Source organism: Cyprinus carpio, chromosome A2 (assembly GCF_018340385.1).
Source record: "Cyprinus carpio isolate SPL01 chromosome A2, ASM1834038v1, whole genome shotgun sequence".
In the NCBI taxonomy this organism is placed as follows: Eukaryota; Metazoa; Chordata; class Actinopteri; order Cypriniformes; family Cyprinidae; genus Cyprinus; species Cyprinus carpio.
Genome location: NC_056573.1, coordinates 10,752,071 through 10,815,685, shown reverse-complemented (window position 1 = coordinate 10,815,685; position 63,615 = coordinate 10,752,071). Strand labels below are relative to the sequence as shown.

Below are 63,615 nucleotides of genomic sequence, written 5' to 3'. Positions count from 1 at the left end.
ACAGTGCTGCATTTTTTTTTTTTTTTCAGATGTGCATGACCGGAAGGAGTGGAAGCGGTCGACTGTGGCATAATAAAAGCTCCGCTGCTTTCAAGCTGTGTGTCACGCTTGTTCACGGCCTGGTTTCGCATCGACGGCTTTCAGCCTCACCCTGCTTCATTCTACTACCTTATTAAATCATAGCTCATCCATGAACATGATTTCTGCCCGAGTCCCGTCGGATTGCGTCGGCTGTGGGGATGAAGACAACTCCCATGATTCCACACTTGTTGTTTATTTTGAATACGTGCCCTCTAGCGGTGAAAAATTACATATTGTGCCTTTAAGGTGTTTACATGTCTATTCTGCATTTCAGTAATGCGACTAAAATAGGAATACTCTCCACATGTCTTAATTCAGGGGTGAGTTCTTCCACTTCAAGCACTGAATGCATCATCACACGGAAGAAATGGGCATTGTTCATGTAACGCATTCGCATAAATTGTATTTATTTTATTTAGATGGTGATTGGCAAATTATGAATTGTTTAAAAATATAAATTATTTTTTTAATTAAATATAATATTTAAAATTGGTCATTTAAAAATATTTGAAAACTGTAAATATTGTTTCCCTCTCTTCTATTGAATATAAATGAAATTGACATGGATGTACAAAAATATTGTTCATGTATTGTTTAAAGGTTTGGGTTGGTAGAATTTTTGATGATTTTGAAAGAAGTCACTAAGGCTGGACATTTTAACAAAAATGCAGTAGTAAAAAATTGTGAAATATTACTAAAATTTTAAATATCCATTTTCTGTTTTAATTTATTTTAAAATGTCATCTATTCCAGTCTTCAGTGTCAGATCAAAAGCTCAAAAGAACAGCATTTATTTTAAATTTAAATCTTTTGTAAAATGTCTTTACTGTTACTCTTAATCATTTTTCATCATATTTTCTGATTAAAAACATTATTTTTAACTGTAGTGTACATTGCAGGTCTTATTATTTATTTATTTATTTATTTTCACTTTTTATAAGTGAACCCAACTTGTTTGTCTCCTTGCATAAGCTTACTGGCATCCTCAGCCTTCATAATGAGTCCATTGAGAGGGTCTGTGCCATGCATACTGAGACACAAACCCTACCGGCTGAGCTTAGAATTTAAAATGTGCTTTTAACACTGTGGTTTATATATTCGAGGACAAGGATGCAAATCTGTGAACCGTGGTTTTTTGACAGTCCTGTGATGCTGCTATCACACGCTTCCTTTCTGTCTGTGGTTCTCAGCCTCTCTCTCCCTGTCTCTCTCTCTCTCGCTCTCTCTCTCTCTCTCTCTCCCACTCTCCGTGCTGCATCCAGAGCCATTTTGCGTTAGGCTGAAGAAACACAGTCTCTCAGCGCATTCCCACATCAATTAACCCCTCCCTCAGCTTCCTGACGCACCACTGCGTACCAGGCCCTGCAAAACCAGACTCCTTCAGTCTGATGGTCTTGCCAGGGGGGGCTCCACCTGCATTGATGTTGCTGAGCAAGGGAGAGGCTGAGAGCCTATAGGAAAAGATATAACAACCGGGTGAGGAAGAAGACAGCGGATGATAGCAGACTTGATGGAATAGCCCACTGCTGTCCGCAATCTCAAAAGGATATTGTCATCAGGAATCAGTATGTGAGATCTTGATTATTGTTTGTGTGATTTATGTGTTTTTAAACCATTTTTTTTCATGTCTCTTATGAGAATAAGGAGGGTGGTGCACTGCTCCCCTGTAGTCCTGTTCCGAAAGCCACAAAGAGGCTGTTGAAAAAGAAAAGAGTAAGACAAAAAATGGAAAAGATCTTTAAGGAGATGTTTATATGTATATATATATATATATATATATATATATATATATATATATATATATATATATATATATATATATATATTAGACTGTCCTATATATAATGTATACTTGTTTATTTAATTTTGATTGTGTACTATCATACTATTTTTGGACTTATGTAGCCTAACTATAAATGCATTTATTATTATTAATATTGGATATCAATACACATTTAATGTAAACTTGCTTTATTCAGTATTCAGTCATTTACATGCATTGTCAGTCCTGAGACTAGCCATGGTGCTGAAGGATGCTGTTTACGTGTGCAGGGTGAGGCCATGTCATGAAATCTGGGCCTTTTTCATAACTGTTTATGTTTTTATTTCTAAATCCAGAAAGATTATACCTATAATTACTGAGGGAAAAGATGAATATATGTAGCATTTTTTTTTAATTAGATGCGTTAGGGAGGGTGAATAGTGCGCACTAATATTTGCGGACCAGGAAACGATTTATTATTTTGCTAATATTAGAAATTCGGAATTAAATTCTGTATATTTGCCTGTATTCTGCGCTGTACTAAAGATTCTGACAAAATATTGCCATAGTAACAGACGCGTCACACTTTACCACCTCAAGTCTACATCGACGCGATGCGCTGAAACGCGTTGAAAATCGCAGTTATACAATGTAAACTGGATGAACGCGATGTCGATTATAATCGTGTAGATAATTTTGTTGATTAATTTGGGAGCGATCTTGTATGTCGCGTCGCTAGCAGTGTATATTGGGTGTTGCAGCTCAGCATCTACGCAGACGCAGCTCTAAATATAAACAGATGGGGAACATGTTTATATATGATATGATAACCTTGTTTTGCATATCTGGTTAGCTTAATGAGCTTTAAAACGGCTTCATTGCGTTTGTTTTGCCGGCTGGACTGATGCTGACGCAAATGCGCGTCCGTCGCAGCTGCTTCATGACTGTATGAGGACGCTCAGAGCAGCCATTTCCACTAGACTCTGAGGGTTAGATGTGATACATACATTTGCTCCGTGTTGTGTACAAACATACCTATGATTTTCTGCTCGAAGGATGGCACTTAGCCCAGTCTTTTTTTCTTTCTTTCTTTCTTTTTTTTTTTTGATAGAGATCTGTCCAAATTCATCCACAGCTTGTTATTAATAACCACAATCTATTTTTAATTCTGAATATTTCACAATGGGTGGGTATCCCACATTAAGTTGCCAGTAAAATTAAGGGGGAAATAATCTAAGTATAAATGAATAGGATCATTTTCAATATTAAATGTTGCAATAAATAACCTACTGTATGCATGTTCTGTTTTTTTCCAAATTATTTCTAAATCATTTTTAGATGATTTACCTTAAGTAAATTTGTTGATATGCTTTTTAGAAAAGAAAAAACTAGGAAAGTTTTTCTAATCCATCATCATGATTAAAACCATGAATTTGCACGATATTTTGCAGTATCAAGGAACTGACATAAAACCTGACCCACTTCCATTTCTTTTTTTTTTCTTTTAAATGAATTACTATATCCACAGTTGGACAGTTATTAAATGTGTTATGTTGGAAGTCATAATCTTTTGTTCAGAGTTGTTGAAATGAAATGCCACTGACCCAGAGTTTATTTTTAAGATGTTGTTATGATAATTGCGTTATCAATAAAATAAAATATAAATATTTATAAATAATCACAATCAGTGTATGGTTATAACCCATATAATGAAACATTATTTATTACAAAGAATCCCAGGGGCCATGAGAACGTGAATTTACTTATTAATTTATTAATGAAATTATATCGCTTTGTTGTAATCTGTGATATGGATTTAGTAAGTATATTGCGAACAAGAAAATCTGTAATTTTTAATTGTTGCAGTGTTTCCAACAGTTTTCTGATATTGTGCCTGGTTTTGAATCGGTTATCAGAGCTCTTCATTTGGTATGAAGATATCTACGATACGAGTAGCTGTACTGTGTCTGCATGCCTTGAATTGGTCTGAATTTTGCCGTCTGGCTGACCTTGCTCTTGGATTCTGATTTGAACAAGCTGTTTGTTTGTTCTTTTAATAAATCTGCACATATGATCCTAAACCCATTTGTCAGTCTGTTTCACTACATATAGTTTTACAAGTTCACATAGCTATATCTGATGTACAGTAATTTACTGAATGTGATAAAAGTCCTGATGAGTCATGTTCTGGATCTCAGAGTACTCCATTACCTAAATTAGAGTATCAGTGGTGTAACTTAGCCAGTACAATCACCTGAACAGATTTATGGGGATTTTCTTTAATTATCTCTTGAAGTGAATTGCTAAGGTACTAAATCTAAAGAGTAGGCCTTAACATTAATTTCTAGTCTTGTTTTGCAAAAGAAGAGTTGATTGTTGACGAAACATGTTTTTTGTTATTCTAATTGCCTAATTGTATATTTACTGTACTCTTAATTCTATAGTGAAGTAAAAGAACACATTCTTTTGATATTCTAGCACATATAGTGGCATGTCTGCATTTCTTTCTACAGGTGGCAGGTGGCCTCTGATTCCTGGCTGGGCTTCGTCCCATCAGATCCTGTGCAGTAGCAGAGCTCCAGCACTCAGACACCATGGCAGGTGCCTCGGTGAAAGTAGCCGTGAGGGTCCGTCCCTTCAATTCACGAGAGATTGGAAAAGAGAGCAAGTGTATCATCCAAATGTCAGGCAACACTACCAGTGAGTGTTCTTTCCAAACACGTATTTTCACTTGCTGTCAGTGGTTATTTGAACTCATCTGAGTAAAAGATGATTGTCACTGTGCTGTAGGAATGATTTATGACTGTAATGAAATATTTATTCATGGTCATAAATATGCACTCATCAGCACCCCCATTAGAGAGAATATTAGTGCATCTCTAGGCTTGCAGGTTTGAAAATGTCAAAAGGGTCATGCTTTAGTTTTCGGTAAATGTTTTTAATTGGTGAGGTGTGCAACCTGTCACCACGTGACTGTTTGTTGGCTTCAGCTATACTGTACATTGGTTCCCAATTATTATTTTTTTTTCAGAAGTCAAAAAATAGTGTGCTATATAGTTGCATTTATCTATGAGAAACATATTTTTTAAGTTTCGCTTAGAGATGCAGACTGGTTCATCTGACAATTGTTTCTCACTATTATGCATGAAAAATAGCAAAATAATTTCATTGTCACAACAACATTTTTATAATAAATATATTTCAATAAAAACAATGGGAAAACATGGACAATAAAAATATTTATCACTGGCAAATGTTAATTTCACGCGCCTTTAGCAAAAGACTTGGACATGTTCAGAAGCAAGGTCCATTTCATGCCAAGAATTTCAAGGCCCCATTTTTAGAGCAGCTTCAAAAACTGCCCTGTTGTTCTGCCTGCAGCATGAGTGCATGGGAAAACAGAGTCAGCTGATGCAGAGTGTGAGGTCAGACACACTGCACGGCTTTGTGCTGGTGAAAGGATGCAGGGAGGTTCATGACCTCATTCCCAGAACCCCAGGGATGGCATGATTCATGCTTCCTTAGACTCCTCTGTCCTGAAACATGCCTACATATATGACCTTATGGTATATTGACAGTGCAGAAAATGCTGTTATGATGACTATTGAGATTATATTTTTGTATTTTTTTGAACATGGCTTTTGTGGATAAATAAACAGCATTCAGGTCTTCATTTAATTCATATAAATGGTATACAAATAGTAATTATAATTAAATATAATTAATTTGTTTATTTAGAGTATAGACTGCTAGAGTATGACTGTTTTTTTAAAGACTTCTCTTATGATGAAAAATACAGTAATACTATAATATTGTGAGATAGTTTTGAACAGTTATAAATACATACAGTAAATAGTGAAGTTCCTCTGTATTCATCATGAAATCATCTTTTTCCAGACTTCAGGTCTGAGCGTGTTTGAAATTAAATGATGAGTCTAGAAAATAGTTTTAGTTAGTTTGTTGTTTTCTACATTATGTTGTAGATTTATTCTTATTGACATGTTCTCTTTGTTGTCTAGCAATTATAAACCCAAAACTGCCAAAGGAGAGCAAGAGCTTCAACTTTGACTATTCGTATTGGTCACATACAACGGTGAGTTTCTTGATATTAACTGGTGAATCTGCCTCTTATACAACTCCCTGCTGCTATTTTTAATTCTTCTGTGATCATGATTTCTGTTATTGAGACATTTATGATTATTTATTTTTGTGCTTTGTGCATTTCTATCTTCAACAGCCAGAAGATGTGAATTATGCATGCCAAAAGCAGGTTTATAAAGACATAGGGGAGGAAATGCTTCTGCATGCTTTCGAGGGATATAACGTCTGTATCTTTGCCTATGGGCAAACCGGGGCAGGAAAGTCATACACCATGATGGGCAAGCAAGAGAAAGACCAAGAAGGCATCATCCCATTGGTAGTACACTATAATACCATCTGTAATTGACATTATCGCTGTCTTTGATATTGTAGCAAATACTGTAGCTTAGCTGCTGCCGGGTTTGAACTAACACATTCATAATGCTGAATCTATCTGTGACAGCTGTGTGAGGACCTGTTTACCAAGATCAGTGACAATAATGACAACAGCATGTCATACTCAGTTGAGGTAAGAGCAGCACCTGCATCATAAATTGCATTCTTACCATAGAATCATTATAGCGAGTGAATTTTTTTTTTTTTTTTTTTCAGGTCAGTTACATGGAGATCTACTGTGAGCGTGTGCGGGACCTTCTGAACCCAAAGAACAAAGGTAATCTGCGTGTGCGAGAGCATCCTTTGATGGGACCGTATGTGGAGGACCTATCAAAACTGGCCGTTACTTCCTACAGTGACATACAGGACCTGATGGACTCTGGAAACAAAGCAAGGTGACACAAATTTATGAGTATAGATTACACTACCATTTCAAAAGATTTTTTAAAATGTTTAGAACGTCTCTTATGCTTATCTATGCTACGTATATTTGATCAAACTAGGAACTACAATGTTGTTTATAGAATTCTTTGATGAATAGAAAGGTCAAAAGAACAGCATTTATTTGAAACACAAAAATCTTTTAAAACAATAAACAACAAAAAATTACACTTAAAAAAAATAAAATGTCCCAAAAAAAATAAATAATTTAATTAATAAAAGAAAAATCCTACTGACCCCAAACTTTTGAACAATAGTGTATGTATCTATGCACATCATTTTGAGTGATTGGAAATTGGGGGAAATTTGTAGTCATCTAAAATGAAGCATAAATTCTTACTTTTTGAGTAAGATAATGTATTCATGTATGTAACTGAAATCCAGTTATTCACCACTGCAACGCTTTTCCGTTATCAGGACTGTGGCTGCCACCAATATGAATGAGACCAGCAGCCGCTCCCATGCTGTGTTCAACATCATCTTCACACAGAAACGACATGATAGTGACACAGAAAACACATCTGAAAAGGTACCGCATCCTCTCCTTCAGCCTTTCTCACCAGGTGTCCACATATTATGGCATAATAATGTGACTAAGGTAAATAGACTAGAATGCAAAAGTAGGTGATACTCTGCATTTCGAACATCACTGATGGATGTTGGCAGTTTGAGGCTGAAGTTGCTGGTTTGTGCATTAGAGCGCTCTACCGTTCTTAGACAAAACATTTCCATTTGCAAACAGGTCAGCAAAATCAGCTTGGTAGACTTGGCAGGGAGTGAGAGGGCTGATTCTACTGGAGCTAAAGGCACTAGACTCAAGGTGGGTCACTTTGAGTTCAGCAGAGTTTCATGACAATTTGTCGTTTCAGATTAATGCACCATATAAATGTGTGTACTTTGTAATTTTTCTAGGAGGGAGCCAATATCAACAAATCTTTAACAACACTAGGCAAAGTTATCTCGGCTCTGGCTGAAGTGGTAAGACTTCTCTTTATTTACATATAAAAGTATTTAAAAGAAAAGTAAAAAAAATGGTAAACATTTTTTTTAAAAAATTGTTTTGCAGGACTCTGCACCAAACAAGGTAAGGATCAGTTAAATTTTTCTTTAATTATCAAGCATTTATAGCTTTGACAATTGACACATTCTCCCTACAGAACAAGAAGAAGAAGAAAGTGGAGAGCTTTATTCCATACAGAGATTCAGTTCTGACATGGCTGCTGAGGGAAAACCTCGGTATGAGGCTTTATGCACCATGCAAATACAGTACCTTCTTAAAAATAATCATTGCTCTCCATCACATAAAGCTTTGCATATTGCAGTCAATGTGGTCAGTTTAACTGTGGTATGGTCCCAATACATTAAAAAGATTCCTGAAGGTTACAATGTTTTTTATTTATCAGGAGGAAACTCGCGCACTGCTATGGTAGCAGCTCTAAGCCCTGCTGACATTAACTATGATGAGACGCTCAGCACGCTCAGGTAAGAACCACCTATTGCTATAAAGGCATTGGTGTATTTTAGACTAATAACCTAGAGTCATGTAACACTAAAAACTGTTTCTGTATATTAATGGCTATGCATTAGCTGTGAAGAATTTATCTATGTCATTAGATGTTATTAGCCTCAGCAGGTAATGTTCTGTATGCTGAATTATTTGGCACATTCTGAAACAGTTTTGGATAGTTAATAGCAATATCACTGTCACAGGTACGCTGACCGAGCCAAGCAGATCCGCTGCAACGCCGTCATCAATGAAGACCCCAATAACCGCCTGGTGCGTGAGCTGAAGGAAGAGGTGGCACGTCTGAAGGATCTGCTCTATGCTCAGGGTCTTGGAGACATCATTGAGAGTGAGTCACCGGATACTCTTCAAACTGAGCAGCTACAACGTTTCACTCTACTTAAAATGACAGATTTCCTCTCAAAGGATTGAAGGATTTGTCTTCTCTCTCTGTTTTTCTCAGCATATCGGGTACAGGCTCCTGGGATAGCTGCCCTCAAATGTGTGTATTTTGGCACCCTAAAGGCTTCACAGCTTATGATAAACCAGGGGTCGGCAACCTTCCTTTTTTAACATGAAATGTAGTTTTTTTTTATTTACAGTATATTACAAATCTGTTCATAGCAGATTTATACTGGTAATAAAACCTAAAAATTAAAAAGCAGTGCCAAAGTGCGTCAGCACTGTGATCAGGACTGTGTAACTCAAAGGACAGATATTTATTTGGGTGTCTCACTATTGCATTGGATCAGTTTTTGGTTTGCTCTGTGCTGTCTGATACATCATGATTTTTCTTATTCATTAATCTTTAATTGGAATCGTTCACGTCACATAACATTTACTCTCCAGAGCATATTTTTACTCTCATTTGCTTGATGAGTGTTAATTTTGCAATCTGACCTCAACATGTTATAATAAATAGTTAAAGAATATTATAATCATACAGAAAATCCTCTGTCCTTTTTATGTGTGCCAGTATTGACCCTTTCTAATGTTGCCGACCCCTGCGATGGCCAAAGCAGGAATCTCTGGACCACCAAAGTCCAAGCTGTGCAGTTTCAACTAATCAGTTTAAATAAAACTAATTAGTCTGACAGACAACACAATTATTGGACACCGCTGCTCTGATGGTCCAAAGGCACTCTAGAGGTTTTGCTTGGGATTTGGCTCTATGTGAAGCACAGGCATGTGGTCATCTATGCGGTCTGTGTAGTCACAGATCAGTATTACTTTGAGTGTTCAGTTCATCTCCATGCTCATTTATCTCAAGCATGGTTCAATGAATTTGAGGCATGAGGGAAAATACACAAATAATAATTTTTGATGTTCTGATTTAATTGAAAAATAAAAACACACAACAGTGTCTGAAGTCCTCAAATTGATGCCATCTGCCCTGCGCCCTGCAGCTTTATAACCTTTTTATTAGCTTTCAGCTTTATGTTTGACACTTTCTACTCTTCCTCCTTCCCCTTCTTTTCTGTTTCCATGGTTTTCCTGTTCTCTCTTACCACAACTTTATCCTTTGACTCTCCAACATGTTCTCACGTGTTGCCCAGACTTGTCCAGTTACAAGACTAATCTCAATAGCATCCAGGCTGTCAATCAAAGGGGTGATTTCTCCACAGTGACCAATGCCATGACCGGGATGAGTCCCTCACCCTCCCTCTCTGCCCTGTCCAGCCGAGCTGGCTCCATCAGCAGCCTGCATGACCGGATCATGTTCAGCCCGGGAAGTGAGGAAGCCATTGAGAGGCTGAAGGTGAGACAGAGGCTGATGGGATGGCTGGATATTCTGTTTGATAAATTAATAAGGGGCAGTGCTGATTGTCTTAATTTCCGATCTCTTTTCCAACTAGGAAACTGAGAAGATAATCGCAGAACTCAATGAAACTTGGGAAGAGAAGCTTCGCCGGACCGAGGCAATTAGAATGGAAAGGTTGGAGACCCCTGAGAGGGATTTTATCTTGAAATGTGTCTGAAATTCAAGTTTTGTAAAAAATAAATAAGTAAAAATCTTCTGTTTTCATCAGGGAGGCACTTTTGGCTGAAATGGGTGTGGCGATGAGGGAAGATGGAGGAACCGTTGGAGTCTTTTCACCAAAGAAGGTTAGAAGATCAGATATGTTTTCTAAAAGGAAGCTATCTAATTCCAATGATCCAATCAGCACTTCCTTGTGATTTGACTTTCAGACACCTCACCTGGTCAACCTCAATGAAGATCCACTGATGTCTGAATGCTTGTTGTACTACATTAAAGATGGAATCACCAAGTAAGAATGTTGTTTATTTACACCCAGTATTTTCAGTAATGGACCACTGGGGGTCCACAAAGACATTGCAGGGTGTGTGTTAGTTAACATGAATTAACAATGAACAGTACTTTGCATTAAAGACTACAGCATTTATTAATGTTGATCTCAACATTTTCTAATAGATTTTAAGATCAAAAGGTTTTTCTTGTTAACAATAGTTATGCACTGTGAACTTATTTTAAAGTGTTACACATTTTTAATATTTAAAAATTAAACATTTCTAACTATATGACTAACCATTAACTAATGATCCAACTAATAAACAAAAACTTTTTAACTAATGTTAAAAATAATACACAAAAAAAGTGTTATAATATTAGCTAATAATAATATTGGCTAAAAAAATCATTACATTTTTTGTTAAAGTTTTCTTATTTTTTCCCCTTTATTCTGACATGTGGCCTCCATGTTTTCCTGCAGGGTTGGCCGGGAGGATGCCAGCAGTCGGCAGGATATTGTCTTGAGCGGGCACTTCATTAAAGACGAACACTGTATCTTTACAAGTAGCACAAATGCCTCAGGAGAGGGTACGGTGGTCCTGGAGCCCTGTGAGGGAGCAGAGACTTACGTTAACGGGAAGGGAGTGACAGAGCCCACTGTTCTCAGATCAGGTAACTTCTTCAGTTTCTAGGCACAAACATGGCCAGTCTTTTTTTTTTTTTGGTGCCTGTAAGATGTCTTGACCCTGTCTGTTATGTTATCTATCTTAGGTAACCGTATCATTATGGGCAAGAGCCACGTGTTCCGTTTCAATGACCCTGAGCAAGCACGGCAAGAGAGGGAGAGAACCCCATGTGCAGACACACCTGTGGAGCCAGTGGACTGGGCCTTTGCCCAGAGAGAACTACTGGAAAAACAAGGCATTGATATGAAACAAGAGATGGAGCAAAGGTACATATATCTCATAGCAAATCTAGATAGGTGGAGCTGGAGGAGGTGGAGGGTTTCAGCTCTGATAACATGCTCCAGGACCACCTACAGTGAACCCTGCACCAGACTATTTAAATGTTGAGCAAGATAGAGTTTCATGACTGATCTAGATATTTAAAGCACTCTGGGAACCAGATCAACTGGCTAAAACCAGCAAATCAACCAGCTTATGATTAGTATCAGGTACAATATCTAGTTTTTGCGGCTTTACTCTGATGCCCACATCATTTACAGGTTACAGGAGCTGGAGGAACAGTACCGCAAGGAGAGAGAAGAAGCAAGCAATCTTCTGGAACAGCAGAGACTAGTAAGTCATTTAAGACTAGTAGGAGCTTAATTTGTCCTTGAGAGGTAGAAACTGGAAGACGCTGGCAATAAAATCCAAATTTAACATTGATTTTTCATTTAGGACTATGAGAGTAAGCTGGAAGCTCTTCAGAGGCAGGTCAACTCAAGATATTACCCAGAAACCACAGAGGAAGAGGAGGAACCTGAAGAGGAAGGTGGGTAATGCAGTTTAAACCACATAGGTACTGTATGATCTGAACCATATCATATGCATAATCAAATTAACATATGATTTCATTTTCTAAAAACATGTGTTGTAAGTGCTTAGTTGTTTCTGAGACATCTCATTTGAAATGGGTTCATATTTTGGTCCTGTAGTGCCGTGGACAAAGCGAGAGACAGAACTGGCCCTCTGGGCTTTCCGGAAATGGAGATTCTATCAGTTCACATCTCTCAGAGACTTGCTCTGGGGAAATGCAGTTTTCCTCAAGGAGGCTAATGCCATTAGTGTGGAGTTAAAGAAAAAGGTACACTGAAATCATTTTAGGTCAGCTTAATGAAAAAAAAAGTTATTTTTAGATAAGTTACACTCTCAAAAATGAGTATAAATGGATAAAAATCTATAAATTGTTCCCTTTTTTCTTTGCAGGTTCAGTTTCAGTTTGTACTACTCACGGACACACTGTACTCCCCGCTGCCCCCTGACCTCTTGCCCCCCAGCATAGCCCAAGATAGGGAGAAAAGGCTGTTCCCTCGCACCATCGTAGCAGTAGAGGTTCAGGACCAGAAAAATGGTGCCACACACTACTGGACACTGGACAAACTCAGGTACAGTGAGATTAAACATACACAATATGCACATAATGCCCACAAGATGAGTCTAGCTCTGTAGTTATTCATGACAAGTTATAGCTTAGCTATTTTCAAAATTGTGTTACTTTTCCGGTAATACGCTTCATTTTTTACACCAGAAATGATGTAACATGAAAAAATGCTGCATCAATGTCATATGAATGTCTGTCACATATGTTGCATTAGGAAGTCTGATCAATTTTTGTGAATTGTTAGGTCAGAAAGTTAATGTAAATAAATGATTCACCAACCAATTCAACCCAACATAATTTTGCCATTTAAATGATATATCTAATTGCTAAAAAGAGATTGTCCTATTAAAAATCTTGCTTACATACATTTTGTTTGTAGCTACTGTAGTAGTGTCTAATTAATTTTTTAACTGAGTAGCTTGAATGTAGTTGAACTTTTAAATTATGATAAGCATGTAGCTTGTTTACATTTTTAACACTAATTTCAAACTAAAAAGGGTTTGATTCTGGTACTATAAAATGAACAAGATCATATTTTCTACTCTATCAATGCTTAAATAGACTTAAATTGATGTCACAGTCATGACTGTTTGTTATTGCTAATCAGAGGCAGGTGGTATTACTGGAGATAGTTCATTATTATTCTAAAGAGACAAAAATTTGGATGCACTATGTGTAGAATGAATCATTAATATTTATTTTCTATTCCTAGAAGACAAATATTGTACATTTTACATGCATGTAGCTGTTCATTTCACACTTTAGGAGTAGACCAGAATGTTGATGATCTCAATGCTAATAGGCTAAAGGTAATGGGGTTTAATAAATGTTAGCCGCCTTTTCCTTTTTGGTTTTTGCTTAAAAAGTGAGCATATAAATGAAACATTTCAGAGTATGTTTTGCTGATGCATTACTGTTGTCTCAGCAGACAAAGACTGGATTTGATGAGAGAAATGTATGACCGAGCAGCAGAGGTGCCCAGTACTGCAGTCGAGGACTGTGATCATATGATGTCCGGCGGTGACCCCTTCTATGACCGCTTTCCATGGTTCCGTCTGGTTGGTCGGTAAGTAATTGATCAGTCAAATTTGTATGCTTTAAAGTGCTCAGTGATTGCTGGTATTCCCACTGTACATGACTGGAAACAGCGTGTTTGGTGTTGTACTAACCCAGTTCCCGTGTTTTCGGCTGCACCAGCACTCCCATTCTCAACACGTGCATGAGCAAGCGCATGAGTGACCTTACCCTCTCCCCCACCCTCTCCGACCCTGACTCTGACATAACCGAGCTCGCTGATGAGCGGCATTATGGGAAAGTCGAGGTGGAGGAGGAGGAGTTGGATGACCTGGATGATGAAATCTTTATGGAGGACCCTGGCTCAGAGCTTGGGAGAGAGGAGGAGGATGGTGTGGGGGAGCACTGCCCAGGTGTCAGCGATGGCCAGGACCCCTTTTACGACCGCTGGCCTCTGTTCAGTTTAGTGGGAAGGTTGGTGAGGTTTCAGGAGCATGCTGTCAGAGGAAACTAGCTCTTTCACACTGAGACACAGACAAAAGGGTCTGTTACTAGAACTTCCTAACAGGGCACCAAATAAATGAACATCACAGACAGGCGAGAGAAAATCTTTTGCAAAGATAAAGATAATTTTGGTCAGTTCCTAAATGTATTCTCATGTTTTCAGGTAAAACAGGTAAAAATGAATTTCTTGCTAAACAAACATTACTGCCATATTTTTTTTCTTCTAGTGTTCTACTTTATACAGTCATTCTCTTGGATGGCATTTATTATTATTAATTAGAAAAAGAGTTATTGGGATCTTAGTTTTTTTTAAATAATTTTTATGCTATTTTATTATGTCAATGTAAATACAGTTAAATAAAATATAATACATTTAGTACATTTATTACAATAATAATAATAATAATAAATTATTAGTATTGAATTTTAACAATAAATAAATTTTGAAGCTGTTCTGTTATGTTAACACATACAATAAAATACAATACATTTGATAATAATAATAATAATAATTAGAATTTTAGTAAACAAACAAACAAACAAATAAATAAAAATGTTGATGCTATTCCATTTTTGTCAATGTAAATACAGTATAATAAAGTATATAGTACATGTATTAATAATAACAACTACAACAACAACACAAATTTAGATTTTAATTATAAATACATAGATGAATAAAGAATGATGCTATCCTAATATGTCAATGTAAATGTATATTTCTTTATGGTCTGTCTTACAAGATTTGACTTTGAAAATGTGAAACTCTTCACCTGATCTGGAGGCAGTTAATGCCTCTTTCTGCATGCTTTAGATGCGTTTTACCTCTAAGACAACAAAGCTTTTACCTTTATTCTTATGCATTGATAATCGTATATTGTTGCATACAGTGTTGAAATGAACCATTTCAGTGGTATCTGAGGTTTTCAGTAACTGAAGGAGAGGAAGCTGAACAAAATGAATAGCAATGTCAAGATGCTGACTGTGAAACACAGTAAACCACTGGTGACAGATTCCTAATGGATGTTTATTTATACATACTGTAAGCTAGCTTTAGGCATTTGGAGGCATTTGAACATGTGGTTCTACAGGACAAATTAATAGTGTTGTGAATGCCAGTCACGTCAATTCTGCCGTTTTGAAAGATACAGCATTGTATGGCAACATAATACATTTTTGTCTACTCTTTTCTAAAGTGAAATTAGCATCCTCTGAGAATTCCATTGTTTCTGTGATCGGTATAAATCAGCTGATTGTTTTGTCTGAAAAGCTGCAGCGCTCAAGATGAAAGAGCTGGTTTCGACTACAGCAGTCTCAATCAGGCATGCCAGAGCTAAAATTTGTATCACAGTTTTGGATTGGCACTCACACTCTCACTTCCCTGCGCACATGCAATATGCAAGATTTGTGACGTGTGTTGACTTTGATTTCTCTTTTAAGTTGATGGAGGTTAAATTCATGTATGTTAATGTCATTTCAATTTTTTGCTTTCCAGTTTGCATCTGGCCCAACAAGCCAGATTTGGAGTTTATTTTCTCACTAAACATTTTGTTTATCTGAGCATGCTGTATTTGCGCCTCACCAATCTTGTCGAAAGCTCCTCCCCTCTGGCCATACCTCCTGCCACTCTTGAACCCTGCCTGCAACAAATTGGGATCAAGAGGGCAGATTTGAGTTGAATGAATGAATTTGTACAAATCTGTCACCAAACTTAACTGCATTATTCAATGTCTTGTTTAGTTCACGGATTTCATAGACACATAATTGTGACATGGAATTATTATTAAACCTTCAATCAGTTACTGAAAAAGTTACTAAAATCAGATTTATGACAGTGCCTTTCCATATCTTCGCCTATGTTTATGACTTGACAATTAGAGCAGTTAGTCAAAATTTATAGTTTAAAGTAGCTTGAGGTGCAGTTCTCCTCTATATGCATGTTCTCGAAACACGTTCACCAACCCCCACAGAGACCAAAACCCTTGCTATCAACACTTTCTGTATCATTTTATGAGAATGGAAGCTCTAATAGAGTATTCACAGATGAACCACAGACTTTTTGGCTTTCGTTGGAGCAGCTTCTTGTTTGGTTGCTTTTTTTGTGTATGATGTTGTGTTGTCTAGTGGCAGTGTGGCTGCATTGATCTTCACTGACATTTTTCCCATTTAAACTTCTTTTTCCAATCATGTTAACTCTTTTTCTTCTTTTTTTTTACCCCATCAACTGTCTCAAATCCCTCTTCTTTCTTTGGCTGTCCTCCTTTTCCACATCATCCTCTCCTTCTTCTCCCATAGGGCATTTGTGTATCTGAGTAATCTGCTGTACCCTGTGCCATTAGTGCACCGTGTGGCCATTGTGAGTGAGAAAGGCGAGGTCAAGGGGTTCCTCCGTGTGGCAGTACAAGCCATATCAGGTAAGTTCATCTTCATGATGCTTTCACAAACCTATTTTGAGCAGATTCCAATTATAAATTTAACTGAAGTATTGTTTGACTTTTTTTAATAACAGTATAGGCGTACCACAAGGCTCAGTATTCATACAAATTATGTTTTCATATTTCATTGGTAAATTCTTTTGTTTTTTTATGAATGAAATATGTACGTTTGTATGTATGTATGTATTTATTTATTTACTTCTTTCCTCTGAACATATTCAGAATTGTTTTGTGTATGCAAGCATAAATAGGATTAAATATTAAATTGTTGCCATAATCTTTAATTTCTTGTAACAGCTGATGAAGAGGCTCCTGATTATGGCTCAGGTGTGAGACAATCAGGAACTGCCAAGATCTCATTTGAGGATCAACAGTTTGAGAAGGTTGGTTGTGTTACTCATTTAATGTAACTGATTCTGTTTTCTCTTGGCAAATTAATTCTCACAGTTATTATCTCTGAAGTGGAGTTTGGCTTTGGATTTTTAGGTATTAAATTGTTTTCATAGAAGTTGAGACACCATCAAGAATTGTTTTTCTCTCTGCTTAGTTCCATACAGAATCATGCACTGGTGGGATGTCTCATACAAATACATCTCAAGAGGAGCTGCGCATCGTAGAAGGAGAAGGACAAAACTCAGAGATGGGCCTCAGTGCTGATGAGGTCAACAACAACACCTGTGCAGGTAATATGTTTAAAAAATATATATATAACTGGTGGCCTCATTTATTTAATTTTAAGTGATTAATATAAAATGTGCACAATACATTATGATAAATTTATACATGCCAGAACATAAAATAATTGCACAATAATCATACTGTGATATTTTTACTGTTAAAGTAGTTGTAAATAGTAATATAAGTGACTTACACAAGATAAGAGTCAGACAGTATTTGTAATTTTAACTGTTTTCTCATGCATTGCTGCATGTAGCCTCTCCTGATGATCCTAACAGTCCTCTGAAGGGTGGTCTGGAATGTCCTCTTGAAGTGACTCAGGAAAAATCACTCCAGCACTTGAATATCGGCAGCAACTTCACCTTCAGGGTCACAGTGCTTCAGGCCTCCAGCATCTCTGCTGAGTATGCAGATATCTTCTGCCAGTTCAAGTGAGTAGATGTATCACATCCATAGATATATCAGGATTTTCCATAAAAGCAACTGTGCTTTACATCTGACAGATTTTAGGGTTTGAAAGGCAAATACTTCTGCACATCACATACAAAATTCAGACACAGTGGTTTAAACAAACACTTTTTCTACAAAACAAACAAACAAAAAAAAAAAAAACCCACGCTGCTAATTTTTAAAAAAGTTGACACTCAAAAACAATGTGCCCCCTCAGGTTGAATGACGCTTCTGCAAACACTCATCCAGCATGCTCATAAGACATCTGATGCAATCTCATCTCAGCTGTCCTGTGTCTTTTTTCAGCTTTATTCACAGGCATGACGAGGCATTTTCCACTGAGCCATTAAAGAATACAGGTCGAGGGCCTCCACTGGGATTCTACCATGTACAAAATGTAATCAACCTTTGTGTCATTTATTATTGAAGTAATTCAGCTATTTTTGAGATGTAAGAAATAAATAAATAATTTCTGCGGTTTGCTACTATTGCAGATAACCGTGGAGGTCACCAAGTCTTTTGTGGAATACATCAAGAGTCAGCCAATCGTTTTTGAGGTGTTCGGCCACTACCAGAAACAGCCTTTCCTTCCTCTCTGCAAGGACTTAATTAGGTGAGCAACTTTAGATTTTTATTATGATACTTTTTAGTCACCTAAAATGTCAAATAAAAAGTTCCCTCCCTCCCTATAGTTCCTTACGTCCAACAAGAAGGCAGTTCCCTAGAGTTATGCCTTTGTCAAAGCCAGGTAGGGTGATGTTTTGTCTCATTTCTTGACCAGTACATACAGTTCTTGTGGTCTGTTTGTGTCTGAACTCTACCTCTGTCTCTCCCCAGTGCCCGCCACTAAACTGAACACGCTGACACGCTCCACTGCTGGCCCCTGTCACTGCAAATATGACCTTATGGCATTCTTTGAAATCTGTGAGCTGGAGGCCAACGGAGAGTGAGTATCTGATAAACACATATTAGCTCCTAGTAAGTTATTCACTGAAACCTACATGTATGGTAGGTTATTCATATATAATGTAACCCTTGTATCTGTTTGTGTACTTTTTTAGCTACATCCCAGCTGTTGTTGATCACAGGGGTGGAATGCCCTGCCATGGTACATTCCTGTTGCACCAGGTAAACATGAATCCATCTTTCGGTCCCTATCAACCGCTTTAATGGTAGTACAGATGATAACAGATGGTATTTTATTTACACTTCTTTTTTAAAGTTTGTAACATTATAAATATCTTTACAGTCACCTTTGATTACTTTAATATTTCCTTGCTGAATAAAAGTATTAATTTCTCTGAAAAAAGTTTTTACAGACCCCAATGTTTTGAACAGTTTTGTAGATTGAGATAAAAATGAGGGATTTTTCATATTTTCTGCAGGGCATCCAAAGGAGAATTACAGTGACTATTGCCCATGAAACCGGCAATGATATTGAGTGGAAGGAGGTTAAAGAGCTCGTCATAGGTTAGAAAATGCTGTGCTATTTTTTCTTTTAAAAAAATGTTATCTATCACATTAAGCGCTACTGGCATAGAGGACAAATGGAAATGTTATGGTGAACATTCAGGCAGAGTTTCAGATGACTCAGCATTTCTTTTGTTCTTTTTTAGGGCGTATCCGTAACACACCCGAGGCGGATGAGACTATCATCGACCCCAACATCCTGTCCCTCAACATCCTGTCTTCAGGCTACATACGACCATCTTATGATGACAGGTACACCACTGATCCTTCCTCCAGTACCTCTCAATAACAATGCTTTTACAAGCTGTTTTTGCTATTTGCAATATGACTATTGTGTCATAATAAAATAGCAATGTTAGCAATAACAAAGTGTTTACATGAATTCTATTTATTCAAATGATTTGTATTATGTATATATGATGTATATAAAGTCAATTAATTAATGTATATTAATCAGTTACTCTAAATATGTGTGCTAATAACACTAAAACATAACTAATTCACATAGATGTATTTAAATTGAATTTTATTCTTAATATTCGAATTATTTAATGACGTAATTAAAATTAGTATGTTAACAACATTTTAATTCACTAACATGTTAATTTATTTATTGTGTCCTGTCAGAGTGTCATTGGGAATTGACCATAGGTATGTTTTTTTTCTTAAGCAAACAGAGTTTTCTATTTATTTATTGTAACCCACCTTACATTTTCAAACTTGTACAAATAAAGAAAAAATATAAGCAATGATATAATTCTCAAAGCTGTTTGTAACTTTTACAGGACATTTTACCGATTTGAGGCCGCATGGGACAGCTCCATGCACAACTCCCTCCTGCTGAACCGTGTCACTCCATACGGAGAGAAAATTTACATCACTCTTTCTGCCTATCTTGAGGTGTGGAAGACTCTTTCAAACTAAAATGATTAGATTATGACATTTAATCAATGTGGGAGATACTGGAACGAATAAAATTAAGTATCAACACAAGTAACAGTAAATTCAGACTACACAGTCAGAAGTTTAGCTCTGAATTTGATTATCTAACTTGTTGCTGTAATGTTTAGATGGAGAACTGCACTCAGCCCACTGTCATCACTAAGGACTTTTGCATGGTGTTCTACTCCAGAGATGCTAAACTTCCTGCATCTCGCTCCATTCGAAACCTTTTCAGCACTGGTGCCTTTAGGCCCTCTGAGAGGTGAGGAAAGTTTGCTGGCCTTTTTGCAGTCAAGTAAATTGATTTTGAGTTAATCAATGCACTATTTCCAAGCTTTAATGCTCAAAACCTGATATCTGAAAACAGTTTTTCATTTGGATTATCATCGTAATAGTGGAGTTAAATGGTTAATTGGTCTTTTGTGTCTCAGTAACCGTGTGACTGGAGTGTATGAATTAAGCCTCTGCCATTTGGCTGACATTGGAAGTCCTGGTAAGTTATTATGTACTAATTCAAATGTACAAATTATCTATGCACATTTATCCCAGTTTTTTTGATTCATTTTGTTGTTCTGCCATGATGGTGTAGGTATGCAAAGGAGGCGCAGACGGGTGCTGGACACCTCAGTGGCATATGTGCGCGGAGAGGAGAACCTTGCGGGTTGGAGGCCCCGGAGTGACAGCCTCATCCTGGACCACCAGTGGGAGCTGGAGAAACTTAGCCTCCTACAAGAGGTAAAATATGGTCCATCTGAATGTTTAAGGGCTTTTAATTTTGGGATTTTGTTTTCATTCAAGTAAATGACTGTGAGGTCTGTGTTTGCTTATAGGTGGAGAAGACCAGGCATTACCTTCTGCTGAGAGAGAAGCTTGAAGCATCTCTACTGCTGGGACAGGACTCTTTCTGTGGCAAAGACCTAATGGATTCACCAAAGGCCTCCAGCCCCATGATCAACCCAGTAGTCAGTTTGTGTCTGGACAGTCCCAACGAGAGGCAGAGGGACCTGGCTGCCAAGGTGAATGTCTGCTTCTTTATAATCACATAACATGACACTGATAGGCTATGCCCACCAAGTCCAGTTTGACTAAACCAAACAAAAGTAAACAACAATATAAAAAAACAAATAAACTTAAATAACAATCTTCTATTGTGTGTGTGTGTGTGTGTGTGTGTGTGTGTGTGTGTATGGATACATAATAATTATTGTTTTCAGTAAAAATATCATCCTTAAAACAAGATACTTGTTTTCAGATAATAACTTTTTAATAATTATATATACAAACAAACAAAAAGCCAATTGGGTAGGGAAATGAAAATGAATTCAGTTGTATATATAGGCCTATATATTATTTAGTCTTATTTTTTTACACAGTTGCTTCTCAAGTAGTTATAATGAATTTGCCATTTTGTACCACAAGGCTCAATATTCAGACCAATTATGTTTTCTTATTTATTTACTTACTTAAACTCCATTCAAAAACAATATTCAGATACCTCAAAGAATTGTTTGCCATACAACAATAAATAAATAAGACTGGCATTTCAACAGAAAAAAATAACAGAATCATTGCAATATATTACTTCAGATTCTGTTTGAAGTTAATAGAGACACATTTAATTTTTCAAATCACGTTGTTCATGTCCATATGTTAAAATTTGGTCCCGGTGAGATTAAGCCATACGTTTTTATTACTCTTAACTGTTCTTTTACTAAATTGAAAACCACCAATCTGAAATGCTAATGTATTTTTTTTTCTCATTTCAGTGTGTGCGACTGCTCATGCACACCTTCAACAGGCAGTACAGCCAGGTGAGCAGCAGTCTCAGTGAGAGCAAGGTGAGCCTTTATAGCCCTAGTGTCCATCCAGACCTTGCCTCATTCTCTCGCCCATGCAGACCAGATATCTCTCTCTTGCGCTCTCTCTTACTTCTTATGTCTCATTTAACAGTCTTTTTCCTTCAACCATTTAAAAAAAATTGTCTTCATTTCACTTTCACTGTCATTCACTCATTTAGAGTAGAGCAGCATGAGTAGTGTAATAGATGCTTTAAGGGTAAGCATGGCTATTTCTGGAATATGATGAATGAGACACTTTTAATGTGTTGCCAGCTTTATCATCTGGTGATGCTCTTTTTTTTAGCTGTCAGAGATGTCTGCATCACTTTTAAGAGACGGTTCTTCTTCCCTTCTGAGCACTTTGACACCCTCCTCCACCTGCCCTTCACTGGTGGATGGGCACTATGGCAGTCCTGAGCTCAGGTCAGTGTATTTTCAACACAAAACCCAGAAGTCTCTGCTAATATGATAACACTATGGCTAATACTAGTTCTCTGAGAAACAGCCTATACAGTCTCAGAACACCTCAAATACTTAACAACTAACAGAACTTTTTTGTTCTGTGTGATTTTACAGAGGCGCTGAGACAAACTCTGGTGCCTCTAGCCCTGATCTCGACCCCTTCAGCCCTATAGAGAGAAAACCCAGGAGCTGCACCTTCATCCCGAACATCCAGGAGATTCGCGTCAGGTAGCACCCCAAACAGTCTGTCTCAGAAATTTACTTCCAACTCAATTTTAACATTAAAAGTACACTAAAGATTTGTGCAGGCAGCAAAAAAATCCAACTTATTGGTGGATTTGATTGAAGCGTGTTGACAAATGTGTGAAATGATGTACACTCACATGAGAGTCATTGTTTTTACATGATGGCTGCCATGTATGAGATCACATGACAAATACTGCTTCCTTTACCCTTTTCACATTTCCTGGTTTATTAGAAGCGGAAATCATCATAGTTGTATTGAATGAAAGCTACAACAAATAGAATTCTTGCATTCCCTTTTGCTCCAAAAGCTAAAGAAGAAATCCACAATAGCATTTCTATGATTTTACAAAAGAGGAAAAAAATTGAGACAGTGATATTGTTGGTCAGAAGAGAGAAAGATGTAAAATTTGCTATTGCTACCTTAGCTGTTGTATTTGAAACACTCACAAAGTAATGTCAGCTATTTTTCTGTAATTTAATGTTAAGGTCATATAACACAAAGTATAGTATAATATATGTACATGAATAAAAAAATAAAATATAAAAACCTATAAATTTACAATGTTAATAGTGTGTGAAATATTGGACACTTTCGGTTGCAAAATTATTTGAGTGACAAATGCATGGAAATATTTGTACAATGAAACTGATAACTGAAAACCTTTACTTTTGTATAACATTGCATCCACACCACTAGGTGTCAGTATAACATTCATGACCACTGTTGAAAAACATGACCACCTTAAACCCTCAAACATCCTAATGTATCATGTTACTGATTGCCCTGTAATTAATATGGTATATATGTATTATAATTTTTCCTGACTACAGCCCTATTGTGTCAAAGAAAGGCTATCTACACTTTCTCGAGCCACACACCAGTGGCTGGGTGAAGCGTTACATTGTGGTGCGGCGGCCATATGTCTACCTGTACCGCAATGAGAGAGACTGCGTGGAGAGAGCCATCATCAACCTGTCCTCTGCTCAGGTGGAGTACAGCGAAGATCAGCAGGTCATGCTGAGGGTGAGGTCATTTATTTATACCTCATCCAATGACATTATACACATGATTACTGAGTAAAGAGATCTGCTAGCAATAGCTGATTTTGTTAACCCATGTGATGTTTGGCTTCCAGGCTCCTAACACTTTTGCAGTGTGCACTGAGCACCGGAACATTCTCCTCCAAGCAGCCAATGACAAAGAGATGCATGACTGGCTGTACGCATTCAACCCACTGCTGGCAGGAACTATCAGGTATTCAAAATAAATTCAGTGATTTAATTTCAGTGATTTAATTTCCTTTTGCACAATGTCACATAACACATAATAAAGGCTTCATTCAATAGTTGACTCTTTTTATTTTTAAGAAATACTTTAGGTCTGTGCTTCTCAACTGGTTTTGCTTTAGGACCCATATTTTAAATTGGATATTAAGTAGAAACAGGGAGAGACATAAGAAATAGTGAAAGCTTAGATTTGATTTGATTAGATTTTTTATTTTATTTGATCTGTTAAACCAGTAATTCACCGCACAAAAACTGTGGTTGCAACAAACTTGCCACTTTTTATTTTAATTTGATTTTGTTATATTTTATTTTATCACATTGCATGCAACCTGTCTGTGTTGAACACTAGTATTGATATTGTTAGCTAACATAGTTTTTGTTATAATAATTTAAATGATTTAAAAATAATTTAATTCAAATAAAGCTGAAATAAAATTAAATATAAATATTAGATAAAAAATAAAAAAGCTCAACAAAAACCATACAGAAGTTTATTTTGTTTTATTTTCATCTGTAATGTCTTTTTTTTTTACAATACATCTTTACATTTACCTATTCTTATGCATTGTATGTTTTCTAAACATAATTTTTTAAGAGGTCACTATTGTTTTAGTATGCTACAAAAAATATTTTCTACCTTGCATATTTGAATATTTGAACACCCACCATATTTTAATTTTAACCCTTTCGATGAGGGAGCTTTTATTTAGGTTATGTCACATATTTCAAATGAACTAAAATTAAAACGAAAATTGAAATGACAATAATAAAAAATAAAAGCTGATTCAAAATATGAATAAATACTATAATAGTGTATAAATAATACACAGATAACACTGTTGTGTTGGCATCTGCCTAATTCTACCAATAATTTGATCCAAAATTTTATGGAGTTAGATTGGACCAAAGGTATTCGATGTCAAAACCGTCTTTGAGCCATGTTTTGGACTGCAGCTCAGCAGTTGAGAACCACTGCCGTAATGGTCATGATCAATGATATCGCTAAATTTCTCCTAATCACTCTCTGTCCAAGGTCTAAGCTTTCCAGACGAAAATCAGGACAGATGAGGATGTGAAAGTGGCTGAAACCATAAACGGATAGCTAACAGGCCGTTATGATGTAATTAGGTCATGTGATCATAAGTGCCCTATCCCCATGTCATCACAGCTGCCTCTTGCCTGCCCTTCCCAGCATTCCCCTCTCAGTCTGTCCATGCCAACCATAGACTGTGGGCTTGGCTTCACAGAGTGTGTTTGTTTATGTGTGTGTGTCAGGCCATATTTAATGTAAATTTACAACATTGAAATATATTCAGAACTTCCCTCTAACATAGCTAAAAGCTAGAATGGCAAAACAGCATCTTAAACACGGCCCTACTCTTAGTTCATTTGTAAATTCGACTCATCGCTCTCTTTGTGTATGTGCTTTGGCAGAGTAGATGTCAAGTGCTTTTACCCGGGCTTCAGTAGCTGCCTCTTGGTTTTGATCATTCTACCATGATCATTGTGATTTTTGACGGGATGCATAGCTTATTTGGAGGTCACCTTTTATGCAGTGGTTGACAGAAGGTTGCGATAGATTTTAGACTAAAAAAGAGGTAAATGTCCATTATTTCAACAAAAATCAGCATTGGAAAAGTACAAAGTGTCTACCATACAGGTTTATTTTGTGTTTTTATTTTCAACTGTAATGTCATTTTTACATTACATCTTTATGTTTACTTATTTATTAAGCATTGTATGTTTTAGAAACATAATTTATTTAGAGTGCGCTACAAAAAAATAATTTTTCACCTTGCACTTTTAATAATGAGCTTTATTTGCCAGGTTCATTTGCACAAGAGTGCTGCTACTAAGAGAATTAGCTTCTTTAATCTTTCTTCATTTACAACTTTTCATTTTTTGCACAGAAAATTGGAGAGCCGTGACGCTAAATGACCTGTTACTGATATACTGAATGCAAATACATCAGAGCACATTAAATGAGGGAGATTTTATTTCGGTTACATCACATTTTTCGAATAATATTATGCAGGAAGTTTACGTTTAAAAATGCTGCATCTTTATTGCATAGTTCCTCATTTGTAACTGCTATGTTCAGCTCAATCCAGCCTTAAATGTTATACTGAATATCTGTATTTAAACCTCTTACATGGTGTTTCCTAGTGAAGCAGCAATAAGATCAAGTCTTGTAAGAGAAGATCCAGTTTTAGTGTTCCAAGGTATAACATAAAGTCTATAAACTCTGATGGCTTTTACAAAATGTTTGTGATCACCAATATAGTACAGATTTTTTTTTTTTTTTTTTATTAGCTCAGTTCATAATTTTTTGTGAGATGAATCAGTTATAATAAGGATATACACCTTGTTTTTGCGCCACCCTTTGCCTTGATACTATGAAGACAGTGTATACGAAGTATAAAAAAGTCATGGCAGTTACATCTTAAAGAGGTATTACCTGAGGCCATGTATGAATTCAGAAATCTCTCATTTGGTTTGGGCTCATGCTATTGGTCAGTCAGCCATTTAGCATGTTGCTCATGTTGCTGTTCTAGATATCCTGAAAGAAGATTGATGTTTTGTGCCATGGGCCAGCCAACCCAAAGAGCACAACCGTAAGCAGCAGCATCTAGTTGTGAACGTGCCTGAGAGAGTTCAGAAGTTCTGGTATTTACCTCCCAAAAAGGTTTCTTCATAAGCAGCAGTATACGTATTCCTTGATAGACTCTTACATGGACTACAGATCTGAATTATAAATTAGAGAGAGACATTTAGGTTTTGGACAATAAGTTGACATTAATACATCCCAGTGCCCTGAAGTTTTTTATCCATTCCTGTCTTTGATAATGCTATGTATATGATAGCATGCTGTACATATTTATTCAGCTTTTAAATGAAATGTATCAAATGTATCTCATTTGCCTCCATACAGTATAAGAGTAGCATTCACATGAAAATAATAGATTCGGTATACTGAATTGAAGGATTACAGTTGACTATAAGCATTGACATGGTGCCCTGAAAACAAAGCATTCAAGAGGACTTTGTCAACTTGCATATATATTGCAGATAAACAAGATTTTTAAGGTTTGTCGTTGATAATGTGTCTCTGTTTTTCTCTCTTTCACTCTCAATGGGTGTCTTTCCAAGCATCGTTTCAAATAAACATCTTTCATCCATCCAAATATTCAAAATTTAAAAAAGAAGGAAGTTAATATAAACTATGTGTACCAACTGTAATTGCTTCAATATTTCTGTTGATTTGCTCTGTATATAGACCTAAGTGTGGTCTAGCACACGGCTGTAACCACTTTATACCATAATGAATGGACTGTAGTGAACTCAGTGCTCAAGTTCTTTGAGTGTTGGACCTGTGTCTTCTAATGTCTGTGGACACTTAACACTTTGTCAGGTGTGAAATAAATGTGAAATATGCGCAGTGTTGTTCGACTCTGGACTTTTTTTTTTTTATCTAAACAGACGATGGTGGTCAAACTTTTTACTATGGCCAAAAACTGATTTATGGCCATAAGCCACAAGTAAATGCTGCATTATATCCAACGCTATTCTATTAAACTAATAAAAAAAACTAACTAACTATTCTTTACATTTAAATGCTAAAATACAACAACATTTTTAAAAATTCTTCTGCTTCCTCCTGCTTATCCGGGGCTGGGTCAAGGGGGCAGCAGTCTAAACAGAGATGCCCAGACTTCCCTCTCCCTAGACACTTCCTCCAGCTCTTCCGGGGGGGATACCGAGGCTTTCCCAGGCCAGCCATGAGACATAGTCATCTGCAAAAAGCAGAGACGAAATCATGTGTTCCCAAAACCAGACACCCACCGGCCCCTGGCTGCGCCTAGAAATCCTGTCCATAAAAATAGGACAGGTAATAAAGGGCAGCCCTGCCGGAGTCCAATATGCAACTAGTCTGACTGATACAGGGACCGGACAGCCCTTAGCAGAGGGCCCCGGACCCCATACTCCTGGGTTGAGGAGATCCTCGAAGTATTCCTTCCACCGTCTGACGATATCCCCTGTTGAGGTCAACAGCTGGCCACCTCCACTGTAAACAGTGTTGGCAGGGCACTGCTTCCCCCTCCTGAGGCGCCATACGGTTTGCCAGAATCTTTTCGAGGCCAACCGATAGTCTTTCTCCATGGCCTCACCAAACTCCTCCCAGACCTGAGTTTTTGCCTCCACAACCACCCGGGCTGCAGCCCGCTTGGCCTGACGGTACCCATCAGCTGCCTGAGGAGTCCCACAAGCCAGCCAGGCCTGGTAGGACTCCTTCTTCAGCTTGACGGCATCCCTTACTTCCGGTGTCCACCACCGGGTTCGGGGAGACCTTACAGCCACAGCTCCGAGTGGTCGCTTTGACAATGGAGGTGAAGAACATGGTCCACTCGGACTCAATGTCTCCAGCCTCCCTGGGGATCTGGTCAAAGCTCTGCCAGATGTGGGAGTTCAAGATCTCTCTGACAGGGGACAGGGGCCAAATGTTCACAACAGACCCTCATAATACGTTTGGGTCCACCGAGTCTGTCCAGCTTCCTCCATGGTTGAACATGGTGTTCGTTATGGACAAACTGTGACTTGCACAGAAGTCCAATAACAGAACACCACTCGGGTTCAGATCAGGGGGCCGTTCCTCCCAGTCACGCCCCTCCAGGTGTCACTCCCGCAGATGGTTGGTACACGGGAGGTCGGCCCCACGTTGTTCTTTCAGGCTATGCCTGGCGAGAGGAGGTCCTGGACTGGGGCTCGAATGCGAGTGCCTGGTGGCTGGGCCTCCCCTCACGGGATCCAGGGTGGGGCCATGGCTGCACCATCCCGGGCGACGTCACAGTCCTTGTTTTTATAGGCTTCATAAAGGGCTTCTGAACCACTCTTAGTCTGACCCATCACCTAGGACCTGTTAGCCTTGGGAGACCCTACTGGGGACATATAGCCCTGGACAACATGGCTCTTAGGATCATTCAGGTACTCAAACCCCTCAACCACGATAAGGTAGGGGGTTCAAGGACGAGAATGTTAAAAATAAAAAGATTAATTAGAAATGAAAATATTTCAGTCAATGTTTATAAAAAAAAAAAAACTTTGTAAAACGTTTTTTTTTTTTTTCAATCTATATTTCCATTCATAGTTAATTATAATAAACCTGCTCCAAATCATTGGACATCACAGGTCAACTTTGGCTCACAGGCCTAGTTTGAGCATCTCTGAACTAAACGATTTAGTCATTTAAAATACTGTATAGATATTGTAATAGAACATCTGTATTCAAATCTCTTACATGGTGTTTTCCTAGAAAGGTTTTAATGAAATGTCTTGTAAGAGAAGATTCAGTTCTGGCATTCCTAGATAAAGCAATTTAAAATATGAATCAGTATTGCACTATTTTCGGACAAAAACTACTACTACCTGCTTCTTTGAGCACTTTTCAAAGTAGGGAATATCAAGTCACCTTTATTTGTATAGCGCTTTAAACAAAACAGATTGTGTCAAAGCAACTGAACAACATTAATTAGGAAAACAGTGTGTCAATAATGCAAAATGACAGTTAAAGGCAGTTCATCATTGTAGCGTATGAGGCCTGAACCAGACAAAGTAAAGATTCGATCGTGAGCATGGTTGAAACAAGAGAAGCCAAATTCCTCGGAAAGGCAACAGGAGGCTGTAAATCAACTCCTAGCACCACAGTCTGATAACCAACCAACTCTTTCAGAGAACAGCTTTCAACATTAACACCATTAGAACAATTATTGACAATTTCAATTCGAAGAAGAGATTGTCTAATTTGGGGCAAGTAATCGAAGAGATGGACAGTCTGACCCTCACATGTAAAGCCATGAGAGTAAACAAGATCGTTGGATTGACTTCCCCCCACCTAGCAGAACCAGACTGAAATTCCTAAGGAGACCTGTTAATCTCTCTGGTCTTCACAGGACATATCCTTACTCCCCAGAATGGCACAGAGAATGCCTTCCAATGCATATATGCACCAAAATGAACTCAAGAAAGACTTCTAAATGGATATCAGTCCATTGCTTAACTCCATATCATGCATGTAACCCCCACATTTGATTATAATGTTTCTAATCACTTATTGTGTATGTCTTCTTAAATAACTCTTGAATAGCTTAAAGGATCATATTCATGTTTAGTATGTGTGTGTTCGAATATTCTTGCTTGAAACGTTTCTGACCATCAGTTATTTGTCAAACGTATCATATTCTTGTTATAGGAATCATGTCCAAATTATACCCTGCAAGAGCGGGAAAATTCGGACCACGTCCTTAATAAGATAACATATGATTTATGAATGGGTGGGACAAACAATGCAACACCCCGAGAAAAGACAATATCTAATTGGTCAAGACAACATTTGAGGTGTGTCCAAAATGCCAGTTTAAATACTCAGGACACCATCAAAATTTGCTTTTAGCTTTGCTCGTAGTTTAAGCTTTTAGTCATGCTTTTAGCTTTCGTTTAGCTTTTGCTATCAGTCATGCCGGCTTTTAGCCTGCTTTTTAGCTGCTGCTTTTAGTCATGCTTTGTCATCACTTTTAGCGTTCTTCGAGCGCCGTTCCAGCATGCTTCGCCCTGCACGCCTGCTGATACTTAGCCACGATGAGAAGAAAAACCACCTAGTCTCGTCAAACTTTACTTCTGTTCTTTTACTTTAGTTTCTTTTCTTTTCCGTTTGAGAGTTTCGTGTTCTGAGTTAAGTTTTGTAACACCGTGTCTCCGAGTCTGACCTCGAGTGCCCATCTGAAACTTCAGCCAGCCCACAACTCTGCATAGTCAGCCAACGCCCAACCACGGGCTTCCCAAGACGTCACTTCAACGACTACTGAACTTCCAGCCAATCAGCAACTTCGGGAAACCCCCTTTTCAGCGACAACAAAGGGAACCCAACAGGCAAAACAGGCAACGCAAGTAACCTCCAGACTCACATCTGTACTGGTGTTATCTAATATAATTTTAACCTCATTAAGGAACTCAGTGCGAGGGTTAATTAAGTGATTAATGGTTGTTCATGTCTATGCAATTTCACGTATTGCTGTAAACTTGGTATTTCACATTTTCATCCTCTTAAACTCATTCTTTCCTAACTTTCTATCTTCCTGCAACTTGTGTGAATGTGTGAGTGCGTGTGCTTATGTGTTAGATTAGTTTATATGTCTTAGATTTATCTAATAAAGCCTTATTTATATTGAAAAGAGAAGTATCTTGTGTTTTGTGCTTACAAGTTAATGTCTTAAACTGCCGATCTTGTTACTGTGCTAATTAATAGTGTTTTCACTATACTTTGGATATTAATATCCAGCGCAGATTTGATGTTAAACGGCTCGTTCAGTGAATCGCTGGCCGTTTCAGTGATCAGCCGTGAAACAGTGATTCTGTTCAAATTCCCTTTAAAATCTTAAATGATTCCCTTTGAGCTAAATTGACCTGTTTCCCTTACATCATTGAATTCAGTGATGTCATCATGCAGCTCAGTTTAATTAAAATAGTATCTGTGCAATCATTTGCAATCAAGTCAATGATATCGCTGTAAATGAAGTGTCCCCAACTAAGCAAGCCAGAGGCGACAGCGGCAAGGAATCAAAACTCCATTGGTGACAGAATGGGAGAAAAAACCTTGGGAGAAACCAGGCTCAGTCGGGGGGCCAGTTCTCCTCTGGCCAGACGAAACCAGCAGTTCAATTCCAGGCTGCAGCAAAGTCAGATTGTGCAGAGGACTCCTGGTTCCTGTGGTCTTGTCCCGGTGGTCGTCTGAGACAAGGTACTTTACAGGGGATCTGTATCTGGGGCTCATCTAATTGTCCTGGTCTCCACTGACATTCAGGGCTGTAGAGGTCCTTTCTAGGTGCTGATCCACCATTTGACCTGGATACAGACTGGATCTGGCAGCTACGGTGACCTCGGAATAAGAGAGAAACTAATATTAGCGTAGATGCCATTCTTATAATGATGTAGCAAGTACATTGGGTGTTATGGGAAGTGTTCCCGGTTCCAGTTTACCTAATTAATGCAGCCTAAAAATCCTTTAATGGATTTGGATATTAGAAGCGTATTAGTATGTTATGTGTAAGCCAGGTTAAAGAGATGGATCTTTAATCTAGATTTAAACTGCAAGAGTGTGTCTGCCTCCCAAACAATGTTAGGTAGGTTATTCTAGAGTTTATTCGGGTATTATCAAATTGCCAGAGTTTTGAGAATGCAGCAGACTATAATGTAACAAGAGCTTGTTTAAATAAGCAAGATTTTAAAATCTATACGATGTTTAATAGGGAGCCAGTGCAGTGATGACAGAACCGGGCTAATATGGTCATACTTCCTGGTTCTAGTAAGAACTCTAGCTGCTGCATGTTGGACTAGCTGGAGTTTGTTTATCAAGTGTGCAGAACAACCACCCAATAAAGAATTACAATAATCTAACCTTGAGTTCATAAATGCATGGATTAACATTTCTGCATTTGACATTGAGAGCATAGGTAGTAATTTAGATATATTTTTGAGATGGAAAATGCAGTTTTACAAATGCTAGAAACATGGCTAAGGAAAGATTGCTATCAAATAGCACACCTAGGTTCCTAACTGACGACGAAGGCGAATTTCACTGGGCCGCAAAGAAATATAGAGCTGAGTATCATCAGCATAACACTGAAAGCTAACACCGTGTTTCATGATGATATCTCCCAAGGGTAACATGTAAAGCGTGAAGAATAACGGCCCGAGTACTGAGCCTTGAGGTACTCCATACTGCACTTGTGCTCGATATGATGCCTCTTCATTCACTGCTACGAACTGAAGGCGGTCATATAAGTATGATTCAAACCATGCTGATGCACTTCCATTAATGCCAACAAATTTTTCTAGTCTATGCAAAAGAATGTTGTGGTCAATAGTGTCGAACGCAGTGCTAAGATCCAATAGCACTAATAGAGAGATACAACCACGATCAGATGATAAGAGCAGGTAATTTGTAACTCTAAGGAGAGCAGTCTCAGTACTATGATAAGGTCTAAATCCTGACTGGAAATACCTTTTCTAGTATCTTGGACAGAAAAGGGAGATTCAAGATCGGTCTGTAATTAACTAGTTCTTTGGGGTCTAGTTGTGTTTTTTTGATGAGAGGCTTAATAATAGCCAGTTTGAAGGTTTTGGGGACATATCCTAATGACAATGATAAATTAATAATAGTCAGATGAGGATCTATGACTTCTGGAAGCACCTCTTTTAGGAGCTTAGATGGAATAGGGTCTAACATACATGTTGTTGGTTTAGATGATTTAACAATATATACAATTCTTCCTCTCCTATAGTAGAGAATGAGTGGAACTGTTCCTCAGGCGATCTATAGTGCACTGTCTGATGCGATACTGTAGCTGACGGCTGCATGGTTACAATTTTATCTCTAATAATATCAATCTTAGAAGTAAAGTAGTTCATAAAGTCATTGCTGCTGTGCTGTTGGGAAATGTCAACACTTGTTGATGCTTTATTTTTCGTTAATTTAGCCACTGTATTGAATAAATACCTGGGGTTATGTTTGTTTTCTTCTAAAAGAGATGAAAAGTAATCAGATCTAGCAGTTTTTAATGCTTTTCTGTATAGTTTACTTTCCCGCCAAGCAATACGGAATACCTCTAGTTTTGTTTTCCTCCAGCTGCGCTCCATTTTCCGGGCTGCTCTCTATACCACTGTGTCAGACAGTTTTCCTTAATCTTCCTTAAGTGTAAAGGAGCAACTGTATTTAAAATGCTAGAAAAGAGAGAGTCTATAGTTTCTGTTACAACATCAAGTTGTTCTGAGGTTTTGAATATGCTAAGGAATTGGGATACATCAGGAAGATTACTTACAAAGCAGTCTGTGGTAGAAGTGATGGTTCTACTATACTTGTAACAAGAAGTAGAATATACAGTTTTAGCTATATGAAGTTGCACAAAACTAAATAATGATCTGAGATATCATTGCTTGGTTGCATAATTTCAGCACCATCAACATCAATTCCATGTGACAGTATTAAATCTAGAGTATGGTTTCGACAATGAGTAGGTCCTGAGACGTGTTGTCAAACCCCAATATAGTTCAGAATGTCTGAATAAATTCTGATCCCAATGCATCTTTTTCATAAACAACATGGATATTAAAATCACAAACAATTAAAACTGTTTCTGCAGCCAGCACTAACTCAGATATAAAATCAGCAAATTCTTTAATAAAGTCTGTATGGTGCCCTGGTGGCCTGTATACAGTAGCCAGTACAAACATCACAGGGGATTATCATTAACACTTGTTTCTCTGGACAATGTTATATGAAGCACCATTACTTCAAACGAGTTATACTTGTAGCCCGCCCTCTGAGAAATACAGAAATCATTGTTATAAATTAAAGCAACACCTCCCCCTTTACCTTTTGGACGTGGCTCATGTTTATAACAGTAATCTTGGGGGGTAGACTCACTTAAAATAATGTAATCATCAGGTTTTAGCCAGGTTTCTGTCAAACAGAGCACATCTAGGTTATGATCATTGATCATATCATTTACAAAAGTGCTTTCGTAGAAAGGGACCAGATATTCAATAAGCCAAGCTTTATCATTTGTTTATCAATATTGCATCTGTTTTTTATTTGTTGAACCTCAATTTAATTGTTACTCTTAAATTGGTTTGGACGTTTTTTGTATTTTCTAGTTCGGGGAACAGACACAGTCTCTATAGTGTGATATCTAGGTGAAAGAGTCTATGTGCTGAGAATTAACTGACTTCTGTGACGTGAGGCGGCTAGCAGATGGTCAGTTTAGCCAGTCTGTCTGCTTCCTGACCTGGGCCCCAGTTAGTCAAGTACAAACTCTAAGACTATGTGCCATATTTCCAGAGAAATGAGCGGCAACACCTCAGGAGGGATGAAGACCATCTCTTTTCAACAGGTCAGGTGTGCCCCAAAAACTTGTCCAATTGTCTATGAAACCTATGTTATTCTGCATCAAAACAATAATACATCCAAAAATTGAAATACAACAAAATTTATATCTGCACACAAAGGAAAACATATATAAAATTTTTACAGTGTAAACTGGGAATATAAGGAGATGTATATTTGCACTCGAGGGCTCACACTTTTACATTTTGACTTTTTTGTCTCATAATTATAACTTAGTATCTCAAATTCTTGACTTAGTATCTCATAATTATAATTTACCAAAGCATTACTTTTTTTGTGGCGTAAATAATCTTCCAAAGAAAGAAGAGTATTTAATAGTTGTTGCATATGTGTGCTATTCAAATTTATGATTCATTCTATTCATTTGTTCATCATAAACAATCTTCACTAATATACATTGATTCTAACGAATTGATTCGTCCTAAATTATTCTCTCTCTAATATAACATGTGAAAGTCTAATTCATTCCTTGGATGATTTGTGTAAATTAACCCACTAAAAAATTATTCACAAGACCTGGTTTTGGCATCTCTGATCTAAATATATTTAAATATATGATCTAAATAAATTTGAAATATGACCACTCTTGTATCATTTATGAACAAAAAATAAGCGTTTAATCAATAATTACTTCCAGCTTCCTTGATAAGTTACAGTCTTTCTAACTTTTCAAAGTAATATTTCGTTATAGTATCAGGGAATATAAACAGATGTATGTTTTCACATGAGGGCTCTCATTACACTTCTGACTCAGTGCTTATACACCCCCTTCATCTCTCCCATGGACATCTGTCAGCAAGCTCAGGTATCATTTTAGTGAGGGAGCGAGAGCCGAGAGAGATAGTTGGGTTCAGCCCAAGGACCCCTGCCACTTTTGTTCTGACTGGCCGACGTCTAGCATGGTGCTCCACAGAGCCATTCAGGCAGCTCGAGAGGGGGATGTGGAGGCTCTGAGGGCCTTGCATGTGTCCGGATATCTCAGTCCGACCATCACAGATATCCAGGGAGCTTCTCCCGTCCACCACGCCACCCGCTGCGGGCAACTGGACTGCCTGGAGTTTCTAGTGAATGAAGGTTGTTTCCCCTGCCACACCCGTACGAAGAATGGTGCCACGGCCGCCCATGATGCTGCTGCCACCGGGCACGTCCGAGAGCTCCAGTGGCTGCTAAGACAGAAGAAGTGTGGGATTGAGGTGAGTGCCATGTTATATCGAGAGAAAAATGACAGTTCACAGCTGTATTGATGGTGTTCTTGAGGTTAGGCTGCTGTGTCAGTTCCCTTAAATGTCAATTGCGCAGGTCATTGATGATGGATGTACAATGTGAGTAATGAAGCACCTCTTTTATGAATATAACTGACAACATAATAGCACATCAGTACTGTGTATTGAAAGGTCATTGTGATGTGCTACTAACTATGCCCATGATTTAGACGCCTTCAAACTGGGTATTAGATGCTGTCTTTGTGTCCGTCTCTGGCCTAAAGGATCGTGATGGCGAGGGAGCGACGGCCCTGCACCTGGCTGCCCGGTTTGGCCATGCGGAGGCAGTACAGTGGCTGTTGTTTGAGGGAGGAAGCACAGAAGCAGAGACAGATTGTGGAGCTCGACCTGTCCATTACGCTGCAGCCAGCGGAGACCTCACTTCCCTCAAACTGCTCATGTCCTGCTCCCCAGGGTGAAGCTCGCAGACTGTTACACCATCCCTCATTGGCTAAACACTACATTACAGTACATGTCATATGACCAGTGTACTTTTAACCTCTAGCTTGTCAAGTTAGAAGCTGCTTATCATTTCAAGTAGTTGAACTGCTATTTTTTTTTTAAAAGTGGCTAGCTACAAATTACTGACAAAAAGTACATAAATGACAAGTTCTGTTTGGTTACCAACATTTTTAAGAATATGTTCTTTTGTGTTCTGCAGAAAAGTCATACAGGGTTGAAATGACATGAGTAATGACAGAACTTCTATTTTTTGAATTATTGAATTATCCCTTTAAGACACAAAAATAATGAGGGTGTTTGGAATCTCATGAACATCAAACTTGAACAGATAAAAATGCTAAATATTAACTAAAAGAATAGAATTTCATTTGTTTATATGAGTCAAAAACATAGTAAAGCAGCAGCATATAAATAAAAAAAGAGGTGAATCTTTTTTTTTTGTTCGGTTCACTTACATGTGTACATTCGGTTCACCATCTGAATGAACTGTGTCGTGACTGTTCGATGTACCAGTGCTGTCACATTGCAATTTCTTGGGAACTGCTCATCAGGGAGGCTGGGGAAAGGTCATCTGACACATCATATTCTCCATCTGGGCTCTGTCCTCTATAATACATGAGGAACCATTTGCCTGCCACATGTCGCCACCTGTGCATTTATTGTACATCTGCACTGCTAACAGCTTCTACTTTGTGATGCAATAGAGCTTATACCTCTCACGATACATTAAAATGCAACCAAATAATCCATAAGAAATCGGAATGATGGCACAATTGGATTGATTTTGATGGGATTGGAAGGGGTGGTGGTAATTTTCTATAATTAAGCATATAAATGCTTGATTCTCTCTATTTTCTCAATTGGATTAAAAATACTGTTTTCTCAATCGGATAAAAAAATATGTTTTGCACATGTGCTGCAATCCATGTATTTACATACATCTTACATCTTAAGGGCTACACTTTTCGTTACATTTCCTTTTTTTTTTTTTTTGCTGTGTTCCAAAGAGCAAGTTTGGTGAAATCTGACCTGTCAGTTCCCATCACGTGGAGACATGTGACCAATAGAAAATCAGCATGACCTCTTAGCTGATTTAAAAGAATGTTAACTTTAAATCTGTAAAATTGCAGTAAAGTGCAGTAGATTGTACATATTTTTACATTTTGGATGTTATATATTTTTTAAAACAAGATGCTACAGAGTGTGACATATTGATATAAATGTGATATATTGCAGCTTTTGCAGTGTCAGTAGAAATTTTGCATGCTCCAACGTCTAGTGGGAACACAACTTTACAAATGTGTCTCTTCGAACTTTACAAAGTTTATTGTCATCTTACAAACTGGTCAGTGGAGGAGACTCTATTCTGGCATATGTCTAAGGTTTCTTTTTAGTTGTATCATAAAGGCAAAAATGACACTTATACTCATGGTAACTCTGTGACATTATCGTGGTGGCTGTCTTCAGTTCTGAATATGGCAACTAACTGTGCACTATGCACACACTGAAGTTTTGTTTGGAATACATTTAATGCATATATGTGAATTGGGTTGTAAAGTTTAGGGATCATATAAATAGAACTTTCAGAATCTGAAATCAAAATTAGTGCATGTAAACATACCTGACACTCCGCTGAAAAGAGCTGTAAGCATAAAGTGGCTTGTTAATTAATGTATACTTAATAGGAGATTATGTTATGTTAGTCTATACATTAAGTCTAAAATGTATTATTGGTACAGGTGTGTGGACTGCCAGACAGGAACCGGGGCCACTCCACTGTATCTGGCCTGTCAGGAGGGGCATCTGCATGTGGTTGAATACCTGGTGAAGGACTGCGGTGCAAACGTCCATGTGCAGGCCAAAGATGGCATGAGTGTGTTGCATGCAGCTGCCCACATGGGACACTATGCCCTGGTGGTCTGGTTGGTGAGTTACAGCTGTTTCAGTCACACTGCTTCAGTTTTATTAAATAAATGTAAGTATTATATAAGAGCTAACTCTAATTCTGTCTCCGATATGATTCTTCAGGCCTCCTTCACAGATCTGGATCTGTCCTGTCAGGATAAGGATGGAGCCACAGCACTGCATTTCGCCGCTAGCGAGGGCCACCATCGCATTGTGAATCGTCTTTTACTGATGGGAGCAAAAGTCCTGAAAGACCTCTGGGGTGGGACCCCCCTGCATGATGCAGCGGAGAATGGAGAACTGGAGGTGTCTGTCACTGTTCCTTCAGTTCCAATCACAAATCCTTTCCATGAATGCTCAGAGGGTTTTACAGTTCAAGAAGTTCAAAATGCTTTCATAGAGGTTTTGAATGACAGCTGTAATCTCTCGTTCCCTCAGTGCTGCCGAGTGCTGCTGAATAATCACATCAGTCCACTGGAGAGAGATTCAGATGGGTTTACTGCAGTGGATCTGGCAGAATACAATGGCTATCATGACTGTGCCAACTTCCTCCATGATGCTGATGCTCATGTAAGATAATTAGTACTTTCTTCAGCACAATTTATTTAACACATTTAAGCACATTTTGAATTAGATTAGACGTTTTATTTTTTGGTTATTTAGATTAATTATCTTGTTTTTTATAAAAATGTATTCCATATACACACTAATGTTTAACTGCTTGAGTGTCAGTAAAATTTTAATTACATTTTTTTTTAAGAAATTATAATTTATACAGCAAGGATGCATTAAATTAATCAAAAGTGACAATACAGACATTTATAATGTTCCAAAATATTTCTATTCACTTAAATGAACAAATATTTTAAACTTTCTATTCATCAATGTACCCTGATAAACTGGTGTCTACAAAATTATTAAGCAGCCCAACCATTTTCAAGAATAATAATAAGAAATGGTTTTGCTACAAATCAGCAATTTACAATGATTTCAGAAGGATAATATGAGACTGAAGACTTGAATAATGAAAATTCAGCTTTCCCATCACAGGAATAAATATATTTTAAGATATTTTAATGTAGAAAAAAGTTAATTAAAATTATAGCATAAGAGACATTTTTCAAAAACATTTAAAAAAAAATATCTCACCCTCAAACAAAGGTAGTATGTGTATACATGAAAAGAAAAGAAAAGAAAAGAAAAGAAAAGAAAATAAAATAAAAAAATGTAGTACAGAAAAAAGTACAGAGAAATTAAACCTAAGGTAAATTATGGTTACTGTGTCAATTGTGCATACTTGGGTGAAAGTAAAAGGTTTTCCTCATTTAATAATAATGCTTATACAGTATATAGCAATCCAGTTCTTTACAGCCATGAATATTACATGCATTAAGAGCTGAAGGTGTGGATTTAGGTTATTCTCCACCTTGTGATAGCAAACTGTTACTGCCACCAACTGGCCAACACTTCTCTAGCATGAATATATTAGAGCTAATGAAATAGCAGCTCATATTGGCTGAGTCATGCTACAAAACAGAGGACAAGCTACAAATATTGAAGTGCATTTATTAAATCACACACCGCAGTCAACTGATTCATTCCCACTGAAGAACCTTTCCATTATTTATCAGATATGGGTCAGGATTTTCTTCACAGGAACATCCTATTCAGAAGGCTGAACGGAGACCGTTAATCCCTTAATAATGAAGGCATTAATAATGTGATTATAATTTGATCCACATCTGCTGGGAGTAAAAGTGTTGACAAGTATCTATTTATTTTCATGGAGAATGTTGCCATGGGACAATTCAGGGAAAAGGTCTAATTTAATGAAATCTAATGATTTAGTTGTATATGCCTGGTCCTTTTTGTCCATTTGTAGAATGAATATTTAGAGTGTAGACTCAAATGATTCATTTTATGTTTCCCTCAATATCATCCACCATTTGTGAGATGGACAAAAGGTCAGTCCAGTCTTGAGAATTCAGTGATGCACAAGACGTCTGATAGTGTCTGAAACACCAATACACTATACATAATTTGCTAAATACTTATATTTCAGCTCCACCTCCACTGTCACTTCATTGCAAAAGGGCATCAAATACGTCATTGGTTCATAAATGAAGTGGAAAATATGCAAGCGTCAGCCTTTCTTTTGATAGCATAACTACGATGGCATATTAAAACGTTATGGTTGGATACAAGCTAATTAGCAAGACACTTGTACTGTTTGGTTGGCGCATGAAGGACCTATCAGCTATCACTCACGCCCCTCTCAGCGCGAGCTCCAAAGCTCCAGGGGTGAGAGGATATGCTATCCTCCGTCTCAGGTGTCAGAGGCCCATAAATGCAGTCAGTGGGTTTGTCAGAGGGCATTTTACTTCTGTGTTTGGAGTCGCTCATGCTCTGTCAATCCATCACAAAGCCAACGAGAGAGAGGAGAGTTTTGTTTGTTTAATCTGACTTGGCATCAGTAGTTTTGGTTTGAGTGTATGGGTCTCCCCAGAGGAAAGTGTGAGCAGCACATTGGGGTTCTTGACAATAATTATTGTTTACTGGGAAAAATGACATAAGATCAGCTTAATTATTACCACAGAAAAGGAATGAAGGAAAAGGTAGACATAATGCAAGATAGACTGGCTAATGCTAATATAGAAAATCAACTATTTATTATGCTGGCACTAAAAATCTGTCTTTGTAAAAGAAATTATAAATAACATATACATATACATAATTCAGAAAATTTCCTCCATATAAGTTGTAGTATTTATATAGCAATTTAAAATAGAATAACATAACATAACATAACATAACATAACATAACATAACATAACATAACATAACATAACATAACATAACATAACATAGAATAACATAACTGGTGTGATCCAATGCTTAAAATTGTTTGATTTATTCTATCATTTCACGATAATATGGAGGAAATTTTTTTTTTCTAAAAATGGAGAGAATTCAATTAAAATTTTTATACATTTAAAAGTAAAATCGACATATTTAGAGGGGAAAAATCATATTTCATGTCTAATAATATTTAAATACATCATACATATATATCACATCATATATCATATTGTATCATATCATATCATATCATATCATATCATATCATATCATATCATATCATAGCCATATCATTACCATGCCTGTAAATGAATAGAATTGGTGTGATCTAATGCTTGGTTAGAGTTGCCTGATCTGTTCCTCCTGCATATCTAATGGTCTGTGTAACTGATGTGTTTTGACCTCTTTGCTCCATGGTCGGTTGAGGTGCATGTAACAGAGAGGTATTAAGTGAAGCGTCTTTAAATTTGCGTAACGGCAAATCAGTTATGGTTAGATAATAATGTGACACCTAATAATGTGCGGAATTGAAGTAATTCTCTAACCTCATTACAAGACATTCAGAACAGCAAATAGTGTTTATAAACTGCAGAGTTAGTTCAATAAAAAACTGTGAGAAACACAAAAGTGCTTTAGTGAATTTCAGAAACATGGCGAGGAATGTGTGGCAGTCTTTAGACCTTTAAACCTGTAAAGAACAACAGTTCACCTAATCCCACCCCTTAATTATTCATACTTTACTATGAAGACCTCCTGTCGGAGCTCACTGTACCGTGCTGATCTTTAAGCTTTTGGCCACTGGATGGCTGGAGCACTGATGTGATTGTAGCTGCTCTCATTACACTCAGCTGTTAGACTTGTGAAGACTTGACCGGCAAAGGTGTGGACTGTAAGTTATTTCAGATTACTTTATAAAAACATAAATATCATTGCTGTTTTACTTAAAAAAAAAAAAAAAAGAATCTGTAGCATTGCATGGGTTTGTTTTATGATGTGAACTATATTAATTAAATATATATATATATATATATATATATATATATATATATATATATATATATATATATATATATATATATATAAATTTTAAAAAAATCCTGCTTAGAAAATGATCTTTGAAATACCTTCAAAATAACTGTTGCTGCTTTGTTCAAGGATTCAGCTTTAACAGTTTTTTTTCTTGGGTGTTCTCAGTAATACTTGTTTAAAATGGTAAAATATCAGATTAAAAATTCAACTGCCCTGGAGAAAATATTGTGTGTTTTGGAAAAAAAAAGGTTTTACCTTTTGGGTGAGAGTAAGAAAAAATTTGCAAACTGAATGTTTTCAGAAAAGACTATAATGTACAAGTGTGACTAAGAATATTGTGTCATTATGGTGCGAGTGAGTAATGAGGTAATGAAAGGAAAGACACAGACTGACACATTCATCATGTTTAGCTCTGAGAACTTAATTTTATTTTGTTAAAATAAATACATTTTACCCTTAATGTCATATATTTTATTATACATAGCTAATGGATAATCTATAGTGTGTGACACCTTATTTAGTATTTGAAGTAACTTTTTTAATTGCTGCTCTTGAATTCTACACTTAACGCATACATGCTTAATATTTGCAATACAAAATGTTATTACTAATATACTATATATAATATATACTATATATACTAATATACTATATACTACATATACTAATATATATATTTAAAATACCTCTATTTTTCTATTTTAATGTTTAAATATTTGGTTTATTCCTGTGATGGTAAAGCTGAATTTTCAATATCCATAACTTCTTGGATGTCTTCGATGTCACATGATCCTTCAAATATAATTTTAATACTGCATGTTGATTTTCCTATATTATCAGTTTTGAAAACTGTTGTGCTGCTTAATATTTTTTTTGAAATTGATACTTTTTTTTGCAGGATTCTTTGATTAATAGAAAGTTCAGAAGAGCAGCATTGTTTAAAGGGGTCATATGATGCTTTTTTAAAGATCATTATTTTTTTGTATTTGGTGTAACAGAATATGTTGACATGCTTTAATGTTCAAAAAACACATTATTTTTCAAATACTGTATTATTGTAGGTCCTCTATGCCCCGCCTCTCTCAAATGAATAGTTTTCTACAAAGTTACTTCTGACAAGCGCAGTCTACTCTGATTGGTCAACTGACCCAGTGCATTGTGATTGGCCGATCATTGAAAATGTAACGCCCCTTTCCATAATCGCGAGCTTCATCTTTCAAAATAAATGTAAAGACAGTCGACACAGTGACAGACACAGCCATCATTCCAATACCGAAAGAGGAACAGAGTCGCGTGACAGACACAGTGATGAAGCTTGTATGTGTTTGCAGTACACAAGCCACGGACGGTTAAGACAGCTGACTCCACCGTGTGACCCTGTCTCTCTCTCTCTCTCTCTCTCTCTCTCTCTCTCTCTCTCTTTTACACACACACACACACACACACACACACACACACACACACACACACACACACACACAGCGTGCCAAACTCCGCATTTGAACAGTCAATAGCAAATACTTAAACTAATAACAAAACATACTTACAGTAGCAGATACAGAAGCACAAGATTGTCGTAGCAAAGTCAGAATTACCTCCTCTTCTAGGTTCACGAAACGGTCATCCATAAAATGCGTTGCTGTTCTGTTGTAAGTAATCTTAAAGCTTCCTAAATGCATCTACTTTCGGAAGGCCAAATAAAGTGCTTTTTCTTTCGCCTAGATACACACAGGGGTCTCCCTGACATGGCTGCTTCAACACTAACTGCGGTTACTGAAACCACGCCTTCTTTCTTTGCGTGAACATTTGGGCAGAGTCTTAACTTTGATAAAGAATATCTCTTTGGATTTGAGACTTTAGTCTTTGCAACTTTACAGATCTTCTTCATGCACCAAGAGCTTGTAACACTCCAAAGAGAAAGGAAAAACTGAAATCGCATCATATAACCCCTTTAACATAGAAATCTTTTGTATCAATATAAATGATTAATGCATACTTGCTGAATAAGTAAGTATTAACTTATTTAAAAAAGAAAAGAGTTCACAAGTGGCCATAAGAGAAGTCAATCACTGCAATGGCAGGTATGGGTCATTTGAACCATCCGATCAGATGACTGAACTCTATAGGCAGTTTTCCTCTGTTAACTGAGTGGGAGGTCTGCTATACTAAACCGTTTGAGCTCCTGTTTCACTTTTCTCATGCCTTTTCCCCATCACTGGGGACTCTTCGCATAGGCTATCAGGGTGTACTGTACATTGTGCTTCAAGACCTGTATTTTGCGGCAGTCACTAAAAGGAAATTGAGTTTAAATTCCTGTGTTCACTTATTGCTTTACTCCAGCAGTCTGCAGATATTGTTCTCATAGAGGAGGAAAGGACCTTGTTTAGCACAACTGACTCCTATCAGGACATTAAGGACCTGTCCTGTGAACTTGGACATCGTGGCAGGATGGAAAATAGCAAGGTGATAGTTTTTAGTTATAAAATGATTTTAAGCAAATGTGACAGGATATGCTTGTTCTTAATCGCTTTGGCTGTTTTGGTGTTCCTAGCAGCCGGTAAATGAAGTCCCTCCCCAGCCTCGTTGCTCTCTAACATACCCGGATAACACATCCGCATTACCGGCCACCTCACAAGATAAGAGAGCTGGAGCTGGAACCATACAGCATATGCAAGTGGCCTCTACAGGTGGGAGTGCATGACCCTGCATGTGTTCAGCTCAGTTAAGAGCATATATGATCTTTTATCTGTAACCAATACAGATTTTTAACTGGCAAAAAGGTCAACTTCCGTAATACAAAGAAATTGTATGTCTAAAGTTAATTAATTTTCTCTGTCTTTGGTATATAGTTGTAACTTCATTCAACATGAGGAAACACCTTGAGGAAGAGGAGGCAGCTTTATCCCAAAAGTCATTGAGGTCGCTGAAACAAGCAGGAATCACTGCAGTCTTCACTGGACAAACAATAAATGTATGTGCTAGCTTCAATATTAAAAAAGTCAACCTGAAATCACAATTGACCCTTATTATCTTGTGCTCACGTCATCAGTGCACATTATTCTGAAGAAAATGAGTTTCTTCATAATTTGTTATCATAATGTAATGACTCGTTCTGAATGCAGAGGTATAAAATAGTTTGCAATGCAGTTGCAATTTCTTTGGATTTAATGTGAATGTGTTTATTTGCAACTGAGATGGTATAGCGATATTAATCTCTATGAGTTTGTATGAATCTGTTTACAGAAAGGACAGAGTGGAATTGTTCCACTTGCAGCATTGGAGGCAAATCTTGCTGACATTGATTCTCTGATCCCAACTCATGACGAGAACGGGAGACCGATTGCTGAATGGAAGAGGCAGGTTATGGTGCGCAAGCTTCAGGCTCGGATGCAGGACGAAGATGTCCATAGCAGAAAAGTAAACTTCTCAAACCCTTCCAAGATAAAAGTCCTTGCATAATGTACAATGTCATACAACATTAAAGTAACAATTGTTTCATCTTACACAGGACAACAGTGACCAACACATTGAGGTGGATGGCTGGAGGTATTCCCAAGTCCACAATGTCATTTTGGGCCCCTTTGGAGAACTGCTTACTGAAGATGACCTGCTCTACTTGGAGGGACAGATTGAAACTATCTCCCTTCAGAAACGATGCCAGGCCTATGAACTAGAGCTTGCCCGACTGGCAGAGGAACTCAGGGCCATCCTTCCTGCTCCCATCGTTAATATCACCGTCAACACCCAGTGCCAGCAGCTCCCAGACACAGAGGAATCCCTGCCTCTTTCTGTGTGGTACAGTCGTATCTCAAATATAGTGAGGAGCATGTCAAACCTCCTGACCAACCTCTCAGAAACAAACGGTGAAGATGGGATCAGTAAGATGCCAAACACGGATCTGGCATCGGTCTTCACATACCAGCCAGAGAGGCAAAGTTCAATCAAAGGACGAAGGCAAAAGGTGGAAATGGAGATCCAGCAATCAGGAGTTTCTGTGAAAAATTTGAGGTCCAACTTTGAGGGTCAGATAGGAAACATCTACCCATTTTCTGGCCTTTTAAATACCACATCAGACACAAGGCAGCAAAAACTTCTACATCAACAAATCGTAAGGAGCAGCAAATGGGGACAACTCAAAGCACTGACATAAATCACATTAATGACAGTGCCATAAAATGCCAACAGGCACTGGGCAAAGATGCAAATAAAGTGATAGAGACCACCTGCTTGCGGAAGGAGCGTATCGTTGTCCTCTTTTTGAGCCACTGGAAAAGGTCTGCGTATGCAATATCAATGCGAGCCAAGATGAAACAAGAGCTTGGCACTCTTACAGAAGAAGGAATAACAGCTCCAGTCTCCAAGCCAGGAACCAGATCACTGTATCATCTTTACAGGCAAAGAACCACAATAGACAAGATGATTGGCAACTGGAAACGCATCGCCTCGGGGGTCCCTACACGACAGATCCGGAGTCTCCAAAGGAAGCGCGTGACCTACTCGCCCGAGCAGTTCCTTCCTCGTGTGGACGGCGCTCCTGTTGCTTATGACAGCCTGACCCTTGACCTGTTCATGCTCGGCTATTTTCACATTCTTGAGCAGGATCTCCCAGCTGAGGAGCGCAAGATGAGGCACCTGCTCTGCTTTGAAGTGTTCGATCACATAGGGAACTTTCCATGGGACATGGTCCGAGACTTCCACCAGGCCGTCCTCAGGGAGATTGAGGCTGGAAGACGTGAGTGGAAAGATGGTTTTGAGGACATCAAAACGCAATATTTTGGGAAAAGAGAAAATGGGATATCAAAGGAATCTGTGAAGAATTCTTGTGCTGGGGTTAAAGCTGTGCCGCAGGTTATCATCGAGAATACTGTATCAAATGATGGAGGACATTCCAGCAGAGATGGAAGCAATGATTTCTCAATGTTTAGCAATGATGAAATTTGTAAATATATTGATCGTAGTTTCACCTTCTGGAAGGAGAAAGAAGCAGAGTTGTTTGATTTTTGAGATTTTTGAATGCAGTGATGGTTTATATTGTATGTGAAGACAATATAATTGAGAATGATTTTGAATGCAACATAATTTTGAGGCTTTTTGAATACAGATAAATAATGATAAAAAAAGATGTTTGTTACATAATAACGTATGTTAATTAAGTACTTTGTAGTGCAGCATTAGGTAAAATGTACCTTATATGAATAAATACCATGATTACAAAATGATACTAATCTGGCCAAAAAACTCTTACAGCCATGTGCATTCCACAAATTTTGATGTTTGCCCTTTCTCTTTTATAAATAAACCATTATTTTGTTTGAAAATTGCCATTTCTTTGAGATTAATTACTATATAGTCCCATATGACTTCCTGTTACTTTTTTTTTTTTTTTTTACATTTTTCAAAGAGTATTGCTAAGTAATATAAAACTACTAAACAAAAGTTATTTTATACATTTTGATGGATGTTTTTGTGATTTTATTGTCAACGTCAACTCCAATAAGCATAACCTAGTTTTCTATTTCTAGTTTGTCTATTTCTATCTTCTTCTTCTTTTTTTATCCCCAGGCTGTAGATTATGAAGAAGTCTGCAGACAAACAGACTTGTCAGGGTATATACCATGAATCGAATTTTCCAGGACACAGTAATGATATCATCACTGATATTAGACACGCAGTCTACAATTTGATTTGGATACATTTTAATGTCGTCCTCAGTTGCACGAGAATTCTCTTCTGTATGTGTTTCCATTTGGTCATTTATTGTATTGTTTTGCTGTAAAAATAAAAAAAGTATTTTAGTGCTCGGTAATATCATATGCATATTTTACTGCTTGTAATTTTGTTTTTGATCTCAAAATTAAATATATTAAATGCTAAAACACACAGTATAGCACATCTCCACCTGATGCAGGGTTTTGCACTTAAAGAGATTGTGAATCTCTCTCCCTTCATTTTCCAGTCTGTGCTCATTTTTATCAAGGCAAAACCCACAGATGACACAAAAAAATCTAATTTAATTGCATGTATAATATTAGTTACTCTCTAAGTTACTGTATATAAGGAGCCTATATTAGTTACTGTATACAACTATAAAATTATCATGAATAAATTACCGTTTATTTTATAATTAGATTAATGCCATCTTCAAAACAACAAAACTGTAAATGTAATTTAAAGCTTAACGCTTTACAACATCAAATTTATAGTATCATGAGTACACAGAGAAAAGGTTTGCAACATTTTGTTTAACCCTTTTTCTATTCAATTTTTATTCACAGGATGTATTCACTTGTACACCGAGAAAGCTTAGGTCTAAATGCAGTCTTCGATTGTCTGCAAAAGACAGCTATAGGCGTTAAAAGTATATAAATATGCATTGCACTTAGAGATTCAGGTGCAAACGTTGCTGCACGGATGCTTGGCCTGCGGTTTAGCATGCAAAGAGAGTTTACTAGGGACGTTTCCGTAAACACAGTGATATCAGACGGGCGTATCGCCACCGCTGCGCATGCGCACAGAGCAGTAGAACTGACATCGCGGAGCAGTACTGCAATATCCATCGATTCGGGACCGAAGATTATCCATCTGCATTCTCGCAAGACTGGTGCCACCTGTACATATTAATCCATAACAACTGTGTCATTAAAGCAATCATGTCCATTGGAAGTGACTTTGGGAACCCTTTACGGAAATTCAAACTTGTTTTTTTAGGGGAGCAAAGCGGTGAGTCTTTTGGTTTGCCACGACTGGGTTTAGACGAACCCATTAACCTTTCAACACATGCATGAAGTACATTAGTATTTTGTTTATCCTCTTGTTTGTGGTGTTATTTCAATCAGCGTTATCTCTCCATCGATTCCCTGTCAAACAAGTCGGTTGCATATGTTTAAATTTTGATTAGTCATGAAAATGTATAGCTATGAAACGTCATTAGACTACTAAACACCCATCTGTGAATATAACGTGATATAATCCTTATTTCAACAACTGTTATGATTTTCACCTGCATTTTCCATAGGAAGCAGAAGGGATGATAATATCATTGATCGCTGTTATTCTAGCGCAGTTTAAATCGCTCAGAACAAATGATATATATTATATAATTCAGTCGAAAGAGATGTATATCGCCGTGTTTGTATATATCTTCTTGTAAACATCCACTGATTTGATGTCATGAAACAGAAAAGCGCAGAGGCTTTGCATTTCCCGTGTGTCTACTGGAGACACACCCAGGTTGGCAGTCAGTGTCTGTGGGATTCTTCAGCACAGCAAAAATAAAAACCTCATGCATCATTTCATGAGCAGTCATAAGATCAGCCTATATAATATTACTAGATATCGTGGTTTATGCATTTGGCCGGATGATGGTTTTATCAGTGTCACTGTCACTGTCGGTGTTTCTGAAGACATAATCAGACGGGCATTTGAGATCATGTCTGTCATTTGATGACAAATATTGCAAATAATAACACTGAACATGGCGTCACCACAAAGTTCAGGTGTTCTTTAAATATTTTTGTTTCCCTTACATTTTCTAGTAATGCTTATAATTTCCTGTAAGTGGTTATAACTCCTAATACAGTGGTTATGTATTCATCATTCACTGTTCGTATGGAGAAAATGGACAGACAGAGGGCTCTCTGTACTGTATAAAACAACATTAGATTGTGATAAGTGATCATTACAAATAGAGTCTAAACGACTGGTACCAGAGCTTTGACAGCTGTCTGCATCTTATCGAAATCATAAATACTATGCAGCCTGAATATGATGATGGATATTACCACACCTGCTAGAAAAACATTTATTTTCCCTTTTATTTTTATGTCAGCTCCTGAAATCTGTCATTGTTTAATGTTTACTCACCCTCATGTTGTTCCAAACCTATCTTTCTTCTGTGGAACACAAAAGGAGATGTTAGAGAGAACAACATCCTCTCAGTCACCACTTATCTTTTTCCCCCACATAATTATAGTGAAACGTGACTGAAGATAGGAAGTCATGCAGGTTTGGAGTAACATGAGAGTAAACCATTACATGGTTTGTGTGGACTGTCCTGAGTATCATCAGAAGACCACTTGTTATCTGCTGTCCATGGTCCTGAAGCTCACTGCTAGCCACATTTGGTTGATCTTGTCTCGAAACATCAGCTGAACAACCAATGAAGTCACAGAAGAATGGGGCCATTATTCCCTTTCTTTATATGAGATCCAGTATAACTATCAGCATTGTGCCGCTTGATGATTTTAGTATCTCGGCTCAGCCTGACAAACAGGCCTGACCAGACTGACCTGAAAAAAAGCAGTCCACTAGTGAATGAAAAATGTACTCTGGAATTTTTGCTGTCACTGAGGCACCATGCACTACTGCATTTTTCAAGTCATTTTTCCCCCGTCGTCATACGTGAAGTTTAAATAACATTCTCTGTGTAATCCCTTGAGAAATGTACTGTCATTTGAAGGACAGAGGACGAGACAGTGTCTTGTTTCAGCATATGTTGCAGTATGGTAGTGTAATTCAATTACTAAATACACAGTGTGTGGGGTTGGTCAGGCAAACAAGTTTTTAATTACTTCAGTGCATGTGATTCATCAAAATCTGAACCTTTTCCTGTTTATGTTGTGTTTGTTTTATAGTTGGGAAAACATCGCTGATAACAAGGTTCATGTATGACAGTTTTGACAACACTTATCAGGTATACTATTGGTTCTTTCAATGCAGACACCAAAGAGTTTTCCAGATAAGTCTATGTTATTTTGTATCAAACTTTGAATCTTATTATCATTATAGGCAACAATTGGAATTGACTTTTTATCAAAAACCATGTATCTGGAGGACCGAACTGTAAGTAGCTCTGAAACTAATTATATTTAATTATTATATTTAATATATAGAACTTTGATGCAGTTATCAAAATCAATCATCCAAATATATATATTTTTTTGCAGGTGAGGTTACAGCTATGGGACACCGCAGGGCAGGAGCGTTTTAGGAGTCTTATCCCAAGCTACATTAGAGACTCCACAGTGGCTGTGGTGGTGTATGATATTACAAGTGAGCCACACACACTCATACACACTTCGACCAATAAAATGATATTTGTAGGAGCTACTGCTTTTGTGTCACCATTGTTGAAAAAGGAATTTAACAAAACACAGTGATGCTCTGATTACACTGAGATTTATTTATTTTCTTCCTCCAGATGTCAATTCGTTCCAGCTTACCTCCAAATGGATTGATGATGTCAGAACAGAGAGAGGAAGTGATGTCATTATCATGCTGGTGGGCAATAAAACAGATCTAGAGGAAAAGAGGTGGAGTCATTTATATTAACATTTGATATAATACTTTGTGCTAGAATTCTTTATTTGTGTCACTATAATATAGTGTTTTAATTTACTCAGAATTATTATTTAAATGTATTTAAAATTGTAATGAATTATGTTGGGATTTGCTTTGACAGGCAAATCACTATAGAGGAGGGCGAGCAGCGGGCCAAAGAGCTGAATGTGATGTTTATAGAGACTAGTGCAAAGACTGGCAGTAACGTTAAACAGGTAAATCTAAGAGTGCTACATTGTCTGCTCAGTGCCAAATGGACTTTAATGCCCTGTAACATGACACATGGAAAGCTCTAAAAAGATTTGATTTAGCCAGAGTTGTTGCCCATAGGGCTTTAGCGGTACCAATCCGCTCTGAAAAAAAAAGAAAAGGAAAACTGTCTGGTTTCATTCTCTTTTTGTTTGGTTTAACAGTTGTTTCGGAGAGTGGCTGCAGCTTTGCCCGGAATGGAAAGCTTAGATGATAACAACAAAGAAGGAAGTATCCTTTACTGCATGACATTTAAATGTGATAAGTGTCAATTTTGAGGATGTCTCCTAGGTTAATATGCAGACAAAATAAGCTGTGTAGGTTGATTAACACTGTGACTGTGTGGTGCTATCAAAATTTCTGTTTAAGCATCCTCTCAACCAATACTGTGAGTTTGGGGCAGAGCTATCTGTTGGTGCAACCAATGGCAGATGGAGAGTGTTCAGAAATTTATTTTTCCATGCAAGTTTCCGCTAGAGAAACCGAAATGATATAAGTCATCATAATATCAAAACTGACCCACTTGATGCAAGTTCCTGGCTTTATTGTGCATGATTTATAGCCACATATATCCTTTTTTTTTATAGCTGACATCATCAAGGCTTATTTTTCAAACTGTCTGGCTCCTTTTCCAAAAACAGTGACCTTTTAAGATAAAATAGAAGATTTAGCTGTACATTTTTTCTTTCTGATTATGCTTTTTTTTATTGCCCAAAATATGATTATGGCAAAGATTTAATAAGAAAAATTTAATAATAACAATAATAGTTAACCATTAGTTGGAAACTGTGCTTAATACATTAATAAGGCAACACTATTTCCTTGATTTTCTTAACTCATCTCTCTTCCAGTGATCGACATTAAGCTGGACAAACAGCCAGAACCTCCGGCCACTGAAAGTGGGTGCTCCTGTTAGTAGAAATCGGTTCGGACCTTCATTATCACCACATGCTTGTTCTGTTGCTTCTATGGGTCCACGTCCAGTTGAACTTTATGATCGGATATAGGCTTTTTACATCTGAATGGGTCTAAAATTATATTCCTTAATCTACACTGTCTGTTTAATTGCCAAAATAATATCATAGGTAATTCAAAGTGACTAGCTAACAGATTCATGTAAGACAGGAAGTGGCATGTGTACCATCTTCGGACAAAAACATTCAGAGTGGATTATCGGTTGTTATGTTTTGTATTTTTGTACATTACAAAAAAGCACTAAATGATGCCTTCACAAAGAATGAGTTTAAGACGGGCGACAGAGTAACTGTCTTTCGTCCATAGCATGCATGTAAGACAACTTTTAGAATCTGTCATGTCCTTTGGTCCATACACATCGATAGTAACGAAACGAAGAACTCAGAATTAATGAAAAAAAGAAAAAAGAGAGAGATCCTGTTCAAAGTCTTAGTGTGGGTCTGTGTATACAGTACTTCCTACATGCTAATCCAGTACCAGCCTCCACTAGAGGTGTGTGTACTAACTCGGCTAACCTTTAAAGTGCCGTGGCACTGTTGTGAAGAACCACTGGATTTTTTCTGCTAGCTTCATGTATACACTTTAGATCCACCAGGTGGTACTGTATTGTATATAGTATTTATATTATTGTGAACATCCATTATTTAGACGTGGTTTATGTTCACTTGTATAAATATTTTATTTTTTTTCTTTTAATATGACAAGGGCTTCACTTTTATTTTCTCAGTCTCACCTGCAACAAAACACTAGTAAAAAATTACTACTTATTATTTCATCATTCTACTAACAACAAATACTGTTTTACTCATCCACCAATTTTTTTTTTCCTGAAAGAATACCATTATTCTTGTTAAACCCCTTTCAGATGTTTTACAGAAATATGTGGGTAGATTTTTATTTTTTATTTTTTAATTATAACTTTGTATTTTGCAGCCAACTCAAACTAATAAGAATGAGATAAGTGTCATTCATTCGGTTGGGGTGAGAAAGGCAATTTTGAGGTGAGCCTTAGGAAACAACAGATTTTCATTTCAAATACATGCACTTTCTTCTGGGTTCTGACTAGGAAATGTATAGTTTACCACATCCTAAAGTGATGAAACAGACAAATGATTGTGGCATCCCTCATATATACTGTGTATTAAAGCTCTCATAGTCTCCTGTACATGTTGAATGGATGTGTAGATTAAACTTCAAAATGCTAGTTGTAGGTGAACACAGAGAATCCTAAAACATGAAGACCTTTTTCAAACAGAATTGCCTGTCATCAGTACGTTCAAGAAATGTGAGTTGTTTACGAATCTCTGGAAACATAGTATCATTAATATTTATTGTATTTGTTTTTGGTTTATATTTTGAATTGTTTACATAAATGCACTGATTGTATAGAGATTAATTTAGGATATATTAGGTATTTATAATATATTAAATCTTAGTGCGAGTTTCTTTCTGGTGCCAATAATTCTGTTAACTGAAACAGAAATGGACATGAGGAATAACTGTGATTGAATTGTTGGTACTAGGCTTGGATTCAGCTTCTTAGATAATTTAAGGGGCTGCTGATATTAACTGTGGGGAGGGACTGAGGCTAATGAGTTTTGCATTGACAGGGCACAGAATATGTCATCTTTCACATTCACATTTCTCAAGCCTCCGTCTTGTTTGCTATGTCTTCTTTCACTTTTGTACACTAGTTGTGCCTTCTGTTATTGTGGCATCACAATGCAAAGCTTTCATTGTATGGCTACCTGAGAACACATACATTATAACACGGTGGTCACTGATTGGATTTATGATGTTGATCTGTGAGGAAATTGTTGTATTCACACCATCTAGCCAATTCACAGCAGTTGAGAAAAATTGCAGAACAGTCCTGTGCAAGCGGAAGGTTGTATGTAAAAACAGGAAGTTGCAGCTGATAGTGTGAGGAGATTGAATCTGTCAGATTTGTTGCCATAGGGTTGTGTAGAGCAGTGTAGTTGGCTCTTTATTTACTCTGTAAGGACATTTATGAGCATGACATCTGTCTGAAAAAAAAAAAATCAATAAAATCCATGTCTTAATACCAAACTGTCTACTGCTACAATTCTGAGTGTGATATTGCTTTTATACAGCAATTTAAGAAACTAAAAAAATATTTTTTGTGTAAAAGTGTGTACTTTTTCAATCAAGCAGAAAGTTCTAAGTTCTAATGATTTTATGTTTTGAAAACTCACTTTAAAAATAAAAAAAAATCTAGCGCTCATTTAAAGTTGAAAGCAGTGGGCCCTATACACAGACTGTGAAGGCACATTTCCACAGTTGTTAACTTTGTAAATCTAGCAACATTTTCAATTTTTTTATTTTAATGTAAACCTACAACATTATACTTATTATATATAATATTTTCAAACTTATAATATATTGTGATGCACAGAGACTGGGATTCCCCTTGGCATGGAAACTATAGTCCTCAGGAGAGACAGGTGACTGAAAGTAGAGGCTCACATGATTGAGAAATCGTTTCTTGCCCAACTGTGGACTTTCCAAGCCATACCGCACAAATTAGCACAAATGCGATCCAGCCTACAAGGTGCAAGTTAGTGTTTTAACTGTAAATAGAAATTCAATGTCACCACTTATCACAGCAGTCTTATGAATCAATGGCCCCTAGAGGCTCTAAGAGCACAAGAGTCATTTATCCACCAGTCACAAAAAAAGCCATGCCAATCACTGACAGCCATCACACCAAATAAAAGGAAACCAGCTAGGAGATTACAGGTATCTCTAGTCCTCATCACCAGCATTTGTTGTAAGTAATATAATTTTTTAGCGTGTTTAACGTCAGGAAACTAATCAATATGTACCATTATTTCTAAAGGCTGCATGTTGACTGATCGTGTTTTATTATTTAAGGTAAAGGTCTGCAGCAGTACTGATAATTACTGTTTGATCTGAGAAAAAAAAAGGTTAAACCAAAATTCAAGAATTATTCAAACTAATTTCAATCAAAGCTAAAGCTCAGCTAAATATTCATTGTTGTTGCTGTGACTGTTTGCATTATTTTAATGGATTGTAATTGAAGCTTCATAGTTAAATATGTAAATGCACAAAAGGCATGTTACTGTATTATAGGTCCAGTTTAAAACGGAACATTCCATATTATTTAATATATAACATAGGATCCCTTCTCTCAAAAAATTATATTTTGTTTAAATTAATATATGAAGACATTTTTAGTGCTCTCAGAACACCAGAGCCAGAATTTCAGTGGGAGTTTAGTGTGTGATCTATATGCAGGATTCTTGTGGAAGCATGTCTAGGGTGGAAGGTTATGGAGAGCCTGACCTGCGCTCACAGCTACGAGCATGTAGGACTGAGATCGCCATGGCAATCCATGACCCCTTCCCACTGCTGTACGGGTTGGTGGATCATGACGTTATCTCTGAACAGATCCTGAGGGTAAACATTTTCATAAAATGATATTCCTTTGCATAATCACAAATATGCGTGATCATAGTTCATTAAATTCTAAAACTATTACTGATTAACACTTAAGAGACTTTAGAGCGAAAGAAAAAGGATGGGATCCACAAAGCTGTGTACTCACTGCTTACTTTGATACTGGACCAGGATGCCACTGTCCTCCAGGGATTCTGGAGCAATCTCTGTAAAGAGTACAATAAGGAGTGTTACCCAAAATTGGAAACCCTGTTTATGAACCTTCCCAAAGGTACAGTGCACAGGCCAGGCAAAAATAAGTGGGTTGGAGGATAATTACAGTTTAAGTGATGATAATCTGATTTGGCAGGGTTAAAGCAGGTGGCCACACACGCAGGGAACCCCAGGTTTGAGCTGCAGGTCCGCAGTCAGTCAAGCAAGAAGAGAGGGATGGCTGAAAAACAAATGACCCACCGGCCACATCTGCACACCAAGAAAGCCTTAACCTCCAGCTCAGGTATGGACACCGGCACACACAGACACTCATAATTCTAGCCATATAGTAAATTCCCAGTTAACAAAAATATATTCTTAGAACATTTTTCTAACGTTCCTATTAAGTTATGAAAACGTTATATCTGAATGTCCTCTGTACATTCAAAAGAATTTTTGTTTCTTGGTTGTGTAAACATTAAAGACGACATCGAAGGGAAAGTTCACACAAAAAGGCAAACACATAAGATGCCGTAAGCCTAGAAACAACCTAGAAACAGCCTAGAAACACTCACAGTTTTCTATAAAAGTTATTTCACTCACAAGGTAAAATATTATCTATATATATATATAATCCACAAAAAATAAATATCATAATATATATATATAGCTTTCAAAATCCACAAAGCATAAATCTGAGAGAACATGTGACAGTTTGTATGGCCATGACATGATGCTTATGTTTGCAAACATGACAGTCCTGATAACTCAATATCTTCACTGCTCCAGGAAGCAAAGGCAAGCCGATGAGAAAGACAGATGGTGCAGCACTTTCTCAAGTCTCAGTGGGAAACGGTAATCACATGTTTGTGTAAAGTGTGTTATTAGAAGACTATGTTTATAGAAGATGAATGGGGTTGCAGATGAATAAATATGACTCCCAAAATGCAGGGGTCCAGGCTGTATCAACCTCAGTCCAGAGGGCCGTGACTGTGTCTGCCAGTGAGCATCCCGCTGGCTGCGGGACAGTGGAGGGGATTCTGATCCGGCAGGTCATTGAGTCTGGTGAGCTCAGCACACTAATATGGTGTTGACAGACTGTGATGACAGCCTTTACTTAGCTAATGCTTTAGCCCTTAGTGTGTTTTGATAGTGTAACCTTGCAGTGTAAACACTTTGGCAGTTCACTTTGGAAGCACAGATGTCTCAAGCTGCTCTCTCCCGCAGGAGGTGCCAAAAAATGCATCAAGGTTGGAGGAGAATTCTACTCTTCTGGCAAACTGGATGAGACAGCTGGAGTGCATAAGGCACAGACTGCACATAACTATTCTCACCAGCAGGGAGAGCCAAGCACCAGAGTCATGGATGTAGGTGATCAAGATTTGTTCAACTCATGGAAAATTACAGACATTGAAGAAAAAGAAAAACCTGCTTGAATGTTGCATATGTTCAGGTAGAGCATAATGATGATGAATGTGCTGTATGTAAAGACGGTGGGGAGCTCATCTGCTGTGACGGATGTCCCCGTGCCTTCCATCTCACCTGCCTGGTGCCACCCCTCACTTCCATACCCAGGTACAGATTAGTCATGTGACACACAGCCTGCTGACCCTGCCAAACCTAGAGCTGACCAGTGTTGCCAACTTAGCAATTTTGTTGCTAAATTTAGCAACTTTTCAGACTACCCTAACAACTTTCTTTTGCAAAAGCACCTAGCAACAAATTTAGCAGTTGTTAAAATGTATTTGGCAACTTTTAGCAGCTTTTGATAAGTGACTAAAAAGGCACAAATTTCCCATCCAAATTACACAAAAAGAGGAAACCCAAGATGCCTAGCAGTACACACATCATGTGAACTGCTATTTGCAATCGTTCTATTTAATATAATTTAATAATTGTTCATTTATGATACACTTTGTTAGTAGCTTGTACCTGTGATTGTTGATTAGTTAGTACTCTGTAAGAAAAATGGAAAAGATACTAGTAAGTTTCCAGGACATTATCCATTATCACCTGTATCCCAAAAACACAATGCGTAATTTAAAATGCAGTTAAAAAAAAACGATACAAAAAAAACTTTCATATAAACATAGTAGATTGTGCCCTATTTTTACAGACTTTTCTAAGAGTGTAGCACACTAACTAACTACTATTACGTTGATTAAAGCATAATTGTTGGGAAGGTGTAGTATTACTAGTTTACTAGCTATTAAAAAAAATAATTGTAATCATTCAAAAATGTGTTTGTGTTCAATAATTCAGTGAATTTAAAAATACATTTATATTTTAATATTATATTATGCATATTATTTTACAATAAAAAATCTAAATTAACATATATAAAACAGTTTTTTGCTGAGATTTGATGTCGTGACAATTTTGCGTCTGATCGCACAATGACATCATAATGTCATTTAGCAAATTTTAGCAACAAATCGACCTTCCTTTACGAACTTTCTCTGAAAATTAGTTGGCAACACTGGAGCTGACTGCGCTCATCGTTAGTCTTTAGCTGTGTCAGGTCGGTGTTGATAAACTGCATAGTGGAATACAAAAAAATCTAAAACATGAGGCCATGTACAATAAATACAGTGGGATCTAAGTCTAAAAACACTAATGAAAATGCCTCATTTGATAATTTTTTTGTTTTATCACAAATTATATTATTAGCATAAAAAATTTAGTAAAAATATTAAATGTAAAAAAAAAATGTAAATGTCACAATTTTTTTATCTTAAAAATAATACCTAAAAATAGTGCAGAACTCGACTGTCTACTTTGGACTCTACTGTATATAAGTGGTTCTCATCCAGGGGGCCAAAAACCTATATATTATTATTGATACATTTAATATGAAAAATATTATTAATAAATCTGTAATATTATTAACAGATCCTTAAAATATTGAATAAAATCTTTAAATATTATTTTTAATGTGTCTGTAATTTTAAGGTTTACTTTACATTATTCAAATAAATATATTATTATTTATAAAAAAATAGTTTTCCTAAATAGCTATTAATTCTATTTATTTCTTTATTTTATTTTTTCAGCAGTGTCTGTTTCTTAAAAAAGGTTTATAAACAAGTAATTTTGTCATAATTATAGCAGAAATAGGCAGAAATATCTTACCTTATATTGGGGGTGGAGATCAAAAATTGTGTTGGATGATGGGGGGGCCTTCAGGTCAAAAAGGTTTAGAGACCACTGCCCTATATGAATCTCTCGCTAATCTAAAAAATGTGTTTGTTTTCAGTGGTACATGGCGTTGTCAGCTATGCAACAGAGCAAAAGACAGGACATACACCCCCTTGCAGGTAAAGAACTTGCAATAACTTCCTGAACCTAAATTACAGTTGGTCACACTTATATGTACAATATGAACTCTGATGACCAGTGATGGGAGATTATTATTTATGACAGCTTTAATGTCTCTGCTCTTATTTTTAGCCTGCAGTTCACCCTCCAGTGACAGAGACAAGCTCCAGCTCTGCTGTGGACTTCTCCTTCTTCTCGTCTCTGTCCTCCACTTCACTCTCCACAGTCACAGAAGGCAAAAGCGCTCAGCCCATGGGTCTCCAGGTAACACTTCCATGTGATTCAGTGAGAGACACAGTGACTGTGAGCACCACAAGTAAGGCCTGTTCACACCAGGGATGATAACCTTTAACAATAAATGTAACTATAACGTTTTAATAATTGTTGGAATAACTTTCAGAAGGATTTTTATACAGTTGAAAAACAATGACAGCTAATCAGAATCAGAATCCACCCAACATTAAACAGCTCAAGCACTTAAAGCAGTAGATAACTACTGCTGCATGCTCATAATAAATTGAACGTTATCATCCTTTGGTGGGAATGCTAATATAGTTGTTATAGTTATCTTTAAGGTTATCGTTCTTGGTCTGAACACACCTCTATGAGAATAACGAACTCCATGCCACAAATATAAGACACAGAAAAACAGTGTCACTGGAATTACTTAGTTTTTTCCAGCAGATGAATCATGAATGACAGCCAATTAGAATCCGCAAAACTTTATAGAGCTCAAACCTTTAAAGCAGCAGATGACAAAACTTCAGCACACTAAACAGAAAGTTATTGTGCATTGGTGTGGATGCTAATATAGTTATCATTATTGTTTTTGGTGTGAACAGGCCTTAATCATGTGTGCAGGAATAATTTAGCTTAAAAAAAGCAAAATCTTATTAATACACCCTCATGTCATTTCAGTCTTTTAAATCATCTCGTATATGGCAGGATTGTGGTAATTTTCTGATATTTTTATATTTAATCTCTGTTAGTCTTCAGATGGTGAAATGTTTGGGATGAGGATGGCTTGTGGAATTTGCCACCTGACCCGTGGAGAGCTGATCACCTGCCCGCAGTGCCTGCAGAGTTATCATGCCCTCTGCAACTTCTCAAAGTACTGCTGTTATTGTACTGTTATTGATAATAGAATAACTGTGAGTTCTATCATGCTTTGAATCTCAGTCACTCCCCCTCTCTCTTCCCCTATTTGCCTCTTCAGTGGAAAGACAAGATGCAGGAATTGCTCCAGGTCTTGGGGACCTGAAAATGAATCATCATCAAGGAGTATTCAGGTAATCTTAATACACTGAAACAACACTTTTGGGACAGCAGACTGCACAGATGTTATTAGTCTGGTTTATTCACCCACAGGTGAGTCAACACATGACTGATCAGGGCTTAACGCCATCAGAGCAGCTGTTCAACAGAGATGAAATGGACTCTATAATGGGGGAGGTGAGGTCATGTTTATCAATAATATACAAAAAAATTGATTAAATGTAAATGTGAGCAATGGAAACTGTACAGTATATACAGTACATGAAGCCCCAGATGAGAAACCTAACAGTATATTTGTCTTGAATACAGAGTGCTATAGATGGGATCCTGCAGTGGGCTTTCCACAACATTTCACGTCCTCCTCCTCAGTCCCAAAACAACAAACATCAATTCAGTGAGTCCAGTGGTTCATCTCTGCTGTGCCCAAACATCAAATCTCAGTATAAGGTTCCTCCTCAGTGTTAGTTGGACTGATGTAATTAATAGAACATACAGATTCAATAATGTGAAGAAAATGAATGTATTTGATTATCCATTTCACAGGTTTATTATTAGATATTTGTATTTTCTATAGATCTTGCTAGGTTGTTGCTACTACAGGGTTTCCACCAATTATTGTTTTATTTTAAACTAATATTTGAAAAAAATACAATATATACAATACAAAATGCATTAAGATGACTTCACCCAGAAGCTCATGTTCAGCTAAATGATTAATTGTCCCTCTCACATTAAAATGTATTAAATACAATAAAAATGTAAGCATATGTACATCGATTAAATTAAGATGTGAGGGAGAATTAAGGCCCAAATACTTAAAGAATGAACTGGTTTGACATTATTTTGGATTACAGAAGATTAAATCAGGCCATACTTAAAGAATGAACTGGTTTGACATCATTTTGAACAAAATCAGGCCAAAACAAAGTTTGCTTGGAGTTAGTTTTGGAAGTTCAATACAGCAAAACGTTCTGGAAAAGTTCACTCATGTAATTTTTAAAGCATCATAACCTTCAAACCTGTTTCATGTAGTTTTTGTCTACTAAGAATCTTTTAGAAAGATGTTTCGAGAGCTAAACAATTGGCATATCGTTAAACAACAGTACAATACATTGAACTCACAGACTTGATTTCATTCAGGTCAAAAATTAAATAAAGCACTCCTCTGACTAAGGTCTATAGAGGCCTGATATCCAATGAAACCCGGATTTTGATGTGGACTTATTGTTCTGTAATGTCAACATGCATGTGATAACCTCCAGATATGAAACAATGGCTCAAGAATAGATGAATGGATTTCTATTTCTGCCTGGCAAACATGGAAAATGTGCTCCCATTTTTATTAAAGACCCATGTATTCTCCTATATTCACTTTCTTCTATATGTGTAAGTGTGTGTGTACCTATGTCATGGGAACCAAATGTCCCCACAAGGATACCAGCACATTTTGACCTTGTGGGGACAGTTTTTGGTATGATTTTTATAAATCATACAGAATGATCTTTTTTGAAAATCTAAAAATGCAGAAAGTTTTGTGTGAGGGTAGGGGTAGAAAATACAGTTTGTACAGTATAAAAACCATTAAGTCTATGGACTGTTCCTATAAAACATGGAAACCCAACGTGTGTGTGAGTGTGTTTGTAAGTGCCCCTATGTGGGCCTTCTGTTCTCTTCTGAGAATGGTTTTGACACATCTCATGGAATGCATGGTCCAGAGCCAACGCTGTCAGTTTTCCTTTTTGGCCTCCTCAGAGACAAAAGAGAGTGGGAAAGAGAGAGAGGAAGAGAAGAAGAGAGAACGAGAGCACTTGGAATGTTAATGAGAACCATGTGGGACTCCTGGAAATGTGCTGTTGCTAATGTCAAAGCATAATATATGTCAACAAAGAGCAAAGCTTCTCATTTGCTTTCGTAGTGCTTAGTACAAAAACAGTGAAGTGATCCGTGCAGTGGGAATTTATAAGAAGTCTCAGTTTATCCATGTTTTCTTCTAGCTCATATGTGTCTTTAAAGTGTGTGAATGCTCGCTCTCAGGCAGATGGTGTTGTGACAGGCCAGGGGCCAGACGTTGTTGGAATGTTGCGGGGTTGCTATAGATACCTGTCCTTTAAGGCCCAACAAATAAGGAGGAGGGAATGTATTACAGTGGACCTTCAATCTCAGTAGAGCATGAAGGAAAATGTTTTTATATGAGAAGACATTTGGCAATGCAGACAGCATGCATCAATGAGACAGGATAAACCAAAGGCTGGTTCTGTTTTATCTCCCGCAATGCCAAGACACTTCATGTTTATGATGTGTTAGTCTAAGCCAGTGTTTCCCAATCCTGGTCCCGAAGAACCCCCAACACTGCACATTTTTGGTGTCTCTTATCTGACAAATACATTTGAGGTCTTGGAGTCTTCACT

At 37.3% G+C, this 63,615-nt stretch overlaps 4 protein-coding genes across 17 annotated transcripts; all 4 read left to right on the top strand.

Moving 5' to 3' along the window:
- Window positions 1-1,330: 1,330 nt before the first annotated feature.
- Window positions 1,331-27,388, top strand: LOC109064841 (kinesin-like protein KIF1A). Of its 14 annotated transcripts, none has more exons than XM_042772264.1 (49): window positions 1,331-1,646; window positions 4,357-4,543; window positions 5,863-5,936; window positions 6,081-6,260; window positions 6,387-6,452; window positions 6,536-6,714; window positions 7,178-7,289; window positions 7,503-7,580; window positions 7,673-7,738; window positions 7,827-7,844; window positions 7,918-7,996; window positions 8,164-8,242; window positions 8,471-8,613; window positions 8,728-8,766; window positions 9,821-10,023; window positions 10,121-10,200; window positions 10,295-10,370; window positions 10,455-10,534; window positions 10,997-11,187; window positions 11,287-11,467; window positions 11,741-11,813; window positions 11,916-12,009; window positions 12,173-12,321; window positions 12,444-12,622; window positions 13,547-13,684; window positions 13,816-14,106; window positions 16,432-16,550; window positions 16,869-16,954; window positions 17,119-17,254; window positions 17,506-17,680; window positions 18,006-18,096; window positions 18,194-18,312; window positions 18,392-18,447; window positions 18,537-18,645; window positions 18,761-18,827; window positions 19,085-19,169; window positions 19,316-19,421; window positions 19,797-19,820; window positions 19,955-20,069; window positions 20,240-20,373; window positions 20,543-20,604; window positions 20,701-20,846; window positions 20,942-21,127; window positions 21,878-21,949; window positions 22,254-22,372; window positions 22,526-22,639; window positions 23,489-23,681; window positions 23,794-23,912; window positions 24,978-27,388. In XM_042772264.1, the coding sequence occupies exons 2-49, from the start codon at window positions 4,438-4,440 to the stop codon at window positions 25,018-25,020; spliced, it is 5,430 nt and encodes a 1,809-aa protein (XP_042628198.1). In that variant the 5' UTR covers window positions 1,331-1,646; window positions 4,357-4,437; the 3' UTR covers window positions 25,021-27,388. The 14 variants fall into 14 exon arrangements, with proteins under 14 accessions (XP_042628198.1, XP_042628190.1, XP_042628224.1 ...); XM_042772256.1 differs by having other exon boundaries at window positions 13,544-13,684; XM_042772290.1 differs by lacking the exon at window positions 8,728-8,766 and having other exon boundaries at window positions 9,890-10,023.
- A 7,650-nt stretch (window positions 27,389-35,038) lies between these two features.
- On the top strand, window positions 35,039-47,736 carry espnlb (espin like b). Its single transcript, XM_042772238.1, is given in 11 exon segments — window positions 35,039-36,094; window positions 36,388-36,578; window positions 38,365-38,551; window positions 38,654-38,836; window positions 38,969-39,100; window positions 44,759-44,881; window positions 44,970-45,105; window positions 45,268-45,389; window positions 45,662-45,835; window positions 45,927-46,509; window positions 46,512-47,736. Coding segments are annotated over 11 exon segments (3,036 nt in total). The 5' UTR covers window positions 35,039-35,800; the 3' UTR covers window positions 47,423-47,736.
- Window positions 47,737-48,925: 1,189 nt separating this feature from the next.
- On the top strand, window positions 48,926-53,727 carry LOC109064898 (ras-related protein Rab-6B-like). Its single transcript, XM_019081931.2, has 8 exons — window positions 48,926-49,138; window positions 51,052-51,110; window positions 51,206-51,259; window positions 51,364-51,469; window positions 51,618-51,729; window positions 51,879-51,972; window positions 52,171-52,237; window positions 52,858-53,727. Exons 1-8 carry the CDS (start codon window positions 49,069-49,071, stop codon window positions 52,920-52,922), a joined length of 627 nt encoding a protein of 208 aa, XP_018937476.1. The 5' UTR covers window positions 48,926-49,068; the 3' UTR covers window positions 52,923-53,727.
- Window positions 53,728-56,268: 2,541 nt separating this feature from the next.
- Window positions 56,269-61,672, top strand: LOC109064895 (autoimmune regulator-like). Its single transcript, XM_042714377.1, has 13 exons — window positions 56,269-56,422; window positions 56,522-56,693; window positions 56,772-56,918; window positions 57,404-57,469; window positions 57,566-57,679; window positions 57,842-57,998; window positions 58,037-58,189; window positions 59,871-59,931; window positions 60,065-60,196; window positions 60,922-61,043; window positions 61,149-61,221; window positions 61,301-61,384; window positions 61,517-61,672. Exons 1-13 carry the CDS (start codon window positions 56,276-56,278, stop codon window positions 61,670-61,672), a joined length of 1,584 nt encoding a protein of 527 aa, XP_042570311.1. The 5' UTR covers window positions 56,269-56,275.
- The last annotated feature ends 1,943 nt before the right edge of the window (window positions 61,673-63,615 follow it).

What these genes read in the sequence shown, in the direction of transcription:
- LOC109064841 (XM_042772256.1), top strand. Translation starts at nt 4,438, where the DNA reads ATGGCAGGTGCCTCGGTGAAAGTAGCCGTGAGGGTCCGTCCCTTCAAT. An exon ending in TGGGATAGCTGCCCTCAAAT is followed by an intron (nt 8,767 to 9,820) that starts GTGTGTATTTTG and finishes CGTGTTGCCCAG; the next exon opens with ACTTGTCCAGTTACAAGACT. An exon ending in TTCTGGAACAGCAGAGACTA is followed by an intron (nt 11,814 to 11,915) that starts GTAAGTCATTTA and finishes TTTTTCATTTAG; the next exon opens with GACTATGAGAGTAAGCTGGA.
- LOC109064898 (XM_019081931.2), top strand. Translation starts at nt 49,069, where the DNA reads ATGTCCATTGGAAGTGACTTTGGGAACCCTTTACGGAAATTCAAACTT. An exon ending in CTGGCAGTAACGTTAAACAG is followed by an intron (nt 51,973 to 52,170) that starts GTAAATCTAAGA and finishes TTGGTTTAACAG; the next exon opens with TTGTTTCGGAGAGTGGCTGC. An exon ending in TGATAACAACAAAGAAGGAA is followed by an intron (nt 52,238 to 52,857) that starts GTATCCTTTACT and finishes TCTCTCTTCCAG; the next exon opens with TGATCGACATTAAGCTGGAC.
- LOC109064895 (XM_042714377.1), top strand. Translation starts at nt 56,276, where the DNA reads ATGTCTAGGGTGGAAGGTTATGGAGAGCCTGACCTGCGCTCACAGCTA. An exon ending in CCCCTCACTTCCATACCCAG is followed by an intron (nt 58,190 to 59,870) that starts GTACAGATTAGT and finishes GTTTGTTTTCAG; the next exon opens with TGGTACATGGCGTTGTCAGC. An exon ending in CATCATCAAGGAGTATTCAG is followed by an intron (nt 61,222 to 61,300) that starts GTAATCTTAATA and finishes ATTCACCCACAG; the next exon opens with GTGAGTCAACACATGACTGA.